The 72089-nt window shown below is 43.5% G+C and overlaps 1 protein-coding gene across 1 annotated transcript; it reads left to right on the top strand.

Annotated features, from left to right (window-relative positions):
* Window positions 1-21617: 21617 nt before the first annotated feature.
* OSTN (osteocrin) lies at window positions 21618-67093 on the top strand. The gene is made up of 4 exons (XM_040430009.1): window positions 21618-21668; window positions 30666-30752; window positions 42054-42268; window positions 66987-67093. The coding sequence occupies exons 1-4, from the start codon at window positions 21618-21620 to the stop codon at window positions 67069-67071; spliced, it is 438 nt and encodes a 145-aa protein (XP_040285943.1). The 3' UTR covers window positions 67072-67093.
* The last annotated feature ends 4996 nt before the right edge of the window (window positions 67094-72089 follow it).

Raw genomic sequence — 72089 nt, 5'->3', positions numbered from 1 at the left:
ATTGCAAGGTGGTCGTAACCATGGAAATGAACAGTGTATAATGTGATTGAAAAATAAATCAATCCAGCAAAGGAGGCAATATGGACAATCACAATACATTAGTAAGTGTCTTGTATTAACTTTATCTACATAATAACTGCTATTTGCCAAAGAGAGACAACCCCTTTAATGCTCTAGGTGTCTAGAATGCTCCGTTTTACTCTAGGTATAGGTTTGCACCTGTCTGGATGGTCATTCTTAACTAGCCTTAACCCCTTCAAGACCAGGCCTATTTTCATTTAAAAATTTTGGATTTTTCCTCCTCATGTTCCAAAAGCCATAGCTTTTTTATTTTTCCGTTCACATAGCAATATGAGGGCTTATTTTTTGCGGGGCAAGATGCATTTTTCAATGCCACCATTTAATTTACCATGTCTTGTATTAGAGAAAAGAAAAAAAATTATTTGTGTGGCAAAATTGAAATAAAAACAGAATTTCACCAAGGATTTTGGGGTTTTGACATCACAGCGTTCACTATGCACTAAAAATGACCTGACATTCTTATTCTGCGGCTCAATACGAATGCGGCGATACCAAACTTGAACATTTATTTTTTTTGTTTTACTACTTTAAAAAAAATTTAAACCTTCAGAAAAATCTAAATTGTCTTTGCATCGCTATATTCTGACAGCCATAACTTTTTTATATTGCGGTCTACAGAGCTTTATAAGGGCTTGTTTTTGTGTAACGAGTTGTAGTTTTCATTGATGCCTTTTTTGTAGTATATACAACGTTTTGATCACCGTTATTAAATTTTTGGGGGGGACAAAATGGCAAAAAAAATGGCAAATTGCGTGTTTTTCTTTTTTTTCTGTTCACCGCACAAGAATTTTTTAGAAATATTTTAATAGTTCAGATATTTTCGGACGCGGCGATACCCAATGTGGTTATTTTTTTATTGTTTATGTATTTTTATATGTAAAATTGGGAAAGGGGGGTGATTCAAACTTTTAATATATTGGTGTTTTTTTTACTTTTTTTTAAACTTTATTTAACTTTTTTACAGTAATTAGCCCCCATAGGGGCTTCGCACATAGGATCTTTTGATCCCCTCTCCTATTCACCATAATAGAGATCTATTATGGTGAATAGGATATTTACACACATTCTGCGCTATGCCTCGTGCATAGCTTATTATGGAGAAAGGCCTGGATCACTTCAGCAGTGTCCAGGCTGCCATGGCAACCGATTGGAGCCCCGCGATTTCACTGTGGGGTCTCCGATCGGAAGGAAGATGGAGGCGCATCACTTCACAGGTGCCGCGATCAGCCCTGTTAGTGCGGCTGGATGCTGGCTGTATCATACAGCCAGCAGATCGTGCGTATGGTGCATGGGCTCACTGCAGAGGCCCGCTCCATACATCCCCTGTCACGCAATGACGTACAGTACAGACCAAACGTTTGGACACACCTTCTCATTCAAAGAGTTTTCTTTATTTTCATGACTATGAAAATTGTAGATTCACACTGAAGGTATCAAAACTATGAATTAACACATGTGGAATTATATACATAACAAACAAGTGTGAAACAACTGAAAATATGTCACATTCTAGGTTCTTCAAAGTAGCCACCTTTTGCTTTGATTACTGCTTTGCACACTCTTGGCATTCTCTTGATGAGCTTCAAGAGGTAGTCCCCTGAAATGGTTTTCACTTCACAGGTGTGCCCTATCAGGTTTAATAAGTGGGATTTCTTGCCTTATAAATGGGGTTGGGACCATCAGTTGCGTTGAGGAGAAGTCAGGTGGATACACAGCTGATAGTCCTACTGAATAGACTGTTAGAATTTGTTTTATGGCAAGAAAAAAGCAGCTAAGTAAAGAAAAACGAGTGGCCATCATTACTTTAAGAAATGAAGGTCAGTCAGTCAGCCGAAAAATTGGGAAAACTTTGAAAGTAAGGGCTATTTGACCATGAAGGAGAGTGATAGGGTGCTGCGCCAGATGACCTGGCCTCCACAGTCACCGGACCTGAACCCAATCGAGATGGTTTGGGGTGAGCTGGACCGCAGAGTGAAGGCAAAAGGGCCAACAAGTGCTAAGCATCTCTGGGAACTCCTTCAAGACTGTTGGAAGACCATTTCAGGTGACTACCTCTTGAAGCTCATCAAGAGAATGCCAAGAGTGTGCAAAGCAGTAATCAAAGCAAAAGGTGGCTACTTTGAAGAACCTAGAATATGACATATTTTCAGTTGTTTCACACTTGTTTGTTATGTATATAATTCCACATGTGTTAATTCATAGTTTTGATGCCTTCATAGTCATGAAAATAAAGAAAACTCTTTGAATGAGAAGGTGTGTCCAAACTTTTGGTCTGTACTGTACCTGTACGTCATAATGCGTGAAACATCCATTGGGCTGTGTGTTTAACACAATTGAGAGAGTAGGAATGTATAAAGAAATTTTTGGGGAGCTCACTGAAGCTTTAAAGATTTTCTTCTTTATTGGCGTAGGTCTCAAAAGAGATAAATACACATAGTTGTACCGTATCTCTGGAAGGTCTCAAAAAGCGACGCTTAGATAAAACTTAGGCATTTGATACAGTAGTTTTATGACTCTACCACTTAATCATCATGAATAAAAGGGGGCTCTGTGTCCTGGATGAAAAGTGCTGAATAAAAGTGAACACCAACACACTGAACAGTGCCAAGTAATGGGATTATCCTAATAGTGGGGTTAGTGAAGTACAAAGCTGCAACAGTCACAAAGTACTGAACTGATGTACATAATCTTGTATGTCTGTAATTAGCTGCATGTTTCAGTTTCTATTTCAAGAAAGTGTTTGCACTGTTTTGAGGTTTGAGGTTTCCATTGTGGGTTTAGAACTTTGTAATAACCTTTTATATTACTTATTTGCTATTTTAGGCAGTATCTCTTTAAAGGAATATCAATAGGAGTCTTCCACTACACATATAGCCTCAGTTTCACAGTAGTGTCCAGCTTTAACCACCTCAGCCCCCAGTGCTTAAACACCCTGAAAGACCAGGCCACTTTTTACACTTCTGACCTACACTACTTTCACCGTTTATTGCTCGGTCATGCAACTTACCACCCAAATGAATTTTACCTCCTTTTCTTCTCACTAATAGAGCTTTCATTTGGTGGTATTTCATTGCTGCTGACATTTTTACTTTTTTTGTTATTAATCGAAATTTAACGATTTTTTTTGCAAAAAAATGACATTTTTCACTTTCAGTTGTAAAATTTTGCAAAAAAAAACGACATCCATATAGAAATTTTGCTCTAAATTTATAGTTCTACATGTCTTTGATAAAAAAAAAATGTTTGGGTAAAAAAAAAATGGTTTGGGTAAAAGTTATAGCGTTTACAAACTATGGTACAAAAATGTGAATTTCCGCTTTTTGAAGCAGCTCTGACTTTCTGAGCACCTGTCATGTTTCCTGAGGTTCTACAATGCCCAGACAGTACAAACACCCCACAAATGACCCAATTTCTGAAAGTACACACCCTAAGGTATTCGCTGATGGGCATAGTGAGTTCATAGAACTTTTTATTTTTTGTCACAAGTTAGCGGAAAATGATGATTTTTTTTTTTTTTTTTTTTTTTTCTTACAAAGTCTCATATTCCACTAACTTGTGACAAAAAATAAAAAGTTCTATGAACTCACTATGCCCATCAGCGAATACCTTGGGGTCTCTTCTTTCCAAAATGGGGTCACTTGTGGGGTAGTTATACTGCCCTGGCATTCTAGGGGCCCAAATGTGTGGTAAAGAGTTTGAAATCAAATTCAGTAAAAAATGACGAGTGAAATCCGAAAGGTGCTCTTTGGAATATGGGCCCCTTTGCCCACCTAGGCTGCAAAAAAGTGTCACACATCTGGTATCCCCGTACTCAGGAGAAGTTGAGGAATGTGTTTTGGGGTGTCTTTTTACATATACCCATGCTGGGTGAGATAAATATCTTGGTCAAATGACAACTTTGTATAAAAAAATGGGAAAAGTTGTCTTTTGCCAAGATATTTCTCTCACCCAGCATGGGTATATATAAAATGACACCCCAAAACACATTCCCCACCTTCTCCTGAGTACGGAGATACCAGATGTGTGACACTTTTTTGCAGCCTAGGTGGGCAAAGGGGCCCATATTCCAAAGAGCACCTTTCGGATTTCACTCATCATTTTTTACAGAATTTGATTTCTAACTCCTTACCACACATTTGGGCCCCTAGAATGCCAGGGCAGTATAACTACCCCACAAGTGACCCCATTTTGGAAAGAAGACACCCCAAGCTATTCCGTGAGGGGCATGGCGAGTTCCTAGAATTTTTTATTTTTTGTCACAAGTTAGTGGAAAATGATGATTTTTTTTTTTTTTTTTTTTTTTTATACAAAGTCTCATATTCCACTAACTTGTGACAAAAAATAAAAACTTCCATGAACTCACTATGCCCATCAGCGAATACCTTGGGGTCTCTTCTTTCCAAAATGGGGTCACTTGTGGGGTAGTTATACTGCCCTGGCATTCTAGGGGCCCAAATGTGTGGTAAAGAGTTTGAAATCAAATTCAGTAAAAAATGACGAGTGAAATCCAAAAGGTGCTCTTTGGAATATGGGCCCCTTTGCCCACCTAGGCTGCAAAAAAGTGTCACACATCTGGTATCCCCGTACTCAGGAGAAGTTGAGGAATGTGTTTTGGGGTGTCTTTTTACATATACCCATGCTGGGTGAGATAAATATCTTGGTCAAATGACAACTTTGTATAAAAAAATGGGAAAAGTTGTCTTTTGCCAAGATATTTCTCTCACCCAGCATGGGTATATGTAAAATGACACCCCAAAACACATTCCCCACCTTCTCCTGAGTACGGAGATACCAGATGTGTGACACTTTTTTGCAGCCTAGGTGGGCAAAGGGGCCCATATTCCAAAGAGCACCTTTTGGATTTCACTCATCATTTTTTACAGAATTTGATTTCTAACTCCTTACCACACATTTGGGCCCCTAGAATGCCAGGGCAGTATAACTACCCCACAAGTGACCCCATTTTGGAAAGAAGACACCCCAAGCTATTCCGTGAGGGGCATGGCGAGTTCCTAGAATTTTTTATTTTTTGTCACAAGTTAGTGGAAAATGATGATTTTTTTTTTTTTTTTTTTTTTCATACAAAGTCTCATATTCCACTAACTTGTGACAAAAAATAAAAACTTCCATGAACTCACTATGCCCATCAGCGAATACCTTGGGGTCTCTTCTTTCCAAAATGGGGTCACTTGTGGGGTAGTTATACTGCCCTGGCATTCTAGGGGCCCAAATGTGTGGTAAGGAGTTTGAAATCAAATTCTGTAAAAAATGACGAGTGAAATCCGAAAGGTGCTCTTTGGAATATGGGCCCCTTTGCCCACCTAGGCTGCAAAAAAGTGTCACACATGTGGTATTGCCGTACTCAGGAGAAGTTGAGGAATGTGTTTTGGGGTGTCTTTTTACATATACCCATGCTGGGTGAGATAAATATCTTGGTCAAATGACAACTTTGTATAAAAAAATGGGAAAAGTTGTCTTTTGCCAAGATATTTCTCTCACCCAGCATGGGTATATATAAAATGACACCCCAAAACACATTCCCCACCTTCTCCTGAGTACGGAGATACCAGATGTGTGACACTTTTTTGCAGCCTAGGTGGGCAAAGGGGCCCATATTCCAAAGAGCACCTTTTGGATTTCACAGGTCATTTTTTACTGAATTTGATTTCAAACTCCTTACCACACATTTGGGCCCCTAGAATGCCAGGGCAGTATAACTACCCCACAAGTGACCCCATTTTGGAAAGAAGAGACCCCAAGGTATTCGCTGATGGGCATAGTGAGTTCATGGAAATTTTTTTTTTTTGTCACAAGTTAGTGGAATAGGAGACTTTGTATGAAAAAAAAAAATAAAAAAAAAAATCATCATTTTCCACTAACTTGTGACAAAAAATAAAAAATTCTAGGAACTTGCCATGCCCCTCACGGAATACCTTGGGGTGTCTTCTTTCCAAAATGGGGTCACTTGTGGGGCAGTTATACTGCCCTGGCATTTTCCAGGGGCCCTAATGTCTGGTAAGTAGGTAAATGACCTGTGAAATCTGAAAGGTGCTCTTTGGAATGTGGGCCCCTTTGCCCAGCTAGGCTGCAAAAAAGTGTCACACATCTGGTATCTCCGTACTCAGAAGAAGGTAAGGAATGTGTTTTGGGGTGTCATTTTACATATACCCATGCTGGGTGAGAGAAATATCTTGGCAAAAGACAACTTTTCCCATTTTTTTTATACAAAGTTGGCATTTGACCAAGATATTTATCTCACCCAGCATGGGTATATGTAAAATGACACCCCAAAACATATTCCCCAACTTCTGCTGAATACAGAGATACCACATGTGTGACACTTTTTTGCAGCCTAGGTGGGCAAAGGGGCCCAAATTCCTTTTAGGAGGGCATTTTTAGATATTTGGATACCAGACTTCTTCTCACGCTTTGGGGCCCCTAAAATGCCAGGGCAGTATAAATACCCCACATGTGACCCCATTTTGGAAAGAAGACACCCCAAGGTATTCAATGAGGGGCATGGCGAGTTCATTGAAAAAAAAAAATTTTGGCACAAGTTAGCGGAAATTGATTTTTTGGATTTTGTTCTCACAAAGTCTCCCTTTCCGCTAACTTGGGACAAAAATTTCAATCTTTCATGGACTCAATATGCCCCTCAGCAAATACCTTGGGGTGTCTTCTTTCCAAAATGGTGTTATTTGTGGGGTGTTTGTACTGCCCTGGCATTTGAGGGTCTCCGCAATCATTACATGTATGCCCAGCATTAGGAGTTTCTGCTATTCTCCTTATATTGAGCATACGGGTAATGAGATTTTTTTTTTCCGTTCAGCCTCTGGGCTGAAAGAAAAAAATGAACGGCACAGATTTCTTCATTCGCATCGATCAATGTGGATGAAAAAATCTCTGCCAAAAAAAGAAAAAGGAGGGGAAAGGCGTCTGCCAGGACATAGGAGCTCCGCCCAACATCCATACCCACTTCAGCTCGTATGCCCTGGCAAACCAGATTTCTCCATTCACATCAATCGATGTGGATGAATAAATCATTGCCGGGATTTTTTTTTTTATATATATACAAAGTGTTTGCCAAAGTATATGAACACCGCCACCTCCTCAGCTCATATGCCTCGGCAAACATATCTTTTACTGCAGAGGAGAAATCTCGTCTTGCAGCGCCGCATACACCGACTTGCGTGTAATCTGACAGCAGCACAATGCTTCTGTCCGAATGCACATCAGTGCTGCAGCTGGTCGATCGGTTGGTCCACCTGGAAGGTAAAAAAAACAAAACAAAAAAGAAAAAACCAGGCCGCAAAGCAATAACTTTATTAACTTTAGAACAGAACATATTAACTTTTTTAAACTTTTTTAACTTTTTTACTTACCGGTAATTTTTTTTTTGTTTAGTTTTTTTTACCTTTATAGAACAAACCTCTCCTTCCCCATGGGACAATGTGCAAAGCGCAAATCGCCCAAAGATGTGGCGAAGTACGTTATGCACTTTATCCCAGGTGAAAGGAGAGGTTTGCAGCAGCTGAGAGTAAAAGGGCCCTAATAGCCCTGTGTGCCTGTCCTGTGAGATGCAATCCCTATGCTAGGTGTACCTGTGTGTGGTACTTCCGGAAACACTCTCCATAGCATAGGGCAGGGTGGTCAGCACAGTCAGGACAGAAATAGCGGGTGTCACGCCTTATTCCACTCCTGCTACAGACACGACATCTTTTTCGGGGTGACGGTTGGGTTGAGGTACCAGGAACGACACTGGGGAAATGTCGCTCGTGTAGACGGCTAACTACACTGGGGGATGGGGCCACGGAACCTCCTGGGTAAAGGAGGTTCTCGATGATCTCTTCCTGGAATTTGAGGAAAGATCGTGTTCTCCCAGCCTTACTGTAGAGAACAAAACTATTGTACAGCGCCAATTGAATTAAATATACAGACACCTTCTTATACCAGCGTCTGGTTCTGCGGGAAACTAAATACGGAGACAACATCTGGTCATTGAAGTCCACCCCTCCCATGAGCGCATTATAGTCGTGGACACAGAGGGGCTTTTCAATGACACGGGTTGCTCGCTCAATTTGGATTGTCGTGTCTGCGTGAATGGAGGAGAGCATGTAAACGTCACGCTTGTCTCTCCATTTCACCGCGAGCAGTTCTTCGTTACACAAGGCAGCCCTCTGCCCCCTTGCAAGACGGGTGGTTACAAGCCGTTGGGGGAAGCCCACGCGACTAGTTCGCGCGGTGCCACAGGCGCAAATCCGTTCTAGAAACAAATGCCTAAAGAGGGCCACACTTGTGTAAAAATTGTCCACATAAAGATGGTACCCCTTGCCGAATAAGGGTGACACCAAGTCCCAGACTGTCTTCCCACTGCTCCCCAGGTAGTCAGGGCAACCGACCGGCTCCAGGGTCTGATCTTTTCCCTCATAGACACGAAATTTGTGGGTATAGCCTGTGGCCCTTTCACAGAGCTTATACAATTTGACCCCATACCGGGCACGCTTGCTTGGGATGTACTGTTTGAAGCCAAGGCGCCCGGTAAAATGTATTAGGGACTCGTCTACGCAGATGTTTTGCTCGGGGGTATACAAATCTGCAAATTTCTGGTTGAAATGGTCTATGAGGGGCCGAATTTTGTGGAGCCGGTCAAAAGCTGGGTGGCCTCTGGGACGGGAGGTGGTGTTGTCGCTAAAATGCAGGAAACGGAGGATGGCCTCAAATCGTGCCCTGGACATAGCAGCAGAGAACATGGGCATGTGATGAATCGGGTGCGTTGACCAATATGACCGCAATTCATGCTTTTTTGTCAGGCCCATGTTGAGGAGAAGGCCCAAAAAAATTTTAATTTCGGAAACTTGGACTGGTTTCCACCGGAAAGGCTGGGCATAAAAGCTTCCCGGGTTGGCGGATATAAATTGTGTGGCATACTGGTTGGTCTCTGCCACGACTAAGTCCAAGAGCTCCGCAGTCAAGAACAGCTCAAAAAATCCCAGGGCCGAACCGATTTGAGCCGTCTCAACCCGAACTCCAGACTGGGCGGTGAAAGGGGGAACTACAGGTGCGGCTGAAGTTGGTGACTGCCAATCAGGGTTTGCCAGCACCTCAGGGATTCTAGGGGCTCTACGGGCCTGTCTTTGCGGTGGCTGCGACGGGGTAACTAGTGCACGTGCCACCGTACCAGCTTCAACTGCCCTTCTGGTGCTCGCCACGTCACCATGTTGTACGGCAGTGCTGGTACTAGGTCCAGGGAGGGCTGCGCTGCTGGTGTATGCCTCACCACGTGATCCGGCAGCGACAGCCCCACTCTGCTGCTCTTGAAGCGGATCCTGCATAACCTGTGGTCTAGCGACATGGGGCCGGGTACGCCTGGTGCTGCCAGGGACCTCCACCTCCTCGTCCGAACTTTGGGTCAGAGAGCCACTGCTTTCCACAGGTTCATATTCTGACCCGCTAGATTCATCAGATGAGGGTTCCCACTCCTCATCCGACTGGGTCAGAATCCTGTAGGCCTCTTCAGAAGAATACCCCCTGTTTGACATTTTGGACTACTAAATTTAGGGGTATTCCCTGAGACTACCCAAGAAAAAAAGCAAACCTGTCTTACAAAGGGGAGGCTAGCGAAGTACCGGAGGCCGCTGCGGTTGATAAAAAATATCAAAACTGATTTTTTTATCGCCGCAGTGCGTGTAAAATGAATGTGCAGTGATCAAAAAATATATATTTTTTGTCACTGCGGTGGGGCGGGCGTGGGTGAACGCACGTGTGGGCGACCGATCAGGCCTGATCGGGCAAACACTGCGTTTTGGGTGGAGGGCGAACTAAAGTGACACTAATACTATTATAGATCTGACCGTGATCAGTTTTGATCACTTACAGATACTATAAAAGTACAAATGCTGATTAGCGATACGCTATTCAGCGAATAAAAGTGACTGCGGTGCGGTGGGGTGGGCGCTAACTGACGCTAACTACCTAACCAAGGGGCCTAAACTATCCCTAAAACCTAACAGCCAATACTAGTGAAAAAAAAAAAGTGACAGTTTACACTGATCACTTTTTTTCCTTTCACTGGTGATTGACAGGGGCGATCAAAGGGGTGATCAAAGGGTTAATTGGGGTGCAGGGGGGTGATCTGGGGCTAAGGTGTAGTGTTGGTGCTACTCACTGTGAAGTCTGCTCCTGTGCTGGATCCAACCGACGAAAAGGACCAGCACAGGAGCAGACAAGCCATATAACAGATCATATTTACTAATATGATCTGTTATATGGCTTGTGATTGGATTTTTTAAAAATCGCCAGCCTGCCAGCCAATGATCGTTGCTGGCAGGCTGGTGACTAACTTGTTCTTTAACTTTTGCCGGCCCGCGATGCGCATGCGCGGGCCGGCTAGGAGCGAAATCTCGCGTCTCGCGAGATGACGCGTATATGCGTGACTGTGCGCAGCGCTGCCACCTCCGGAACGCGAATCTGCGTTAGGCGGTCCGGAGGTGGTTAAAATCCATCACTTAGAATGCAAGCTATGCCATTGTAGAAAAGATCTTTAGTGGCACATACAAGGCACTCATGTGTTGGGTTTTCCTCTCCTATGAAGTGGAAGGCGGTGTGAAAAGTAAACGAGAATCGAAGACAAAAAACTAGTGATAAGTGATCATTTCCCTGAATCAATATGGAAAAGCTTTACCAAACGAAACCAGCATGTTTGAAAACGATAGTAAGTTGATCATTTATTTTTTACTGGTTATGAAGATACATAATGATTTTTATCAAGTGAAAATAACATTTCACATTGCTACATAAAATGTAAATTTCAGCCTGCAGGAGCTCAGCATCTGACTACAAAACGCAACTTTAGTAACATACAATGTAGTTCTGTCGATTTCTAAAATGAAACCTTAAAGGGATTGTGTCTTTAGTAAACTCATATTGCATCACCATATTATGAAAGCCGGAGTCAATAGAGAGATGGGTTACCTATTCATTTCGGTAGGAACTGTGCAATGCTTCATTTCCCTCGCATTCCCTGCATTCGCCTATAGATTGCAAGGATCACTGGGGAAGACGGTCCATTGCAGAACACGGCATATATGGTAAAGGGTGTTCTGCAATGGACCGTGGGAGCTCTGTGTTTTTGAGAGCTGAGGAGATCCGCCATACTGCAAGGCTGAGAGCCGCATGAGAGCAGCCTGCTGAGAGTCAGGCACCCTAAAGCCTGCTGTGGTCTGCCAGGTGATTTATGTTATTTTGGGAACTCTTGCTGTGTGAACTAACACCAGGACCCTGTAAAGCATTGTTTTTCTTTTCTGCCTTCTCTGTGTGAATAAACACTGGACTTTTGTTTTTTCAACCGTAGTCTTGCCTCTGTATTGCGTCCGCTTACCCTGCCTACCAGAGCAAATCCCTACAGCGGGTATTGTTTTAATCAGCATCAGCATCCCTATCTGTTCACTCTGCATGTGCAGCGGACTTCATGGCCGGCAGGTCTCTGCTGTTTCATACAGCAGAGACCTGCGGCTAATTACCATGATGGCAATAATGCAGATCGCGGTAATTAAAGGCTTTAGATGCCGTGATCAAGCAAGATCACGGCATCTAAATTCACAAAAACCGAAGCTCACGCTTCCGGGCTTACTACTGATGCCCCATGCGGCCAATTGGGGCATCAGTAGTTGCACTAAATACTTTCAGCCTCACTGACGAGGCTGATAGTATTCATGCTGCAATTATTATTTTGGCCACCAGATGGCAGAAAAGAAAAACAATGCTTTACAGGGTCCTGGTGTTAGTTCACACAGCAAGAGTTCCCAAAATAACATAAATCACCTGGCAGACCACAGCAGGCTTTAGGGTGCCTGACTCTCATCAGGCTGCTCTCATGCGGCTCTCAGCCTTGCAGTATGGCGGATCTCCTCAGCTCTCAAAAACACAGAGCTCCCACGGTCCATTGCAGAACACCCTTTACCAGATATTACAAAGCTGGTAATACACTAGCAGAAAATGAAAAAAAGATCACCAGGAAATTTGAATGTAATTGAGCTGACATTGACAAACTATAAACTGCTAGTGGTGCTTGGTCAATGTTCACACAACCATGTTGGTGCATCCTTTATGTTGGGTTCTGCAGCAAGCAAGGTTGAGCCAGGGTCACATTAACCACTTTGCTACTAGCGCCGTACATGTACGGTGCTGGAGCGATGTGTAAACATGGCGCCCGCTCGCATGTGCAGCGGACTTCATGGCCGGCAGGTCTCTGCTGTTTCATACAGCAGAGACCTGCGGCTAATTACCATGACCGGCAATAATGCAGATCGCGGTAATTAAAGGCTTTAGATGCCGTGATCAAGCAAGATCACGGCATCTAAATTCACAAAAACCGAAGCTCACGCTTCCGGGCTTACTACTGATGCCCCATGCGGCCCATTGGGGCATCAGTAGTTGCACTAAATACTTTCAGCCTCACTGACGAGGCTGATAGTATTCATGCTGCAATTATTATTTTGGCCACCAGATGGCAGGCCATGATAAGAATGAGCAAATTCTGGTTAAAATGTCAATTTTAAAATCCCTGATAGAACAAAATCAAAAATTTTAAAAACAATATTTATAGGCTCATATATGAGCTTCAAAATTATAAAAAAAAAAAAAAAATTAAAAATATATATATATAAAAATAAAAGTTTAAATCACCCCCCTTTCCGTATAATAAAAAAAAAACTAAATAACAATAAATATAAACATCATTGGTATCATCGCGACCGAAAACACCCATACTATTAAAATATAAAAAAATTCCAATACAGCGAGTGGCATAACGGAAAAAAGGGTCAAAATGAACAATTTGCCATTTTTTCATTGCTTCTCTTACCCCCAAAAAATTTAATAAAATGTGATTAAAAAGTCACGCACACTCCAAAATGGTATCAATAAAAACTACAGATTGTCCTGCAAAAAATGAGCCCCTAAACAGCTCAGTAGACAATTTTTTTTTATCAAAGTTTACATTTATTTTTACACTATTTAGACATAAAAAACCTACACATATGGGGTATCGTTGCAATCGTACTGACCAAGAGAATAAAACCTGTAAAACGGTGGAGGAATTGCATTTTTTTTCCCAATTATACCCCATTTGGAATTTTTTTTACTGCTTCCCACTACACTTTATGCCATAATTAATGGTGGCATTAGGATGTACAACCTGTCCCGCAAAAAATAAGCCCTCATACAGCTATGTGATCGGAAATATAAAAAAGTTATGGCTCAAGGAAAATAGGGAAGAAAAATGAAAACGTAAAAATGAAAAAAACCTCCGGTATCCTAAGGGTTAAGCTCCCATTTCTTCTTGTTTTATATATTTTTTCAAATGTACCTCATTTGCAGTTTTCTCTTATCCCCCATGCTTGAATCCTACTTCCTGCATTGTCATTTGTCTGCTTTTCCATCATGCCTTAAAGCAGTGAGCTGTGTCTTGCTATCAGGAGAACGTGTGACACTAACCATACCCCTTTTCTTACCGATGACGCTTGTGCATCCTACATTACAAGGCTCCAATGCAGGACGTAACTTACAGCAACTGATTATCAAAACTGATTTGCCACAGAGTGCAATCGTAGACTAATATCTTTAGAATAAGGCAGTTTTGATAAATGGTATTTGGATAAAGGGATATAACAGTGATATCTGTTGGGTGGGATTTATATTACTGGCATAATCCCTTTAATACTGGTTGGCATCTCCCCTTGTAATAATACAGACTACCACTCTGGCATGATAATGATCATACAGATTCTGGATATCCTCCCGTGGTATGTCATTCCAATCTCTTTCAACTTGGACCCATAGTTCAGCCAAGGTGGTTGTTGGCTGATGTGCATGGGAGATCTGTCAACCTATCCAATCCCAGACATTCTTGATGGTGGAAAGATCTGACAGCCACGCGTTCTCCACTCTCCTGCAAACTCTAATGCAGAGTGAACAGATAGGGATGCTGATGCTGATTAAAACAATACCCGCTGTAGGGATTTGCTCTGGTAGGCAGGGTAAGCGGACGCAATACAGAGGCAAAACCACGGTTGAAAAAACAAAAGTCCAGTGTTTATTCACACAGAGAAGGCAGAAAAGAAAAACAATGCTTTACAGGGTCCTGGTGTTAGTTCACACAGCAAGAGTTCCCAAAATAACATAAATCACCTGGCAGACCACAGCAGGCTTTAGGGTGCCTGACTCTCAGCAGGCTGCTCTCATGCGGCTCTCAGCCTTGCAGTATGGCGGATCTCCTCAGCCCCAAAAACACAGAGCTCCCATAGCTCCATTATCACTTGGAGGATCATTCCACACCCAGCTGTGACTGCTGGCTGGGTTTTTAAAACCAGCCCAAAACCTGGCCTGGACGTGGGGAACAACAACCCACCCTGCTCTTTGACTGCTTCCAATAAGAACCGGCCTGGAACAGTTTTTCAGCCACACTAAGTAAAACAGTGTCAGCAAGCACTAGCTGCCGCTGACACACAAAATTACCAGTTCTTATCTCACCGAGGCCAGGAACCTCGGTGACACGTGCCTTCCATCAATGACGGACCCTTGCACCTTCCTACACTATCTTTTATCTGTAGGTAGTGGCGTTGTGGAGAAATTTGAACTGTTACAAATATGGAGCACTAGGAGGCGGACTTATGCTGTTCGAGCACCGCTCCAGTGATGCCCCTGGTGCTCCATACTGAGGCCCTTTGTTTTCAAATCACCCCCCCCCCCCCTTTAGATTGACAGCACTAGACCAGAGGTCTTGATTCTGTGCACCTGCTGTCTAAACTACGGTGCAGACATCTTCAGCTTCATGCCGATGAGCAAAGATGCATACTATGGTCGGCTTCAAGCCAACCCTAATGCCACTTCTGGGTTCAGTGACATGAACAATGCATGTGCAGTATGCATCTTCACTCATGGAGATGAATATAAAGATGTGAACATGTGCCTCTCTAGACAGCGGTTATGCAGACGCCAGATCTAAAGGGAGAGGGCGTTGTGTTTGAAGGAGAAAGGCGTCAGTCTGGAGCACCAGGGGCGTCTCTGGAGCAGTGCTCGAACAGCATAAGCTCACCTCTTGGTTCTTTAATAGCTCATTAGCATATTCATAACAGTTCAAATTTCTCCACAATGCTACTACCTACAGATAAAAGATAGGTATTGTTTTAATTAGCATCAGCAACCCTACCAGGCTATATGCCTGGTTGTATAGGGTTGATCCAGGTGGCAGAGCCAATTAAAAACGTTCTAGATTTTTTTAAAATATATATTTTTTTTTTATTTTATTTTTTTAATTTTCTGGTAGTGAAATATTTAAACATTCAGGGGAACATTTATTAAGACCAGTGTTTTGTGCGGAAGTCTTATTCTCTGCCCAACTGGTGTCAGATATGCCACATTTATTGAGAGGGACGCATCTTTGAAGCATAGCTTGACAGGTCCAGGAGCCAGAACTAAAATCTATACCAGCTAGGAGCTATCTTAGATTTTGATTATAATTTATGCCAGTGTTCAGATATAAACTATAATACATTTGTTGGGCAGGTTACACAAGGCCTTGCAATGCCATTGCCTATCCTGCTAAGTTTTTTGAAAAGTAGTGACCCGAGAGCAAACCCCACAAAAAAAATGATGGTTGCACAAAAATTTGCAACTTTTGACGCCACAAGATTGGTGTAGTGGTGTGATAAATGTGCCCTTGTATAAAGTAAATTATGCAATTAGGCTTTAAAGGGGTTGTCTCACTTCAGCAAATGGCATTTATCATGTAGACAAATAATACAAGGCACTTACTAATGTATTGTGATTGTCCATGTTGCTTCCTTTGCTGGTTTGATTCATTTTTCCATCACATTATTCACTGATCACATCCGGGGTAACGGCCACAGCTGCAGAACAAATAGGAGCTGCTGCACATCTGGCCTACGCACTCTCCCACGATCCTGGCCACCAGAGAGACTGACAAATAGTGCAAGCACGACCACCACTGCCGGATTGCAGGGTGGTCATAACCCCTGGATACGAGCAGTGTATAATGTGATGGAAAAATGAATCAAAACAGCAAAGAAGGTAATATGGATAATCCCAGTACACTAGTAAGTGCCTTGTATTAACTTTCTCTACATAATAAATGCTATTTGCTGAAGTGAGACAATGTCACAGCCAGACAGCTGTCTATCTCAGCTGTCATGCAGTTGGACTGATTGCTACCCTTTAAGTTCCTCCCCATAATGCAGTAGTGTGCGGCTGATACAACTTCCTGGAGTGTGCGTGCATGCTGTTCCCAGTTCCCAGTTCCCAGTTCCCAGTCGTCAGCAAGATAAGTGCTGTTTATGTATTTATGATTTTGTCTTTTCTGGATCCAGGTGACCCTGACTCCCTCCGTGTCAGTGTAGGGAGCCGGTGGTCGTCTCCCTTCACTATTGTAGGGTCTTGAGGTAATAGATAGCCGAGGAACGTGGATATGCGGCCATCCACCTTTGGGGTGTTCGCATAGGCTGAGCAGTGAGGGAGAGCAGCAGGTCTATTGCAGGGGTCTCCCTTTGTTCCTTAGTTGTGGATCCAGAGAGACATTGTTTATATGGTATTGTCTTGTTTCCTGTACACCATCCGTGACATTATCAGCCGTCAAAACCGTCTCAAGCATGGATCCGGTTTCACTTTTGGCTGAACGCTTTCAGGGTCTTTCTTTGGAGGTAGCTGATCTCCGTGAGACTTTTTCTCAGTTTCAAGTGACCGGTTCAGCTTGCGTTCATGGAGTTTGTGCTGAGCCTAAGATCTCGCTCCCGGATACGTTCTCTGGGGGTAGTGAGAATTTTGTGCGTTTTAGAGAGGCTTGCAAACTCCATTTTCGCCTTCTTCCCCATTCTTCTGGTGATGAAGAACGGAGGGTGGGGATCATTATATCGCTGCTCAGGGGTAACGCTCAGTCCTGGGCCTTTTTGCTGCCGGAGGGGGCACGGCCCCTTCGTTCAGTGGATGAATTCTTCTAGCCCTGGGTCAGATATATGATGATCCGGATCGTATTGCTCTGTCTAGACTACGTCTGTTATGCCAGGGTAAACAATCCGCAGAGATATACTGTTCAGAATTTCGGAGCTGGGCAGCAGATACGGGTTGGAATGATGCTGCACTCCGAAGTCAATTTTGCTATGGTCTTTCAGAGGGATTGAAAGATGCATTTGCCTTTCATGAAAGACCTACCTCCTTGGATTCTGCTATGTCTCAGGCTGTTCGTATTGACAGGCGTCTTAGAGAGAGAGGAGAGATCTCTCCTTCCTGTCATACTCAGTCCCGGGACAGTGCAGCGGTCTCATTCTGTGCGCAGGGGTCTCAGTCGCTGTCAGCCCCTTCTGAGCAGGAGTCCATGCAGCTGGGGTTGATTGCCTCTGACAATAGAAGATTCAGCCAGCAGGGGAGGGTTTGTTTTTGTTGTGGAGGTATAAATCATCTGGCAAATGTTTGTCCCTCTAGGAGATTTAGGCAGTTTTCTGGGAGTAATAAAGAGACAAAAAGGAAAAAATCTTTTAAAAATGTTCCGTCTGTTACTATTGGCAGGGTTGAGGCGGAAATTGAAGGTTTTCCGTTTGCTTGTAGTTCCCGTTTTGTCCTGCCTGCTAGGGTGGCGCTAGAGAGCAAGAGCATTTTTTGTGAGATTTTTGTGGATAGTGGAGCAGCTGTCAACCTCATTGATAATCAATTTGCAATAACTCATGGTTTCCAGGTATGCACTTTGGGAAAGGATATTCCTGTTTTTGCTATTGATTCAGCTCCACTTTCTCAGAAATCATTAAAGGGCATAGTTCACAATATCCGTTTAATTGTGTGGATGCTCATGTTGAGGATGTGTCATGTTTCGTCCTTAGCAGTTTGCCTACTCCTCTAGTGTTGGGGCTACCCTGGCTCACTAAACATAACCCCACCATTGATTGGCAAGCGAGGCAAATAAATGGTTGGAGTAACTTTTGCAGAGAGAATTGCCTCATAACATCTGTTTCTGAGGTTTCTACTAAGACTGTACCACCTTTCCTCTCTGAATTTTTGGATGTCTTCTCTGAGAGTGGAGTTCAGGGTTTGCCTCCGCACAAGGAGTATGATTGCCCTATTAATCTCATCCCAGGCGCCAAGCTGCCTAAATCTCGTTTATACAATCTCTCCCAACCTGAGAGGGTCGCTATGCGGGCTTATATCTCTGAAAGTCTGAGAAAAGGACACATCCGACCCTCGAAGTCACCTGTTGCCGCTGGTTTTTTCTTTGTTAAGAAAAAAGATGGTTCTTTAAGACCTTGTCTGGATTTCAGGGAGCTGAACAGTATCACTATTCGTGACCCTTATCCGCTTCCTCTGATCCCGGACCTGTTTAACCAGGTTGTTGGGGCTAAAGTCTTTTCCAAATTAGACCTAAGAGGGGCATACAACCTGGTTAGGGTCAGAGAAGGAGACGAATGGAAGACGGCTTTCAATACCCCTGAGGGATATTTTGAGAATTTGGTTATGCCTTTTGGTTTGATGAATGCCCCAGCCGTTTTTCAGCATTTCGTCAACAGCATTTTTTATCATTTAATGGGAAAATTTGTATTAGTGTATTTGGATGACATTTTGATTTTTTCTCCTGATTTCAAGACTCATAAGGAACACTTACGTCAGGTCTTGCTCATCCTGCGGGAGAATAAATTATACGCGAAACTGGAAAAATGTGTGTTTGCGGTTCCAGAAATCCAATTTCTGGGGTTTCTTGTCTCCGCTTCTGGTTTTCGCATGGACCCCGAGAAGGTCCGCGCTGTGCTTGAGTGGGAGCTTCCTGAGAATCAGAAGGCGCTGATGCGTTTTTTGGGCTTTGCCAATTATTACAGGAAATTTATTTTGAATTATTCCTCTGTTGTTAAACCACTCACTGATATGACCAGAAAGGGGGTAGATTTTTCTTCCTGGTCGGTAGAGGCGCGTAAGGCCTTTTCTAATATCAAGGAGAGTTTTGCTTCCGCTCCCATCCTAGTACAACCTGATATTTCGTTACCCTTCATAGTTGAGGTTGATGCTTCTGAGGTAGGGGTGGGTGCGGTCTTGTCTCAGGGTTCCTCTCCTGCCAAATGGCAACCGTGTGCCTTTTTCTCAAAGAAACTCTCCTCCGCAGAGAGAAATTATGATGTGGGAGATAGGGAATTGTTGGCTATCAAGTTGGCTTTTGAGGAATGGCGCCATTGGCTAGAGGGAGCCAGACACCCTATTACCGTGTTTACTGACCATAAAAATCTGGCCTACTTGGAGTCAGCCAAGCGTCTGAACCCGAGACAGGCCAGATGGTCTTTGTTCTTTTCAAGGTTTAATTTTGTTGTTACGTTCCGCCCTGGGGTTAAGAATGTGAAGGCAGATGCCCTGTCACGTTGTTTTCCGGGAGGTGGGAATTTTGAAGACCCGGGTCCCATTTTGGCTGAAGGTGTGGTGGTCTCTGCTCTTTTTCCTGAATTGGAGGCAGAGGTGCAGGCAGCCCAGTCAGAAGCTCCTGATCTTTGTCCTCCTGGGAGGTTGTTTGTGCCTCTCGCTTTGAGACACAAGATTTTTAAAGAACACCACGACACGGTCCTTGCTGGGCACCCGGGGGCAAGAGCCACACTGGATCTCATCACTCGGAGATTCTGGTGGCCTGCGCTTCGTAAGTCGGTTGAGAGTTTTGTGGCAGCTTGCGAGACTTGCGCTCGTGCCAAGGTCCCTCATTCACGGCCATCAGGTCCTCTCCTTCCTTTGCCCATTCCTTCCCGTCCTTGGACACATCTGTCCATGGACTTCATAACGGACTTGCCTCGTTCCTCGGGGAAGTCTGTGATTCTGGTGGTGGTGGACCGTTTTAGCAAAATGGTGCATTTTATCCCTTTTCCTGGTTTGCCCAATGCTAAGACGCTGGCGCAGGCATTTATTGACCACATTGTCAAATTGCATAGGATTCCTTCAGACATAGTCTCTGATAGGGGCACGCAGTTTGTTTCCAGATTCTGGAAGGCTTTCTGTTCTCGCTTGGGGGTTCGGTTGTCATTCTCTTCTGCTTTCCATCCGCAGTCGAATGGCCAGACAGAGCGCGTCAATCAGAATCTGGAGACATATCTGCGCTGTTTTGTGGCGGAGAATCAGGAGGATTGGTGTTCTTTTTTGTCCCTTGCTGAGTTTGCTTTAAATAACCGTCGTCAGGAGTCCTCTGATAAGTCACCATTTTTTGGTGCATATGGGTTCCATCCGCAGTTTGGGACTTTCTCGGGAGAGGGCTCTTCTGGTTTGCCTGATGAGGACAGATTCTCCTCGTCTTTGTCATCTATTTGGCAAAAGATTCAGGATAATCTAAAGAGCATGAGTGAGAGATATAAGCGTGTGGCGGATAAGAGACGTGCGCCTGGTCCGGACCTGAATGTTGGTGATCTGGTGTGGTTGTCTACCAAGAATATCAAATTGAAGGTTCCCTCCTGGAAGTTGGGTCCTAGGTTTATTGGGCCTTACAAGATCCTGTCTGTCATCAATCCTGTTGCCTACCGTCTTGATCTTCCTCAGACTTGGAAGATCCATAATGTTTTTCATAAGTCCTTATTGAAACCTTATGTTCAACCTATTGTACCCTCGCCTTTGCCTCCTCCTCCGATTATGGTTGATGGGAATCTTGAATTTCAGGTCTCTAGGATTGTGGATTCTCGTCTTGTCCGCGGTTCCCTCCAGTACCTCGTTCATTGGGAGGGTTATGGTCCCGAAGAGAGGATGTGGGTCCCAGTGACGGACATTAAGGCCTCTCGTCTCATCAGGGCTTTCCATAGGTCCCATCCTGAGAAGGTGGGCTCTGAGTGTCCGGAGTCCACTCCTAGAGGGAGGGGTACTGTCACAGCCAGACAGCTGAGAAGCGCTCACAGGAGCTTCTCAGATCCTCCTCCTTGAATTTCTTTGTTTTGGTTTAGTTTCTCATCTCGTTAGTCTATCTCAGCTGTCATGCAGTTGGACTGATTGCTACCCTTTAAGTTCCTCCCCATAATGCAGTAGTGTGCGGCTGATACAACTTCCTGGAGTGTGCGTGCATGCTGTTCCCAGTTCCCAGTCCTCAGTCGTCAGTCGTCTGCAAGATAAGTGCTGTTTATGTATTTATGATTTTGTCTTTTCTGGATCCAGGTGACCCTGACTCCCTCCGTGTCAGTGTAGGGAGCCGGTGGTCGTCTCCCTTCACTATTGTAGGGTCTTGAGGTAATAGATAGCCGAGGAACGTGGATATGCGGCCATCCACCTTTGGGGTGTTCGCATAGGCTGAGCAGTGAGGGAGAGCGGCAGGTCTATTGCAGGGGTCTCCCTTTGTTCCTTAGTTGTGGATCCAGAGAGACATTGTTTATATGGTATTGTCTTGTTTCCTGTACACCAACCGTGACAGACAACCCCTTTAATATTTCCACAGTCTAAGGTTTGATTACAACAAACTAATTAGATTATCCATTTTCTATGATATCATATTGCTATTTATATCATTAGTAAAAATTAAAAAAAAACATGTAACTATGAGTCCACTTATTCAACGCTCTTATTCCAGACCTACAGTAACTGCCAGGGTAACTGTACATTATGAAAGTTTGAAGATGTGTTAATATACTTGTAAAATTTATTACAGCAAATGTTTTCCTCACATGTGTGACTTTGATGTAAGTTTTCACTCTGCAGAGATCTGGAGGCAGTGACTATAAAATGTTTCCAGAATATAGTTTTCCAAGATTAATAACATTTTGGAAAAAACATTGTTACTTTGGGTGTGAAGTAGGAAGAATATTTTGTGTAATATGTGCCTATCTATATATGCCTAATCCTCAGTATGTTTAGATTTCCTATTCTTACCTTTTTGCATAATTTACGGATCCTTAATCTCAATTTCCATTATTGAATTGTCTTACATACAAAATGGTTATGGAGCTACAGAAATATTCACACTTCATAATATATATGTGGAAATAGTATGTATACATTATAGAGGCAAAGTGGAGGCTCAGGGTAAGAAGATGACTAGCTCTCTTTAATCCATTCTTCTTCCATTTCTTCACATCAGTGATAACATTAGAGATTAGAGAATAAAGAAGCAGACCAGGTCCCTTCTCTCTTCCAGGCGGTGAGTTCAGGCAGTTATATTTGCTGATATACAGGGCAATGACTGTTTATCCCTGATCATTTCCAGCTTGTTAAGCAGTAGATATGAGTGAAGTTTTGAAAAATGTGATTCGGCAGCTTCACCGAAGTTCTCCAAGAAATTTAATTTGTTCCAATAAATTTTTTTACGAATCGCTATAAATCATGTATACACAGGCCACTCTGCCTTAGATTAGAGCCACACAGTGCGGCCATGCTGAGTTGAAGAACCATCAAACCAATTAGCCCGTAGCTGCGTTTCATTTAATAATGAAGACCACACTGTATACTCGGTCTTCATTGTTCATGGCCGTGCGGCACTTTTAATGCACCTTTAAACAGGGGCTATTGCTGGTATGGGGTATGGCTGGGTAGGTGGGGGGCACAATATGCATATTATTGCTGTTCTCCTGCAATCTCCTGCAGATTATTTGACAGTAAACACAGAATATTAATCATCTCTGGCATACCCACTTCAAAATCCCCAGCACTCTCATGCCCTACAGGTGGGAGCCCTTTTTCTGCCATCTTCTTTTCCTCCTTTTCCACATCATCTAATATTAATGAGAATATGTCATCAGGAACATCCAGCTCCTCCTCTTTCTGGATCTTGCTGGCTTTTCTAGAACATAGAGACCAAGAAGGATGATTTGGAAGAAGTAACGATAGCAAAAGATGAGGATGGTCTTCATTAAGACCTGCCCCCTAAGGGGTACAGACTGGATGGTACTGGTTGGCACACTGACAGTGGAATAATAAAGGCTTCCATCTTATTGGTAATGAATTACATTTAGGGCTGATGTCGGAATAAGTAACTGTTGGAATAATTTAATAAAATTGATGTAGAAAAAGTCTCTCTGCACGCTCCCTCTCCACGATTCTTCTATCGTTTTCACCAATACTGTCCCTAGCGCACAGCGTTTTCCTAAACTTCAGACCAAATTCCGCTTTGAATGCCTCTCTTCGCTCAACGCTATTCAGCAGCATTTACATGTAGCAATCATCTCCTATATATGTCGATGAATAGTGTTGATCGAGCACCAAAGTGCTCGGGTGTTCGGGTGCTCGGGTCAAACACCTCGGAATGCTCGGGTGCTCTACTGAGCACCCGAGCACAATGGAAGTCAATGGGAGAACCCAAGCATTAAACCAGGCACTCCCTGCTCTAAAGAGGGGAGGGTGTCTGGTTCTGGTTCATAAGAAAAGGTCAGAAATTGATGGAAACACCACCGAAATGGTTCGGGAACAGCATGGGGAGGATGTCTGGATGCATCTTGGACTCCCAGGTCGCTACTGGGAACAATGTTGTCCGAGTAGTACACCACTTTTACGCAATAATATGCACCAAACCGAAGATAACATCGATTTTAGAGGAAAAATTGTTAGGAAACATTCTTTCCTGTATATTTACTTGTATATAAAGTGTAAGTGCTGCCAAAAATTACAAGGAAGAGGCACTCCGATACAACCTGTATATCACATAAGGGAGGGCCTCATTCACCTTGTGGTACAGTTGTTCAGGTAGTGGAACTCCAACACTCATAAAGCCTATGCACTAAGTGAAAGGGCTTCCAAAAATTACAAGGAACCGAAACTCCAATACACCTTTTATTACACATAAAGTAGGGCATCATACACCCTTGAAAAATTATGATTGATGGCCTGCTGGTGACCCTCAAAAACATGAGGAGCAAGGGCCTGTTGGTGACCCTCTAAAACATTACGAGCGAGGGCCTGCTGCTGATATGACCATCTAAAAGATTAGGGGTGAGGGTCTGCTGCAGAGCTGACTCTCTAAAACATTAGGGGCGAGTGCCTGCTGCTGATCTGAGCATCAAAAAATTTATGGGCGAGTGCCTGCTGCTTAGCTAACCATTGAAAAGATTGTGGGCGAGGTCCTGCTGGTGAGCTGGTCCTGTAAAACATTATATGCGAGGGCCTGCTGGTGAACTGACCCTGTAAAATATTATGGTTGAGTGCCTGCTGGTGAGCTGACCCTCAAAAACATTATATGCGAGGGCCTGCTGGTGAGCTGACCCTCTAAAAGATTGTAGGTGAGGGCCTGCTGGTGAGCTGACCCTGTAAAACATTATAATTTAGGGCCTGCTGGTGAGCTGACCATCTAAAGGATTGTAGGTGAGGGCCTGCTGGTGAACTGACCCTGTAAAACATTATGGTTGAGGGCCTGCTGGTGAGCTGACACTCAAAAACATTATATGCAAGGGCCTGCAGGTGAGCTGACCCTCTAAAAGATTTTAGGTGAGGGCCTGCTGGTGAGCTGACCCTCTAAAACATTATATGCGAGGGCCTGCAGGTGAGTTGACCCTCTACAACATTAGAAGCAAGGGCAGACTAATAAGCATGTTGATATGATGGAAGAGGAGGAGGACGAGAAAAGAAGGATTGAACCATATACCCTTTTTTGTGGTAGAAGGGGTGCATGGGAATACAGTGTATTCAGTACATTATAAAAAACACATTTAAAGTGCCTTTATGATCAGCCGCTTTCCTCTGGTGGAGAAGATAAGTCAGGGGCAATCCAGGCCTTGTTCATTTTTATAAGAGTCAGCCTGTCAGCATTTTCAGTTGACAGGCGGATGTGCTTATCAGTTATTATGCCCTAAGCAGCACTAAATACCCGTTCTGACAAAATGCTGGCGGCAGGGCAGGCCAGCACCTCCAAGGCATAGAGCGCCAATTCGTGCCACGTGTCTAGCTTGGACACCCAGTAGTTGTAAGGCACAGAGGGATCATTGAGGACGCTGACACAGTCTGCTACGTACTCCTTTACCATCTTAAAAAAAAAAATCCCTACTTGTGACACTAGGCCCATCATCAGGGTGAGGGTGCTGGTGGAGTGTCATGAAACTGTCCCAGGCTTTGGAGAGTGTTGCCCTGCCTCTGTTGGAACTGCTGTGTGTTACCCTCGTCTCCCCTCCTCGGTTGCCGAAGGAGCTGCGTACTCTGCCGCCAGCGTTGTCAGCTGGAAATTTTTGGAGCAATTTTTCCACAAGGACCTTCTGGTATTGCACCATTATGCTCGTCCTCTCCACCATAGGAATGATAGATGAGAAGTTCTCTTTGTAGCAGGGGTCGAGAAGGGTGAATAACCAGTAATCAGTGTTGTCCAAAATGCGTAAAACGAACATCAGCCGGGACTGTTCGCGAACCACAAGTTTGCGGCGTGCCCCATTCACTTTAATGGCAGGCGAACCTGAAAAACCTTCAGCTCATATTTGCAGCCACCAAATACTTAATAGAAGTGTACAAATAGTCCCACAACATGGACAGGGACTAGAGGGGGATCAATGACAAAAATTTCAACAACAAATATGTATCTTAATCAGGGGACATTTTTATGCGTCTTAAAGGGAAATTCTCTGAAATGTGCCCTGTTGGAGCCTAGAAATTTTTTATTTTAGGCCACAGGAGTACAGGCCTTTAAAATTAGGCATTCACCTGACATAAAAGAAATTGTGATTATGTGGCTCGAGGTACATTATGCGGTCACTGAATAACAATTTTATTGTAGCCCACTTTTTTTTGGATGGCAACTGGTATATCATGACAGTAGAAATTATCTGTTCCAATGTCGTTTGTCACTATCTGTAGCTGAGGTAACGTAGCAAAACCGCAAACAAATGCTGCACTTCCCAAATGCACTATATAGAAAGTATATAATTGGTATATAACACCCCTGCTTCAATCAATTTTTTTGCACAGCAACTGGTATATCACACCAGTAGAAATTATTTGTTTCAATGGTGTTTGTCACCATCTGTAGCTGAGGAAACGCAGCTAAACCGCAAACAAATTCTGCACTACCCAACTGCACTATATAGAAAGTAAATAATTGGTATATAACACCCCTGCTTCAATCAGATTTTTTGGGGGGCAACTGGTATATCACACCAGTAGAAATTATTTGTTCCAATAGCGTTTAGCACTCTGTGTAGCTGCAATATCGCAGCAGAACCGCACACAACTGCTGCACAATACAAATGCACTACAATATGCTTTCTATGTTAGAAAGTATATTAGAAGTAAATTAAACCCCTCAGTAAGTCACACCTATCGATAGCACACCTATACCACTCCTTAAAAAGACTTTTGTGACCCTATTAGCTAGCGTTTGGTGTCCCTAACAGTCTGTCCCTGCTCCACACAGCAACCTCTCCCTATACTGGCAAAAGACTGAATGTAAAATGGCAGCCAAATCAGGTTTATTTATAAGATATGGGGTATGTCCATGTGCTGAAACGTCTCAATTGACTGTCCTGTACCACCTGATGGATGTGTCATGGGTCAAAGTTCTTCACAATGTAAAAGAATATGGCGCTGGCAGACATCGCCATATGTTCGCCCATTCGGTGAACTGTGAACGAGCAAAGTTCTCAGCGAAACGACTGCTGGGAGAACCGCAAGGCCATCTCTAGTGCCAGAGTCCCAACAGGCAAGAGTTCGCTGTTGTCATCAGGAGGATGACTCTCAATCTCCTCATCCTCTTCCTCCTCCTCTGCCAATCCACGCTGAACAGATGGAATTAAACTTCCATGGGTACTAGCCTCTGTAGCGGTGGCAACCGTCTCCTGCTCCTCCTCCTCATCATCCAATTTGTGCTGAGAAGACAAACTGAGGGTGGTCTGGCTATCACCCTGTGTAATGTCTTCCCCCATTTCCACCTCTTCCACAAAGCGTCCGCCTTAATTGTGAGCAGCGAGCATTTGAGCAGACACAGAGCGTTATCACCGCTCACTATCTGTGTTGATTCCTCAAAGTTTCTTAAAACCTCACAGAGGTCAGACATCCATGCCCACTCCTTGCTTGTGAAGAGCGGAAGCTGACTGGAAAGGCGACGACCATGCTGCAGCTGGTATTCCACTACTGTCCTCTGCTACTCAGAAAGCCTGGCCAACATCTCAATTGTAAGCGCTGCTGCAGCATTGACAGACCGGCGGCAGCTGTCGATGACTTGTGGAAATGGGCACACACGCGGCGCACCTTCACCAGTAGCTCAGGCAAATTGGGGTAGGTTTTGAGAAACCGCTGAACCACTAAGTTGCACACGTGGGCTAGGCATGGTATATGTGTGAGCTTGCTCAGCTCCGAAGCTGCCACCAATTTACGGTCATTATCAGACACAACCATGCCTGGTTCTAGGTTGAGTGGCGAGAGCCACAGCTCAGTCTGGTCTCTTATCCCATGCCACAGCTCTGTGGCGGTGTGCTGTTTGTCACCTAAGCAGATCAGCTTAAGCACGACCTGTTGACGCTTCCCCACTGCAGTGCTACACTGCTTCCAGCTACCGACTGATGGCTAACTGGTGCTGCAAGAGGATAATTCTGAGGTGGAAGTGGAGGAGAAGGCGGAGGAGGATAAGTGGGGGTTGGAGCCTCTATCGTAGGTGGTGGCGGAAACCCTGATGGAATTAGGGCCTGCAATCCTTGGCGTCGGTAGCACTTGTGCCATCCCAGGGTACGAGTCACTCCCGGCCTCCAGAACGTTCAGCCAGTGTGCCGTCAGGGAAATGTAGCGTCTCTGGCCGAAAGCACTTGTCCATGTGTCAGTGGTTAAGTGGACCTTCCCAGTAACTGCGTTGGTCAGGGCACGGGTGATGTTACAGGACACAGTGTAAGGCGGGCATGGCACACTGTGAAAAATAGTGGTGGCTGGGGACTGTGTAACGAGGGACGGCCGCCGACATCAGGCTGCGGAAGACCTCAGTGTCCACAAGCCTAAATGGCAACATTTCCAGGGCCAGTAATCTGAAAAGTTGTGCATTTAGTGCTATGGCCTGTGGGTGGGTGGCTGGGTATTTGCGATTGCGTTCAAATGCCTGGGGTAAGGACATTTGTATGCTGCGCTGGGACACGGAAGTGGAAGTGCAAAGGTTCAGGTGCACGGCGGGAGGCATCTGGGCCTGCGCCTTGGACAAGGGATTGGCAAGCACATATCACAGGGGAAGAGGAGGCAGTGGTGTGACCCACAGACATAGATTGTGGAGCCAGGCATTCGGCCCACCTATTACGGTGCTTTGATGCCATGTGGCGGATCATGCTGGTGGTGGTGATGTTGCTAGTGTTCACGCCCCTGCTCATTTTTGTATGGCATAGGTTGCAAATTACAATTCTTTTGTCGTCCACACTTTCCTCAAAAAAGGGCCAGACTGCGAAAAACCTACTCCTTGGCAAGGGAGATTTCCGCAAGGGTGTGCTCTGGGAAACAGTTGCGGGCCTGTTTGGTGTGGCACGCCTTTTGCCACCCCACTGCCTCTTCCAGCCTGTTGCGGTGCTGCAGATCCCTCCCACTCTGCTGTCCTCCCTCGGCTTGCCACCTTCCCAGGTTGGGTCAGTGACTTCATCGTCCACCACCTACTCTTCCACTTCCTCACTCTGCTCATCCTCCTGACTTTTTGACCTAACAACCTCAGTTATTGACAACTGTGTCTCATCCTCATCATCAACCTCTTCAGACACTAATTGCCGTTGACTTATTGGCAACTGTGTATCATCATCATCATTCACCTCGTGAAACACTAATTGCCGTTCCCCACCGTCATCTTCTTGTGACTGTGGATGCTCAAGAGTTTGGGAATCAGGGCAAAAGACCTCATGTCCCTCTTCAACCGGGCTTGTCGCGAGACCCAAATGAAGAAATGGTGCTGAAAAGAGCTCCTCGGAATATTTGAGTGTGGGATCACTTGTTTGGCAAGACTCTCCATGGTGGGAGGAAAGAGGATCAGGGCGAGGATTGTGTTGACCTGACTCTTGGCTACTGAGACTGGACTTGGTGGAAGACAGGGTGGTGCTTAATTGACTGGAAGCATTATCTGCTGCAAGCCAACCGACCACCTGGTCGCACTGATCTGACTTCGAGAGCGTTGTCCTGCGCTGCCCTGCAAACTTGGACATAAAGCTAGGTATCATGGATTATTGTTTTTCTTGTGCTCTGGCAGCAGGCACAGGTTCAACGTGCCCAGGGCCACGGCCTCTGCGTGCATCATCAGCATCATGCCACTTCCCTGTCCCTTACTGCTCGCCTTCTTCATATTAAATGTTATATATGCCTGAAAGTATGTCACACGTACAGTAGCGTAGGATTTGTAAGTGTATGCGCAAAAAAATAAAAAAAGGTATTTGGGATGTGGAAACGTCAAACAGGAGATATACCGCAGATAATGTCGCTGATGTCAGCAGCGGCTAATAAAAAATTAACGGGGAATGTCACAGGTATTTGGGATGTGGAAATGTTACACAGGAGAAATACCGCAGATAATGTCACTGATGTCAGCAGCGGCTAATATAAAATTACATGGAATGTCACAGGTATTTGGGATGTGGAAACGTTACACAGGAGATATACCCCAGGTAATGTCACTGTCCGCAGCGGACACCATCTATGGAAAAAGTACACTGGATTTCACAGATATTTTTAGGATGCGGAACACGCAATATTTCTGCTGCCACACACAATAGTCCTTAAAAGGACTTTTGGGTCTCTGACAATTTTTTTAACTTACAAAAAAAAAAATCCACTCCCTACACTATCTTTACCTTCTTCAGCACAGCTCTCCCCAACTAACACTGAGCCGAAAATGTTTTATCGGATGCTATATAGCACCCGATGACGCGTTACGGCAAGCCAATCACTGTAATCCCAGTAACCAACATGGCTACGGCATTACAGTGAAGGGCAGTACTTACCTACACGTTTAGCAGCCAACAAACCTGCGGGGAAGAGACTCGAGCATTGCGCTCGAGCACATGCGGTATTCGGCCAAATGCCGCCATTTGCCGAGCATCGAAATGCTCGAGCCGAACTGGTGTTCGGCCTAGCATACTCGATCAACACTATCGATGAACAATTGTATCTATGTTCATTCATTCTCATACAGGTTCATTGTTTGTCGGCAGCACATGCCTGTTTACACATGAATTTATGTGCTGCATAAATAACCGGATCACTCGACAATTACTTTGCTTGTTTGTTGTGTGATCGGTGGCACATTTACAGGGGGCAATTATTGGGAACGAGTGTTTGTACAAACGTTCACTCCCAATGACTGGCCCAATTATATATTTAAGTAGACCTTAAGGGTATGGCCACATGGTCAGGTTTCTGGAGGAAGTCTTGGAAGCCAAAACCAGGAGTGAATTCAAAAATAAGGAGAAGTCGCATGTGTCCTGTATACTTTATTTCCTTTTTATGATCCATTCCTGATTTTGGGTTCCAAAAGTGAATGCAGAAACCTAACCATGTCACTGTACCCTAAGATGGTGAACAATACTGTAACCACGATGACATGGTAATATTTTGCTCCAGCTGTGAGATCAACTTCTATCTACCTCTCTGATGATACATACAGTATGTATTCCCTGACCTTAAAAATTATATGAAATTTTTATTACTGATATTGTCCATTCTCCTAATAGATGCTGGACTGGACCAATGTGAGTGTCTACCTTTTCCTAGCTGTTACTATTCTGAAGTGGACTGGTCTTGCAGAGGCATCTTCAGAGGTAGGGGAGTAAGTACTGTGGAATTATTTAACTTATTTTGCAATATGGATTCTACTCTACAGGGAGTGCAGAATTATTAGGCAAGTTGTATTTTTGAGGATTAATTTTATTATTGAACAACAACCATGTTCTCAATGAACCCAAAAAACTCATTAATATCAAAGCTGAATATTTTTGGAAGTAGTTTTTAGTTTGTTTTTAGTTTTAGCTATTTTAGGGGGATATCTGTGTGTGCAGGTGACTATTACTGTGCATAATTATTAGGCAACTTAACAAAAAACAAATATATACCCATTTCAATTATTTATTTTTACCAGTGAAACCAATATAACATCTCAACATTCACAAATATACATTTCTGACATTCAAAAACAAAACAAAAACAAATCAGTGACCAATATAGCCACCTTTCTTTGCAAGGACACTCAAAAGCCTGCCATCCATGGATTCTGTCAGTGTTTTGATCTGTTCACCATCAACATTGCGTGCAGCAGCAACCACAGCCTCCCAGACACTGTTCAGAGAAGTGTACTGTTTTCCCTCCTTGTAAATCTCACATTTGATGATGGACCACAGGTTCTCAATGGGGTTCAGATCAGGTGAACAAGGAGGCCATGTCATTAGATTTTCTTCTTTTATACCCTTTCTTGCCAGCCACGCTGTGGAGTACTTGGATGCGTGTGATGGAGCATTGTCCTGCATGAAAATCATGTTTTTCCTGAAGGATGCAGACTTCTTCCTGTACCACTGCTTGAAGAAGGTGTCTTCCAGAAACTGGCAGTAGGACTGGGAGTTGAGCTTGACTCCATCCTCAACCCGAAAAAGCCCCACAAGCTCATCTTTGATGATACCAGCCCAAACCAGTACTCCACCTCCACCTTGCTGGCGTCTGAGTCGGACTGGAGCTCTCTGCCCTTTACCAATCCAGCCATGGGCCCATCCATCTGGCCCATCAAGACTCACTCTCATTTCATCAGTCCATAAAACCTTAGAAAAATTAGTCTTGAGATATTTCTTGGCCCAGTCTTGACGTTTCAGCTTGTGTGTCTTGTTCAGTGGTGGTCGTCTTTCAGCCTTTCTTACCTTGGCCATGTCTCTGAGTATTGCACACCTTGTGCTTTTGGGCACTCCAGTGATGTTGCAGCTCTGAAATATGGCCAAACTGGTGGCAAGTGGCATCTTGGCAGCTGCACGCTTGACTTTTCTCAGTTCATGGGCAGTTATTTTGCGCCTTGGTTTTTCCACACGCTTCTTGCGACCCTGTTGACTATTTTGAATGAAACGCTTAATTGTTCGATGATCACGCTTCAGAAGCTTTGCAATTTTAAGAGTGCTGCATCCCTCTGCAAGATATCTCACTATTTTTGACTTTTCTGAGCCTGTCAAGTCCTTCTTTTGACCCATTTTGCCAAAGGAAAGGAAGTTGCCTAATAATTATGCACACCTAATATAGGGTGTTGATGTCATTAGACCACACCCCTTCTCATTACAGAGATGCACATCACCTAATATGCTTAATTGGTAGTAGGCTTTCGAGCCTATACAGCTTGGAGTAAGACAACATGCATAAAGAGGATGATGTGGTCAAAATACTCATTTGCCTAATAATTCTGCACGCAGTGTATCTTTAACCCATTCCCGACATTCCTCAGCGTACATGCTGAGCTAAGTGGGCCCAATAGCGGGTGGGTGCCTACCGTTTTGCACAGCAGACATCCACAGACAATGTTTGTAATTGGAGACTACGTTGATCCCAGACATTTAACCCCTCAGATTCTGTGGGCAATTGCAGACAAATAATCTGAGAGTAATTCATCAGGACCGGACTACTTGTGATGCCCAAACAGTTCCACCTGCAATTAGATCACTGGAGCTGTTCATTTGCTATAGCAGCCTGTTGCCTTCCGAAAGCCATAGTACACAATTTGAGGGGGTGTGTACTGTGTCAGTACACAAAAGTGATACCTTCTGGTGCAAAGACACGACCTCAGTAGATATGTATAGGATCTTTAATTGGTAAATGACAACGCGTTTCAGAGTCAATATACTCCTTTCTCAAGTCTGTGGGGTCAGTGCTGGAGCTTGTAGCAGATGTATTTCTCACTTTCCATTCTGTAGAAAGTCCATTATTTGTAGACATAATAGATATTTCTGCTAATAACGTTAGTGCAGCGATCTACAGTCAGAACCATGGCGTTATAAGCAGGATATAGATCTAATTACTGACAGCTCTCACATGGTCACAACTCTCTTCTGAACACAGTATTGTTTGCAGTACGCACAGTGAGCGGTCACTTTTCCCACACAGATTAATACAGCGTGACGACACACAATGCTATGTACACATAGAAGTACACAGTGGGGGAGATTTATCAAAACTGGTGCAAAGGAAAACTGGATTAGTCACCCATAGCAACCAATCAGATTACTCCTTTCATTTTCCAATGGAGCTGTGAAAAATGAAAAGTGAAATATGATTGGTTGCTATGGGCAACTAAGCCAGATCTACTCTATACCAGTTTGATAAATGACATATATATATATATATATATATATATATATATACATAAAGAAAAATGACAGTACTCTCAAACACTTTATTCACCCCTGTGGTCGCAATGTTTTCAGCTCATTCACAGAGTCTTTTTTCAACCTATGAGCTACAACGTTGCGAGTAGTGTTGAGTGAACTTGTGTTTCAAGTTTGGCATACAAGGCTCAGGTTATCTAATTCCGTTATGGATTCCGCTACCACGGACCATAAGGGTCCATTCACACGTCCGGTCTGTTTTGCGGTCTGCTAATTGCGGATCCGCCAAACATGGACACCGGCCATGTGCGTTCCCCATTTTGTGGAACGCACATTGCCGGCACTAAGATAGAAATGCCTATTCTTGTCCGTGGCTGCAGACAAGATTAGGACATGCTAAAAAAAAATTGCGGGGCCACGGAATGGAAGTGCGGATGCGGACAGCACATGGTGTGTTGTCCACATCTTTTGCAGCCCCATTGAAAATGCGGAACGGATGCAGACCCATTATGCAGACCTGTGAATAGACCCTTAGTTATGGTCCGCGGTAGCAGAATCAATAACGGAATTTTTACATAACCCGAACCTGAACCTTGTACGCCAAACTTGAAACACAAGTTCGCTCATCCCTAGTTGCAACCACAAGGGTGAATAAAGTGTTTTTATTTTCACTAATTTTTTGTGAGACCGCTGCCATTTTTTTAAATTCTTATATTGTCCTGGATTTGTTGCTGGATCCATTGGCCTGCACCTCCATATTTATATTTGTCCTGATGTGCTGCTATTGTGTGTATATATATATACACTCACCTAAAGAATTATTAGGAACACCATACTAATACGGTGTTGGACCCCCTTTTGCCTTCAGAACTGCCTTAATTCTACGTGGCATTGATTCAACAAGGTGCTGATAGCATTCTTTAGAAATGTTGGCCCATATTGATAGGATAGCATCTTGCAGTTGATGGAGATTTGAGGGATGCACATCCAGGGCACGAAGCTCCCGTTCCACCACATCCCCAAGATGCTCTTTTGGGTTGAGATCTGGTGACTGTGGGGGCCATTTTAGTGCAGTGAACTCATTGTCATGTTCAAGAAACCAATGTGAAATGATTTGAGCTTTGTGACATGGTGCATTATCCTGCTGGAAGTAGCCATCAGAGGATGGGTACATGGTGGTCATGAAGGGATGGACATGGTCAGAAACAATGCTCAGGTAGCCTGTGGCATTTAAACGATGCCCAATTGGCACTAAGGGGCCTAAAGTGTGCCCAGAAAACATCCCCCACACCATTACACCACCACCACCAGCCTGCACAGTGGTAACAAGGCAAGATGGATACATGTTCTCATTCTGTTTACGCCAAATTCGGACTCTACTATTTGAATGTCTTAACAGAAATCGAGACTCATCAGACCAGACAACATTTTTCCAGTCTTCAACAGTCCAATTTTGGTTAGCTTGTGCAAATTGTAGCCTCTTTTTCCTATTTGTAGTGGAGATGAGTGGTACCCAGTGGGGTCTTCTGCTGTTGTAGCCCATCCGCCTCAAGGTTGTGCGTGTTGTGGCTTCACAAATGCTTTGCTGCATACCTCGGTTGTAAAGAGTGGTTATTTCAGTCAACGTTGCTCTTCTATCAGCTTGAATCAGTCGGCCCATTCTCCTCTGACCTCTAGCATTCACAAGGCATTTTCGCCCACAGGACGGCCGCATACTGGATGTTTTTCCCTTTTCACACCATTCTTTGTAAACCCTAGAAATGGTTGTGCGTGAAAATCCCAGTAACTGAGCAGATTGTGAAATACTCAGACCGGCCCGTCTGGCACCAACAACCATGCCACGCTCAAAATTGCTTAAATCACCTTTCTTTCCCATTCTGACATTCAGTTTGGAGTTCAGGAGATTGTCTTGACCAGGACCACCCCCCTAAATGCATTGAAGCAACTGCCATGTGATTGGTTGACTAGATAATTGCATTAATGAGAAATAGAACAGGTGTTCCTAATAATTCTTTAGGTGAGTGTATATATATATATATATATATATATATACACTCACCTAAAGAATTATTAGGAACACCTGTTCTATTTCTCATTAATGCAATTATCTAGTCAACCAATCACATGGCAGTTGCTTCAATGCATTTAGGGGTGTGGTCCTGGTCAAGACAATCTCCTGAACTCCAAACTGAAAGTCAGAATGGGAAAGAAAGGTGATTTAAGCAATTTTGAGTGTGGCATGGTTGTTGGTGCCAGACGGGCCGGTCTGAGTATTTCACAATCTGCTCAGTTACTGGGATTTTCACGCACAAACATTTCTAGGGTTTACAACGAATGGTGTGAAAAGGGAAAAACATCCAGTATGCGGCAGTCCTGTGGGCAAAAATGCCTTGTGGATGCTAGAGGTCAGAGGAGAATGGGCCGACTGATTCAAGCTGATAAAAGAGCAACGTTGACTGAAATAACCACTCGTTACAACCGAGGTATGCAGCAAAGCATTTGTGAAGCCACAACATGCACAACCTTGAGGCGGATGGGCTACAACAGCAGAAAACCCCACTGGGTACCACTCATCTCCACTACAAATAGGAAGAAGAGGCTACAATTTGCACGAGCTCACCAAAATTGGACTGTTGAAGACTGGAAAAATGTTGCCTGGTCTGATGAGTCTCGATTTCTGTTGAGACATTCAAATGGTAGAGTCCGAATTTGGCGTAAACAGAATGAGAACATGTATCCATCCTCTGATGGCTACTTCCAGCAGGATAATGCACCATGTCACAAAGCTCGAATCATTTCAAATTGGTTTCTTGAACATGACAATGAGTTCACTGTACTAAAATGGCCCCCACAGTCACCAGATCTCAACCCAATAGAGCATCTTTGGGATGTGGTGGAACGGGAGCTTCGTGCCCTGGATGTGCATCCCTCAAATCTCCATCAACTGCAAGATGCTATCCTATCAATATGGGCCAACATTTCTAAAGAATGCTATCAGCACCTTGTTGAATCAATGCCACGTAGAATTAAGGCAGTTCTGAAGGCAAAAGGGGGTCCAACACCGTATTAGTATGGTGTTCCTAATAATTCTTTAGGTGAGTGTATATACAGTCCTGATCAAAAGTTTAAGACCACTTGAAAAATGGCAAAAAATCATATTTTACATTGTTGGATCTTAACAAGGTTCCAAGTAGAGCTTCAACATGCAACAAGAAGAAATGAGAGTGAGACAAAAAAAAATGAATTAATTGAAAATAACGCTTAAACTGAAAAAGGCTGTTTTTCAGCTGATCAAAATTTTAGGACCACATGCCTTTAAAAGGCCAAATCTGTGCAAAGATGTGGATTCATTGTCATTTTCTGTCAGGTAGTCACACGTTGTGATGGCAAAGGCAAAAAAACTCTCCCTTTTTGAACGTGGTCGGGTTGTTGAACTGCATAAGCAGGGTCTCTCACAGTGCGCCATCGCTGCTGAGGTGGGACGCAGTAAGACAGTCATTTGGAATTTCTTAAATGATCCTGAGGGTTATGGAACAAAAAAGTCAAGTGGAAGACCGAAAAAAATTTCATCAGCACTGAGCCGGAGGATCCAATTGGCTGTCCGTCAAGACACTGGACGATCCTCGACCCAAATTAAGGCCCTTACTGGTGCTGACTGCAGCCCCATAACCATCAGACGGCATCTGAGACTGAAGGGCTTCAAAAACAAAAAAAGTCTTCAAAGACCTCGTCTCCTTGAACGCCACAGAACTACTAGTTTGGACTTTGCAAGAGAGCACCAAACATGGGACATTCAAAGGTGGAAGAAAGTTTTATTCTCTGATGAGAAAAAATGTAACCTTGATGGTCCTGATGGTTTCCAACGTTACTGGCATGACAATCAGATCCCACCTGAGATGTTTTCTACGCGCCACAGTGGAGGGGGCGCCATAATGGTCTGGGGTGCTTTTTCCTTTAGTGGAACAATGAAGCTTCAGGAAGTGCAGGGGCGTCAAAAGGCCGCTGGCTATGTCCAGATGTTGCAGAGAGCATTCCTCATGACTGAGGGCCCTCGTCTGTGTGGTAACGACTGCGTTTTTCAACAGGACAACGCTACAGTACACAATGCCTGCAGGACAAGGGACTTCTTCCAGGAGAATAAGATCACTCTTTTGGCCCATCCTGCGTGTTCCCCTGATCTAAATCCAATTGAGAACCTTTGGGGATGGATGGCAAGGGAAGTTTACAAAAATGGACAACAGTTCCAGACAGTAGATGGCCTTCGTGCGGCCGTCTTCACCACTTGGCGAAATGTTCCCACTCACCTCATGGAAACGCTTGCATCAAGCATGCCGAAACTAATTTTGGAAGTGATAAACAATAATGACGGAGCTACTCATTACTGAGTTCATGTTTGGAAGTTGGATTTCTGTTTTGGGGGGTTTAGTTTTTTTTGGAGGTGTGGTCCTAAACTTTTGATCAGCTGAAAAACAGCCTGTTTTGTTTTTTCCGTTGTTTTCATTAAATTGAATGCTCAAAAAATGTTTTGTCTCACTCCCATTTCTTCTTGTTGCATGTTGAATCTCTACTTGGAACCTTGTTAAGATTCAGCCCTGCTAAATATGATTTTTTGCCATTTTTAAAGTGGTCTTAAACTTTTGATCAGGACTGTATATATATAAATATATCTATATATTAGGGTTATTCCTGCAGTATATAAATCTTTTGCTAGAAGTAGTTGTGCATTGTGTGTGTATATATATATTTTTTGGGGGCGATTGTCTTAGGCAGAGTCTCATTTTTTGCGGGATGAGATGATGGTTTGATTGGTACCATTTTGGGGCACATATGAATTTTTGATCGCTTGGTATTACACTTTTCTGATGTAAGGTGATAAAAAAATGTTTTTTTTGGCACATTTTTTATTTTATTTTTTTAGACGGGTTGGATCACAAGCTATTTTTATAGAGCAGGTTGTTATGGAAACCGCAATGCCTAATATGTGCATTTTTATTTTTATTTTTTTACACAATAAAAGCATTTTTGAAAAAAAAAATCATGTTTTTGTGTTTTCATTTTCTGAAAGCCATATTTTTTTTATTCTTTGGGCAATTTTCTTAGTTAGGGTCTCGTTTTTTGCGGGATGAGATGATGGTTTGATTGGTACCATTTTGGGCCACATATACATTTTTGATCACTTGGTATTACACTTTTTGTGATGTAAGGTGATAAAAAATGGATTGATTTTTTGGCACATTTTTTTATTTTTATGGTATTCACACCAGATGGGTTGGATCACATGCTATTTTTGTAGATCAGGTCCTTACGGACATGACGATACCTTAGATATACCACAGCAAGCCAGTTGCCATGGTAACCATCGGGACGCTGCTACAGTGCAGCAGCCCGATGGGGGAGGTAGAGATCTCCCTTAGTTTACCCTTCAAGCATCGAGCCACTGCCACAGCAGAGCAGCGGCCTGATGGTTAGCCCCTCCATACAGCGGTCCATAAGAACCGATGTCGACCGTTTCAAGCAGAGTGTCAGCTGTACATTACTCTGCCGTGCTCTGCATCTTGAAAGGGGGGCGGGGATGCTGCGCACTCTGCATCTTGAAAGGGGGGGTGTTGTGTGCGCTCTGCTATCCTGGGGGGGCATCGCCACTGCTCGCCCATCTATAAAGGAGGGGGGGGGATTTACCCTTCAAGCTTTGGGTCGCTGCCAGGGCAGAGCAGCGGCCCGATGGTTAGCCCCTTCCAGACAGTGGTCCTAGCAACGTAGCATGAAAGGGGCTAAACAGTTATTTCAAGCAGAGTGTCAGCTGTATCTTACAGCTAACACTCTGCCCCGCTGCCGCTCTGCCATCCTGCAGGAGGGAGAGGAAGGAGAGGGAGACAGTGAGCGCTCCCGTGCGCACAAGAGGAGTTACAGGAGAGCAGCCTGATGTGCATAGGAAGCACAATAGGCTGTAGAACAAAAAATATATAAAAAAATAAACACAACCATATCCTTTAAGGCTAATTTCACATGAGTGAGTTTTCCATCCGGAAGCAATGCGTGCAGTGAACACAAAGCATTCTAAATAAATCCTGACCCATTAAATTAATTGGATATGTGTACACAAGCATAGTTTTTCATGCATCATCTTTGCGTTCAGGAAAAATTACAGCATGTTCTATATTGTGTGTTTTTCACGCAGCCCTGGACCCATAGAAATGAATGGTGCTTGTGTGAGAAACGGAAGGCATCCAGATGGTTGCTTGGGGATGTTGAGTGTCAGAGTATGGCCACACTGCGTGGTCTTGATGTGGTCATGATGCAGTTAGGAACCACAGCATCTCATTTTCCAATAGAAGTCAATGGAAAATAGGTTTCTGAGATAGCCCTGGCACTTTCAAAGTTGTAACGATACCTGATACACAGATACACAGTTGAGTAGCCGCTTGGAGATAAGTTTTTCCACAGGTGTTAATATTTGAAGATAATCAGAAAGCCAAAGAACCAAGAAAATTCACATTTCAAACAACCGTGGCAAACAAAAAATGCATTCTAAACACATGATGCGTGTAGTAACCGATCACATGTGTTTCCTAACCGCATCATGACCTCATCACACCCACACCATGTGGCTGTACCCTTATTCTTCCGTTTTTCTTCATGTGCGCAAAAAACACATTCAATCCGGATGCAAATCTGTAACACTAAATGTAATTGTAGAAAGACACTGATTGAACTTGCATGTAGAACCATCAGTTTTTCTCTGGACAGATCCGACACCAGGCTCGGACTGGCCCACAGGGTAACAGGTGAAGCAGCTGATCAAAGTGGGCCCTTAGTCCTCCACCCACTACACAAGTGGTGCTTGGCACAGTAGACCAACTGCAATACAAACAGATACCAGCCTATGCTTATATAAAAACTGGGTATATTATTTAACAAATCACCCAGTGTATCATTATACGGGGGCTTACACAAAAGGCATTGCCTAGGCTAGCATTCCTTATTACCAAACAGGCTCAGACTGGCTCACAGGGGAACAGGTGAATCCCCCGGTGGGCCCCTAATCAAGGTGGGCCCTTAGTCCTCTACCCCCTACCTGCACAAGTGGCGCATTGCACAGTAGACCAACTGCAATACAACCAGATACCAGCCTATGCTATAAAACTAGGCATATTATTTAACAAATCACCCAGTTTATCATTATACGGGGGGTGGAGAAGACTTCTAGGTGCAGAGGCAGGCCAGCCAGTATCCTCTTTCCCCAGGGACCTGACCTCTCAACTGCACTACAGGGACCACCATAATCCATCATCTTGTAGTGTCTTGCTACAGCTGCCACTGTGTGAGCAGGTAATATTTGCATGTAGGTTAACAGTGGGTCCCCAAAATCAATTTTACTGGTGGTCCATAGGCACCTCAGTCCGACACTGCCTGACACAATCCGTACGCTTGTGTGAAGCTGAATTATTTTCAGCTTTCTTATACATCATATGGAATATTAGGCTAGGGTGACATGGAGACATGTGTTGTGTGACATTTTTCTTCTGTCACTAAAAAATCGTGCAACATTTTTTGTAATCATAGTCAATGGTGTGACATGCCACATGATGCAATTGCGAAAAGACATTTGCTAAAATATTTTCTGTCACCACGTAGCCCTAGTACCTTTATAAAGTACAACTTTTCATACAAAAAAAGCCCCCATACGGCTATGTGAATATCTATATATATACAGTACAGACCAAAAGTTTGGACACACCTTCTCATTCAAAGAGTTTTCTTTATTTTCATGACTATGAAAATTGTAGATTCACACTGAAGGCATCAAAACTATGAATTAACACATGTGGAATTATATACATAACAAACAAGTGTGAAACAACTGCAAATATGTCATATTCTAGGTTCTTCAAAGTAGCCACCTTTTGCTTTGATTACTGCTTTGCACACTCTTGGCATTCTCTTGATGAGCTTTAAGAGGTAGTCCCCTGAAATGGTCTTCCAACAGTCTTGAAGGAGTTCCCAGAGATGCTTAGCACTTGTTGGCTCTTTTACCTTCACTCTGCAGTCCAGTTCACCCGAAACCATCTCGATTGGGTTCAGGTCCGGTGACTGTGGAGGCCAGGTCATCTGGCGCAGCACCCCATCACTCTCCTTCATGGTCAAATAGCCCTAACTTTCAAAGTTTTCCCAATTTTTGGGCTGACTGACCTACCTTCATTTCTTAAAGTAATGATGGCCACTTGTTTTTCTTTACTTAGCTGCTTTTTTCTTGCCATAATACAAATTCTAACAGTCTATTCAGTAGGACTATCAGCTGTGTATCCACCTGACTTCTCCTCAACACAACTGATGGTCCCAACCCCATTTATAAGGCAAGAAATCCCACTTATTAAACCTGACAGGGCACACCTGTGAAGTGAAAACCATTTCAGGGGACTACCTCTTGAAGCTCATCAAGAGAATGCCAAAAGTGTGCAAAGCAGTAATCAAAGCAAAAGGTGGCTACTTTGAAGAACCTAGAATATGACATATTTTCAGTTGTTTCACACTTGTTTGTTATGTATATAATTCCAAATGTGTTAATTCATAGTTTTGATGCCTTCAGTGTGAATCTACAATTTTCATAGTCATGAAAATAAAGAAAACTCTTTGAATGAGAAGGTGTGTCCAAACTTTTGGTCTGTACTGTATACATATATACATTCTATACATACTCTGTCTATATGCATTATTTGTCTTTTTGGGATTTTCTTTGTCATTCACATTGAACTTTTGAACTTTATTGATCAGAGGTTTGACTCTCCGATTGTTTTGGATGTTGGTCAACGATCAATTTCAAATGAAGAGAAGTCAGCTGATCTGGCAGCAAAACTCCTGCTTCTGGATGAACTAGTCTCTCTGGAAAATGATGTGATTGAGACCAAAAAGAAAAGAAGTTTTCCTGGTTTTGGATCTCCACTAGACAGAATTTCAGCAAGCGCCACTGAAATAAAGGGAAAGCAAAGGTCAGTAAATATATATGTATAACACAAAATAACAGAGATTGTGAATTCCTAAGTTAGTATTATTATACACTGTATATACAACTATATAAAACTCCATAATTTGTTTACTCCACCTCCTAAGAGAACACTATAAAAAGTGATCAAAAAATCATATGTACTACAAAATGGAAATGGATATATTCCATTAATTGAAATGTGGATGGAGAAGTAAAAATGTTATGGGCCTCTGAATTCAGAGACACACAAATAACAAAAACTATATTAATGTGGTATCTTCTAAATCGTACCTACTTGCAGAACAAATTAGAAATTGAACGATTTATGGCCCTTGAAATGCAGAGATTAGAAGCCGAAAAGAAAAAAAATAATTACATCCTGAAGTCGAAAATAGGTAAAAAATTTAAAAAGAGGTTGTCCGTTCTTTTTATATTGATGAAGAAGTGGAACGGAGCAATAGTCTGGCATTCACGCAGCCACTCCATTCAAACTCAATAGGACTAAAGATGGTTGTCAAACACAGTGCTATCTCTGTCTGTCTCATACAGTTTGAATAGAGCGTCAGGATGCATGCTTGACAGCTGCGCCATTCAACTGGGGAACACAACCACCATTCACACAATTGGGGGCTGTCCCTGCAGTAGGGCCCCAGCCATTAGACCCTGTGAATATGTATTAATTATTGTTCCTGGGAAAAACTCCTTTAAATCCCAACACAGTGTGATCCTAGCCTTGGATACTTATCCATATGCTGTCATATATTTGTTATGTGATAATTCCACATGATATAAACTTTAGCTAATGAGTGACAAAATTGATCATGACATCCATTTTTCGCTCTTGTGTGTTTTTGTGGAACTTCAACTTTTTAAAACAGAATGAAAGAACAAGTCAAGTTGAACAAGTGTTTCACTTTGTTTAGATCATATACTCTGCAGCTCAGAAATAACACAACACGCACATAAATCAGTTTTATCACTTCATGTACCATAATCCAAGTTTAAAGGTGTTCTTTCAATATTCTACCAGAAGAGGGAGCCAGAAAACTGGTAATGAAAAAATTGGATTTTTTTAAAATAAAATTGTTTACAAATAAACTTGGTAAAAAAAATATACATTACCAAGAAAAGAAAATTCTAAACTTAGCATATAAAATACTGTGCGTGTGCAAGATCGATAGAATTGCGTAATACAATGTTAGCCAGCAAAAAACGATTGTATTTATTAACACAAAAGTATTCAACATAACAACACGGATGGATGGATAGATAGATTTTTAAATCAAATTTGTACAAATAAACTTGCAGACTAATACACATTTTGAGAAGAAAAATAGGCAGAGATAGATAGATAGATATGAGATAGATAGATAGATAGATAGATAGATAGATAGATAGATAGATAGATAGATAGATAGATAGATAGATAGATATGAGATAGATAGATAGATAGATAGATAGATAGATAGATAGATAGATAGAATACGCCCTGTCGCCTCATTCATTCTGTATGGGACTTCTGTAATTAGCTGGACACTATACTCAGTTATCTCTGGTGGTCTCATAGAAAATTAATGGAGTGGCAGGGCACATGCAAGACCAGCCACTCTTTCATATCGGGAAAACTCGACGTCTGTTCTCAGGATGGGTGGGCCTTCACCACTTAGTTAGTTATCCCTTTATCCTGTAGATAGGGGATAACTTCAAGAACTAGCACAACCCCTTTAACAGCTTATTCCATAAGATAAACAGCCCAATGTCCATTGGATCACCAATAAATGAGTACTTTGCATAATTTGGTATACAAGGACATTTTATAAACTGGCAAATCTTATTTTCTGTAGGTAATTTAACTGTAGAAACTATGATATGATATAGACTAACATATAGAACTACATGATATGGACTGAACAGTGTACTCTAGATTTTGGCTTTTTTGCTGTATATTTTTGGTAAATGATGGGTAATATTATATGCCAACATACATCATTTCAGCCCAGTTGCAGGGCAAATCAAATGTTTCCATGTTCAGGTTTTTCATGCAGATTTTGAAGCCAGAGTGGATCACAAATGGAGAACATTTATAAAAGAAAGAATTAAGGGAAATTTATTATGCCCTGCAGTCCAGAGTTCTGGCTTTAAAAAATCCAAAATTAGGGCTTTGTATCTTTCTTAGGCTTATTAGTGAAACAATTTTTGACATTTAGTATTTTACACCCCTCATTCCTGCTTTGAAAAGTGGGTACAGTTAAACTGACAAGCTTATTTCAGCCACATTTATCAACTGCAGTTTTTAAAAAAGCCGCATAAAAGTGTATCAATCTTACTCCATTAAAGAGGTGGTGTAGAAAGTGGAGAAACATCTTATGGCAGAAAATCAGCTCGTCGGACTTTCCCACCCACTTTTTTAATTTATCAAATACCCAGTGGCAGCAAGATGAATTACAGCGATGCAGACTCCTGCAAAACTGACCCATCATTATAAATCCCCCTCCTTAGTGTCCTCTTTTTGAAACCACTCCTGGCTTTTTCCTTGAAAAATGCCTGAATGTGCAAAACCAACCAAATTGGTGGTAATAATGATTTCTCACTAGGGAGACAGTAGGGCTACATTTTGCCATCTTGGCCTTGGGTACCAGGAGAACTTGTCTTTCTACTGACATGATGATTAATATTTTAGTTAAAAGTAAAGGTGGAGTGCTAAATTTTCTCTTATGTTCTCCACAAGATATCACAGAACTATCACAGAAATAACACTTCTTACAAGCAGAGGAATTTTAACTGCACATACTCCAGAATCACTTCTTTATTAGCGCACAAAAATAAACAGCGTGCGGACGCCTGTGTTTAGGTTAACTATAATTACTTACATGCTGTTTGGTTTTACACACAGCTAGTATTCTGCAATTCACACCTAAGTGAGTCAAAAATCATCAAACAAGAGGAAGCAGCTGGATAAAGTGAAATAGCTACCTAAATAGAATGCTTCATAGTCCAGTCATCTTATGAACTCTAAGAATATATTTCCTGTAAACCAAGACCCTAAAATGACCGTTTGGAAATAAGGAAAGTTACACCTAAAGTAAAATAAAATTACCATTAGGCATAAATCCTTGAGTTGTCCTCTTCATGCTGTTATTTAAGCATTCCATAGTTTATTTTTTTATTTGGAATTGACAGGACCAGCTTCCTGTTTAGTCATCTAACCTGACCCTATCGATCAAGGGCAGGGAAGGACTGGCAGAGGAAGCAGGAGGAGCAAGGGTGGACAGAATGGCCTGCTTCTGTCCACTGCACTTAACTGCTCATTTGCATATGGAATGAAATAACTTTTTCTCCAGAATGAAGCAACAGATCACTAAGTGAAAGGTATCATTCTATTCCGTTCATCTAGCTCTACAAGGCATTAACCTCTTAACCACCTCAGCCCTCCTAGCTTAAACACCCTTAATGACCAGGCCACTTCTGACCTACACTATTTTAACCGTTTATTGCTCGGTCATGCAACTTACCACCCAAATGAATTTTACCTCCTTTTCTTCTCACTAATAGAGCTTTCATTTGGTGGTATTTCATTGCTGCTGACATTTTTACTTTTCTTGTTATTAATCGAAATTTAACAATTTTTTGGCAAAAAAATGACATTTTTCACTTTCAGTTGTAAAATTTTGCAAAAAAAACGACATCCATATATAAATTTTTCTCAAAATTTATTGTTCTACATGTCTTTGATAAAAAAAAATGTTTGGGTAAAAAAAAAATGATTTGGGTAAAAGTTATAGCGTTTACAAACTATGGTCCAAAAATGTGAATTTCCGCTTTTTGAAGCAGCTCTGACTTTCTGAGCACCTGTCATGTTTCCTGAGGTTCTACAATGGCGAGACAGTACAAACACCCCACAAATGAACCCATTTCGGAAAGTAGACACCCTAAGGTATTTGCTGATGGGCATAGTGAGTTCATAGAACTTTTTATTTTTTGTCACAAGTTAGTTGAAAATGATGATTTTTTTTTTTTTTTAGATAAATATCTTGGTCAAATGGAAAAAGTTGTCTTTTGCCAAGATATTTCTCTCACCCAGCATGGGTATTTGTAAAATGACACCCCAAAACACATTGCCCAACTTCTCCTGAGTACGGAGATACCACATGTGTGACACTTTTTTGCAGCCTAGGTGGGCAAAGGGGCCCACATTCCAAAGAGCACCTTTCGGATTTCACTGGCCATTTTTTGCACATTTTGATTTCAAACTACTTACCACACATTTGGGCCCCTAGAATGCCGGGGCAGTATAACTACCCCACAAGTGACCCCATTTTGGAAAGAAGACACCCCCAGGTATTCGCTGATGGGCATAGTGAGTTCATGGAAGTTTTTATTTTTTGTCACAAGTTAGTGGAATATGAGACTTTGTAAGAAAAAAAAAATCATCATTTTCCGCTAACTTGTGACAAAAAATAAAAAATTCTAGGAACTCTCCATGCCCCTCACGGAATACCTTGGGGTGTCTTATTTCCAAAATGGGGTCACTTGTGGGGTAGTTATACTGCCCTGGCATTTTCCAGGGGCCCTAATGTGTGGTAGGTAGGTAAATGACCTGAGAAATCCTAAAGGTGCTCTTTGGAATGTGGGCCCCTTTGCCCACCTAGGCTGCAAAAAAGTGTCACACATGTGGTATTGCCGTATTCAGGAGAAGTTGGGCAATGTGTTTTGGGGTGTCTTTTTACATATATCTATGCTGGGTGAGAGAAATATCTCGGCAAAAGACAACTTTTCCCATTTTTTATACAAAGTTGGCATTTGACCAAGATATTTATCTCACCCAGCATGGGTATATGTAAAATGACACCCCAAAACACATTGCCCAACTTCTCCTGAGTACGGCGATACCAGATGTGTGACACTTTTTTGCAGCCTAGATGCGCAAAGGGGCCCACATTCCTTTTATGAGGGCATTTTTAGACATTTGGATCCCAGACTTCTTCTCACGCTTTAGGGCCCCTAGAATGCCAGGGCAGTATAAATACCCCACATGTGACCCCATTTTGGAAAGAAGACACCCCAAGGTATTCAATGAGGGGCATGGCGAGTTCATAGAAATATATTTTTTTTGGCACAAGTTAGCGGAAATTGATATTTATTTTTATTTTTTTCTCACAAAGTCTCCCTTTCCGCTAACTTGGGACAAAAATTTCAATCTTTCATGGACTCAATATGCCCCTCACGGAATACCTTGGGGTGTCTTCTTTCCGAAATGGGGTCACATGTGGGGTATTTATACTGCCCTGGCATTCTAGGGGCCCTAAAGCGTGAGAAGAAGTCTGGAATATAAATGTCTAAAAAATTTTATGCATTTGGATTCCGTGAGGGGTATGGTGAGTTCATGTGAGATTTTATTTTTTGACACAAGTTAATGGAATATGAGACTTTGTAAGAAATAAAATAATAATTTCCGCTAACTTGGGCCAAAAAAATGTCTGAATGGAGCCTTACAGGGGGGTGATCAATGACAGGGGGGTGATCAATGACAGGGGGGTGATCAGGGAGTCTATATGGGGTGATCACCCCCCTGTCATTGATCACCCCCCTGTAAGGCTCCATTCAGACGTCCGTATGTGTTTTGCGGATCCGATCCATGTATCAGTGGATCCGTAAAAATCATACGGACATCTGAATGCAGCCTTACAGGGGGGTGATCAATGACAGGGGGGTGATCAGGGAGTCTATATGGGGTGATCACCCCCCTGTCATTGATCACCCCCCTATAAGGCTCCATTCAGATGTCCGTATGTGTTTTGCGGATCCGATCCATGTATCAGTGGATCCGTAAAAATCATACAGACATCTGAATGCAGCCTTACAGGGGGGTGATCAATGACAGGGGGGTGATCAATGACAGGGAGGTGATCAGGGAGTCTATATGGGGTGATCACCCCCCTGTCATTGATCACCCCCCTATAAGGCTCCATTCAGATGTCCGTATGTGTTTTGCGGATCCGATCCATGTATCAGTGGATCCGTAAAAATCATACGGACATCTGAATGGAGCCTTACAGAGGGGTGATCAATGACAGGGGGGTGATCAATGACAGGGGGGTGATCAGGGAGTCTATATGGGGTGATCAGGGGTTCATAAGGGGTTAATAAGTGACAGGGGGGGTGTAGTGTAGTGTAGTGGTGTTTGGTGCTACTTTACTGAGCTACCTGTGTCCTCTGGTGGTCGATCCAAACAAAAGGGACCACCAGAGGACCGGGTAGCAGGTATATTAGACGCTGTTATCAAAACAGCGTCTAATATACCTGTTAGGGGTTAAAAAAAATCGCATCTCCAGCCTGCCAGCGAACAATTATTGCAATTATTAAAATTTAAAAATGTATGATTTTAAGACAGATAGTCATACCACACAAAAATAGTAAATTTTAATTTTTTTTTATGTGTCTAGTCTACCTTATGTTGAAAAGTAGCGGGCATTAGAGGGCTTATAAGTAGGGATGAGCGAACCCAAATTTTACAGGTTAGACGTTCGGGCAGTGAAGGAATCCCGTTATGGATTCCATTATAATGGAATATAATGGAATTCTATGACAGAATGGAAAATGGAAGCCTTTAACCTTCCTAGCGGTATTCCGGAGCGTGACTCGGGGTTAATTTTCGCTGCCAGGAGCGGTAATCCTGAGTCACGCTCGGGGTAACATTGAAAAGTTGTCAGCGGAGTCCCCTTACCTTCTCCGTTGTGATTGCAGGCGAGAGCGCCGGCATCTGACTTCCTGCGGCGCATGGGAGCGGAACTGGGTGGGAAATTTAAAATTAGAAAGTGACACACACACATAAAAGAGGTAATACATTGTAATCTGAGAGGATTGCACTGTATCACATCAGATCTGACAGTTGATCACTGTAAAGTACCCCTTGCCTGCCATGTTACTGCCATTTGTGCTTATTTATAACATGGCTTCAAAAAAGCGCCACTGTTCTACAAAAGTGTGTTTGGACCAGTTGAGTGACAGCGTCAGTGACACGGAGGTGCTTGCAGAACTGAGCGATAGTGAGTCGTGGGGAGATTTTTCGTCTGACACTGACACTGATCTGGAAAGTGACAACGGCGATGATCCTGCACCTGACCTCAGCCATGTGCGCACTTGGTGCCCTATTGACTGCGATACGGACCAGGTAGCGCCCCCAAGATTCCTGTTCACTGGATCACCTGGGATGAAGGCAGATGTTGAGCGTGACAACCCTCTGGCATACCTGCAATTATTCCTCACTGAGGAGGTAATTGAAAAAATTGTCACGGAGACAAATCGCTACCAACAGCAGCAATCCGCTACGCAGCATGCCACGTTTTCCAGAAGCAGAAAGTGGGAACCGGTGACTAAAGAGGACATGTGGCAGTTTCTGGGACTCATCATTCTTCAGGGGGTGATTGGGAAACCTCTCCAGAAATGGTACTGGACCACCAATAAGTTACTGGCCACTCTTCAAAGTAGCCACCTTTTGCTTTGATTACTGCTTTGCACACTCTTGGCTTTCTCTTGATGAGCTTCAAGAGGTAGTCCCCTGAAATGGTCTTCCAACAGTCTTGAAGGAGTTCCCAGAGATGCTTAGCACTTGTTGGCCCTTTTGCCTTTACTCTGCGGTCCAGCTCACCCCAAACCATCTCGATTGGGTTCAGGTCCGGTGACTGTGGAGGCCAGGTATTCTGGCGCAGCACCCCATCACTCTCCTTCATGGTCAAATAGCCCTTACTTTCAAAGTTTTCCCAATTTTTCTGCTGACTGACTGACCTTCATTTCTTAAAGTAATGATGTCCACTCATTTTTCTTTATTTAGGTGCTTTTTTCTTGCCATAATACCAATTTTAACAGTCTATTCAGTAGGACTATCAGCTGTGTATCCACCTGACTTCTCCTCAACGCAACTGATGGTCCCAACCCCATTTATAAGGCAAGAAATCCCACTTATTAAACCTGACAGGGCACACCTGTGAAGTGAAAACCATTTCAGGGGACTACCTCTTGAAGCTCATCAAGAGAATGCCAAGAGTGTGCAAAGCAGTAATCAAAGCAAAAGGTGGCTACTTTGAAGAACCTAGAATTTGACATATTTTCAGTTGTTTCACACTGTCACGGAACCATGAACCAGACGTACAACAAGAGATAAGTGAAAATAAGAAGGCTTTATTGAAAATAAAGCTGTAAAGCAAAAGTCCAAACGGATGGTGAAACCGAGCAGAGTCTTTGTGAAGCCAGAGGTCAGGAACCAGAAGGGTAGTCTGACGAAGCCAGGATCAGGAACCAGCAGGGTAGTCAGACGAAGCCAGGATCAGGAACCAGCAGGGTAGTCAGACGAAGCCAGGATCAGGAACCAGAAGGGTAGTCAGACGAAGCCAGGATCAGGAACCAGCAGGGTAGTCAGACGAAGCCAGGATCAGGAACCAGAAGCAGCAGCAGTCTTAGACGCATGTGAACACAAGAGAACCAAGCAAGGAACTGAAGCCACAGACCTCCTATATATATGAGCTAGGCATCCAGCTCCTTCCAGGGGAAGGAGGAGCCGCAGGGTGGAAGGCTACAAGAAACCCAGAAACCAAGATGGCCGCCAGCACATGTCAAACGAAGGAGAGCAGCAAGCAGGTAAGACCATGACAGTACCTCCCCCTCAAGGGCCCCTCCTCCGCGGAGCACAAAACGGTTTCTGAGGGAAGCGTGCGTGGAAGGCTCGGAGCAAGGCAGGAGCATGGACATCTGCGGAGGGAACCCAGGAACGCTCCTCTGGACCATAACCACGCCAATGGACCAAAAACTGCAACCGACCGCGGACCAGGCGTGAGTCCAGGATATTGCTCACCTCATATTCCTCACGATTGCCCACTTGGACCGGACGAGGCCGAGGAACCGAGGAAGTGAAACGATTACACACCAGTGGCTTCAACAGGGAGACATGAAACACGTTGGAGATCCGCATGCCAGGAGGAAGCGCAAGGGCATAGGCTACCGGGTTTACCCTGCGAAGCACTCGGAAGGGACCAACAAAGCGAGGCGCCAGCTTGGGAGTGGGCACTCGAAGGTTGAGGTTGCGGGTGGACAACCATACACGGTCTCCGACCTGGTAGGAAGGAGCAGGCGCTCGTCTGCGATCAGCCTGGAGTCTCTGGCGCTGCGCAGAGACCTCAAGGGACTTCTGGATCTGTACCCAAGAAGCACGTAGGACGGAAAGGTGATCCTCCACAGCCGGAATATCCTGGGGAGAGAATACCTCCGGTAACACGGCAGGTTGGAACCCATAATTGGCCATGAAGGGAGACGTCCCAGAGGAAGAGTTCACCGCCGTGTTCCTGGCAAACTCAGCCCAAGGCAGGAGGTCAACCCAATTGTCTTGGTGATCGGAGACATAGCAACGAAGGAATTGCTCCAAGGCCTGATTGGATCGTTCTGTGGCCCCATTGGACTGAGGGTGGTAGGCCGAGGAGAAGGAGAGATGAATCCCCAACTGGGAGCAAAAGGCGCGCCAGAACCTGGACACAAACTGACTCCCCCGATCCGACACAATCTCCTTAGGCAAACCGTGCAACCGGAAGACCTCCCTGGCAAAAATCGTGGCCAACTCTTGTGCAGAGGGTAACTTCTTGAGAGGAACACAGTGGCACATTTTGGAAAACCGATCCACAATCATGAGAATGACCGTATGGCCTCGGGATGCAGGGAGGTCCACAATGAAATCCATCCCCAGGTGTGACCATGGGCGCTCCCCGGTGGCTATGGGTTGCAGAAGGCCCAACGGAAGGTGCCGAGGGGACTTACTCTGGGCACAAACGGAGCATGCCGCTACATATGCGGCGATGTCGGAACGTAGGGAAGGCCACCAGAACAGACGTGAAACAGCCCAGGACAGCTGATTCTTTCCAGGATGCCCCGCGGTCTTGGAGTTATGGTAGGTTCGCAACAACCGAGTGCGCAACTCCTCAGGCACAAAACATCTGCCGTTGGGTCTCCCAGAGGGAGCACCAGATTGAGCCGCCAAAATCTGCTCACCCAGGGGAGAGGTCAGGCTGGTGCGAATGGCGGCCAGGATCTGATTCGGAGGTATGACCGAAGTCGGAATCGACTCCTCCCTGGACAGCTCGGAGTACTGCCGTGATAAGGCATCCGCCCTGATGTTCTTGGAACCGGGTAGGTAGGAGACCACGTAATTAAAACGTGACAAGAACAGAGCCCATCTGGCCTGACGTGGTGTCAATCTCTTGGCCTCAGAAAGGTAGGTCAGAATCTTGTGGTCCGTCAGGATGAGAACCGGAACCACCGAACCCTCGAGCAAGTGCCTCCATTCTTTAAGGGCCTGCACGATGGCCAATAACTCCCTGTCACCAATCTGATAGTTGCACTCCGCGGAAGACAGTTTCCGGGAGTAAAACCCACAAGGAAGCAGAGGACCCTCTGGTGTTCTACGCTGAGACAGAAGGGCGCCTACTCCCGTCTCAGACGCGTCCACCTCGAGGACAAAGGGCAACCCAGGGTTGGGATGCGACAGAATCGGAGCTGACACAAAGGCGGACTTTAGGGCCTCAAAAGCTCGGATGGCCTCGAGCGGCCAGACCTGGGAATTACTGCCCTTCCTGGTCAGATCCGTGAGAGGCTTGGCCAGCATGGAAAAGTCCCTGATGAACTTCCGATAATAATTGGCGAAGCCCAAAAAGCGCTGCAGGGAACGAAGACCACTGGGCTGGGGCCACTGTAAGACAGCCGAAACCTTCTCAGGATCCATGGAGAACCCCTCAGCGGAAATGATGTAACCTAAGAAGGTTACCTGGGATCGGTGAAATTCGCATTTCTCAAGCTTACCGAACAGCTTGTTCTCTCGTAACCGTTGCAACACTCGTCTGACATCCAGAATGTGGGCCTCCATGGATTCAGAATATACCAAGATGTCATCCAAATAGACTACCACACACTGCTGCAACAGGTCACGGAAAACATCGTTGATGAATTCCTGAAAGACTGCGGGCGCATTGCACAACCCAAAGGGCATAACCAAGGATTCGTAATGACCGACCGGTCCTGGTGTTAAACGCGGTCTTCCACTCATCGCCCGGCTTGATCCTTACCAGGTTATATGCCGCCCTCAGGTCGAGTTTGGTAAAGACCGTGGCCCCTTTAAGGCGATCGAACAGCTCGGAAATCAAGGGTATCGGGTAAGCGTTCTTGATCGTGATGCGATTGAGACCCCTGTAATCGATGCAAGGCCTCAACTCACCGCCCTTCTTTTTCACAAAGAAAAATCCAGCCCCTGCCAGGGACGAAGATTTGCGAATGTGTCCGCGTGAAAGCGCCTCCCTCACATACTCCTCCATGGCCTCATTCTCCGCTACCGACAGTGGATAGACTTTGCCACGAGGAGGAACGGCACCAGATTGTAACTCTATGGCACAATCGTATGGGCGGTGCGGAGGTAGGGCAACCGCGCGCACCTTATCGAATACATCCCGGTACTCCTCGTATTCAGGAGGCAACAGAGAGTCCGAGGAAGTACACAGCAACTTGACAGACCCATGGATGCAACTAGCCCCACACTGCGGTGACCACGAGAGGATCTCGACCGATCTCCAATCGAAAGTCGGATTATGCTTCTGGAGCCAGGGGTACCCCAAGACCACCGAGTAGTGTGGAGACGAAATAACCTGGAGGCAGACCGACTCTCTGTGAACGGCACCAATGGCTATCCCCACTGGAAGGGTCTCATGAGTCACGTGTGGCGGCAGAAGGGGTCTGCCGTCTATCGCCTCAAGAGCCAGTGGGGAACCTCGAGCCTGCAGAGGAATGGAATTGGCGGCAGCGAACACACTATCAATGAACAAACCACCAGCACCAGAGTCCACCAACGCCTGGGTCGTCACCGAGCCCCCGACCCAGGAGAGGACAACAGTGATCAGTGGTTTGTCAACACGGGAAACCGGGGACGAGGAGACTCCACCCAAGATCTGCCCCCGACAGGATCTCAGGGTACGAGCGTTTCCCGGACGGTTCGGACATGCCAACCGAAAATGCCCACCGAGACCACAGTACATGCATCGGCCCTCGCGTCTCCGGAGTGCCCTCTCCCCCTCGGACAGGCGAGCAAACCCCAGCTGCATGGGTTCACCCCCAGACAAGTCATCCCCAGGAGGCGTGGGAGGAGAGGGAGGCACGGGTGGGACAGCAAACGTAGGCACCAATCTGTTAGAAGACCTCCGCAGGTTCTCCTTAAAGGAAGGTCTCTCCCTGAGTCTGGTGTCAATCAAAATCAGGAAAGAAATAAGAGACTCGAGCTCAACTGGTAGGTCCTTAGCTGCAACCTCATCCTTCAAGGCATCCGAGAGACCATGAGAGAAAGCAGCGACCAGAGCCTCATTATTCCAGCCCACCTCTGCTGCCAGGGTACGAAACTCAATGGCGTATTCAGCTACGGATCGTGAACCCTGTTGTCACGGCTGAGGATGGGGGAAATCCTCAGCCGTGTGGAGCCCGGTGATGTTACGGCTGCTTGGCCATGAAGACAGGATTAGGGAGCAGGTCACCTCCTAAGGCATCCCTAACCTGACCCTAGCTCCTAGCTGCATGGGCCAACCTTGATGGTAGGAGGGCCCATGCTCCGGAACCTAAAAGTCCCTGCAAGCCCTCAAGATGACCCTCACCTAGGAGCTGAGTAAGACAAGCCCACTCCTCCTAGACACGGAGGAGCAGGAGTCTCAACGGCCAAGCTGCAGGAAAAGGGGAGACATAAACAGCTCTATGGATATGGCAGGTGAACAAGGAGTTCCACCTACCTGCCACAGCCTTGCTGACTGGATCCCTGTGTTAGCAGGGTGCAGATCACAAGCGCATCCCTACACAGGGACCCAGATCCATAGCTGCACAAAATCACATATAAAACATCACACGGACATCACACATAACTGGAAATAACTAAAGCACAATATGGTTATGACATTAAGGTTTATGACATAAAGGTTTATGACCACAGGGGTGGCTCTTACTGGCAGGTAATAAATACATGAGGCTGCTCTCAGCTAAGCATGGCTGAAGCAACCTGAAGGCCTGCAAAAGCAGTGAGGCTTTATAGGCCAAGAAGCCACACCCCACAGTCGGACACACCCAGTGATCACACACACTAGGAAGGGGATTAACCCTTCCAACACCAGGGAAGGGAAAACACCACTTAAAGGGAACGTGCACACAATAACATAAAACACAGTGCACACATCCACACATCACACACAAAACCGCATGCGCAGCGTAGCGAGCTGCATGGCACAGCTCAGCCTGCTACGCTGCCACATACATACTGTTGCCAGCGGCAACCACAGGTGAGGCCAATACCACAGCCCTCACCTGTGATTGAACACCAATGAAAACCGCTGACAACCGCATGCGGTTCAGGAGTCACGGTCATAGCCATGGCCGTGACACTCCCACCCCTCAAAGCCCCCCCACCAAAAAAAGACACGTGAGGGACTCAGACAAGGGGATAGGAGAAGGGGACGTCCACTCTCAGTGCCGGTTCTAAAAAGGGGTCGCTGTCAGCTGCATCCTCTCCCGGCTCACACTAGCCAGTCCGACGAGGACTGCAGCCCGCACCAGCAACAAAGAGAAAAGAACCACTGAGAGATGGACGAGGGGACTCTCCACTCACGTCCCCACTCCAGTCGCTGCCAGCAGACACTCCTAACCAGCACGCAGCCGGACCACTTACGGAGTGCTGCCAGCAGACGACCAGAGATGGGAACATGGAGAGGGACGAGGGATCCCCAACACGGACACGGAAGGTAAGGTGGCGGGGAATAAGCCACCAACCGTGCCGTTAACGGAGAACCCCCAGGAACGCTCTCCCTCCGGAGAACGCGCATGCAGGCCACAAGGATATGGCACTGCATGCTGCACCCTCTTTCGAAGGTATGCATACCGCATACCAGACACACACCACGTGTAGTAAAATCAGGGGGACGCCACACGAGGCAACGGTGAAGGGATGGCGGGGAAACGCCACTCACCGCGCCATCAGAGGCGAAACCCCCAGAACGCTCTCCCTCCGAAGAGCGCGCATGTACCCCTTCACAGACGGCGGTACATGCTACACCCTCTTTCGAGGGAATGCATACTCCCACCCCTCAAAGCCCCTCCCAACAACAAAAGGGGAAAGTTGGTGAGGCATAAAAAACAGTGGGAGGGGGGGAGGGGAAAGACAAACAAAAGGGGACACCAACACGGACAACGGTGAGCGAAGAATGGCGGGGAATGCCACTCACCGCGCCGTAGATGGTGAGCCCCATAACGCTCTCCCTCCGGAGAACGCGCATGCACCCCATCCGCAGATAGCGGTGCATGCTTTACCCTCTTTCGAGGGAACGCCACGTAAGAGCGACTGTGGTCATACTGTCACGGCTGAGGATGGGGGAAATCCTCAGCCGTGTGGAGCCCGGTGATGTTACGGCTGCTTGGCCATGAAGACAGGATTAGGGAGCAGGTCACCTCCTAAGGCATCCCTAACCTGACCCTAGCTCCTAGCTGCATGGGCCAACCTTGATGGTAGGAGGGCCCATGCTCCGGAACCTAAAAGTCCCTGCTAGCCCTCAAGATGACCCTCACCTAGGAGCTGAGTAAGACAAGCCCACTCCTCCTAGACACGGAGGAGCAGGAGTCTCAACGGCCAAGCTGCAGGAAAAGGGGAGACATAAACAGCTCTATGGATATGGCAGGTGAACAAGGAGTTCCACCTACCTGCCACAGCCTTGCTGACTGGATCCCTGTGTTAGCAGGGTGCAGATCACAAGCGCATCCCTACACAGGGACCCAGATCCATAGCTGCACAAAATCACATATAAAACATCACACGGACATCACACATAACTGGAAATAACTAAAGCACAATATGGTTATGACATTAAGGTTTATGACATAAAGGTTTATGACCACAGGGGTGGCTCTTACTGGCAGGTAATAAATACATGAGGCTGCTCTCAGCTAAGCATGGCTGAAGCAACCTGAAGGCCTGCAAAAGCAGTGAGGCTTTATAGGCCAAGAAGCCACACCCCACAGTCGGACACACCCAGTGATCACACACACTAGGAAGGGGATTAACCCTTCCAACACCAGGGAAGGGAAAACACCACTTAAAGGGAACGTGCACACAATAACATAAAACACAGTGCACACATCCACACATCACACACAAAACCGCATGCGCAGCGTAGCGAGCTGCATGGCACAGCTCAGCCTGCTACGCTGCCACATACATACTGTTGCCAGCGGCAACCACAGGTGAGGCCAATACCACAGCCCTCACCTGTGATTGAACACCAATGAAAACCGCTGACAACCGCATGCGGTTCAGGAGTCACGGTCATAGCCATGGCCGTGACACCTGTCTGATGGACATAAGGAGCTTCGCAGCAGAGGCAGCACGAGCCGGCACATCGAATGCCTTCCGAAGAGAAGCAACAAAACCGGAAAACTCGGCAACCACCGGATTGTTGTTCTCCCATAAAGGGCTGGCCCAGGCCAAGGCCTTGTCCGAGAGCAGCGAGATCAAGAAGCCCACCTTTGATCTCTCAGTAGGAAAGGCATGTGGCAGCAACTCGAAATAAATGCCCACCTGGTTAAGGAAACCTCGGCACTGAGTTGGCTCTCCCCCAAAGCGCTGTGGAAGAGGGGCAGAACCGGTCATACCCCGAAACACCGCAGGCGCAACAACAGGTGTCGGGGTAGACTCTGGCGCAACAACCGGAGCGGCAGTAGGAGCGAGCCCAGGAGCGACAACCGACCCATCGGCAACGGGAGCGAAATGAGCCGTGCGTTCAAGCAGGGTTTGCAACGCCACAGCGAACCGACCCAACAGGTGATCCTGCTGATCAAGTCTGGCAACCAGCGTGGGTAGCGAGGATGGCCCTGTACCGTCAGAATTCATGGCTTGGTCCTAATGTCACGGAACCATGAACCAGACGTACAACAAGAGATAAGTGAAAATAAGAAGGCTTTATTGAAAATAAAGCTGTAAAGCAAAAGTCCAAACGGATGGTGAAACCGAGCAGAGTCTTTGTGAAGCCAGAGGTCAGGAACCAGAAGGGTAGTCAGACGAAGCCAGGATCAGGAACCAGCAGGGTAGTCAGACGAAGCCAGGATCAGGAACCAGCAGGGTAGTCAGACGAAGCCAGGATCAGGAACCAGAAGGGTAGTCAGACGAAGCCAGGATCAGGAACCAGCAGGGTAGTCAGACGAAGCCAGGATCAGGAACCAGAAGCAGCAGCAGTCTTAGAAGCATGTGAACACAAGAGGACCAAGCAAGGAACTGAAGCCACAGACCTCCTATATATATGAGCTAGGCATCCAGCTCCTCCCAGGGGAAGGAGGAGCCGCAGGGTGGAAGGCTACAAGAAACCCAGAAACCAAGATGGCCGCCAGCACATGTCAAACGAAGGAGAGCAGCAAGCAGGTAAGACCATGACACACACTTGTTTGTTATGTATTTAATTCCACATGTGTTAATTCATAGTTTCGATGCCTTCAGTGTGAATCTACAATTTTCATAGTCATGAAAATAAAGAAAACTCTTTGAATGAGAAGGTGTGTCCAAACTTTTGGTCTGTACTGTATATTGGGTCAGTGGCTACACTTGCTTGAAGGCTATGGATTGGTGCTCACCCCGCGACTCACCCCTATGCAAAGAGAAAATGTCTAAAGTAGTTTTGGATGTGGGGGGCACTCCAATATCTAGAGTTGTGTATGACGATGAAGGGATATCTTGGTACAATGTACTGTATATTTATTTATTAAGAAACTAAATGAAACTAAATAAAAAGTACCGTGTGCATATTACCAAAGAATACAATTGTAATTGTTATAAAGAATAAAACCTATTTATTTGGATGGTTAGCTGAGGATAGAAAAAACAAAAACAAATATAAGGACAAGAATAAAAATTTTAAAAATGTAAAAGAGTAAAAAAGTATGTAATTAATTTGTGGAGTATGTAAGTAATTTCGTGAAGTGTCTACTTCATAGGAATGTTCATCCACTGATGTCTGTGGGGTCATAGTCTTTTGACTTATATTCAGTAGATGGCGCTATTACTCTCAAATTAGAGAGTATAAAGTGATCGGAGTGAAATGACATCCAATCAAAGTATTAGTTCATATTCATCATTGGTTGTATGGTATTAGTTCATATTAATCAATGGTTGTTTGGTATTATATAATACAGTCCTCCTATATCAGCAAAATTTGTTGATTGTCTCGTCAGCCGATCGCCGCCTAAACAGCAGGGAGGCACTGTATTAAGGTCAGATATATAGAAAATATGTTAGTAGGTATGTCCAATATTCCTATGTCTGCCGTTAAATGTGTTGCTGCCAATAAATGCACTTGTATCCAAAAGGAAGATAATAGATACTTTATATATGGGCTTGTATATGGGTTTGTTTCCTTGGTGTGTAGGGTTGCCGGATTTGATGTTGAATCCTGTAGAATTGTCAGAGTTGCTTAAATATATAAAACATGTATATTGCTGCAGGGAATTTCAAACGCGTTTCGAAGCGCAATGCTTCTTCCTCAGAGGCCACTTTATATATTTAAGTAACTCTGACAATTCTACAGGATTCAACATCCGATCCGGCAACTGTTTTGTTTTTTCTATCCTAAGCTAACCATCCAAATAAATATGTTTTATTCTTCATAGATTGTAAGCTCTTGCGAGCAGGGCCCTGACTCCTAGTGTTTCAGTTGCATATTAGCCAGTTAGTTTTGTTTCGTACATGAACCCTATGAATTTGTAAAGCGCTGCGGAATATGGTGGCGCTATACAAATAAATTTTATTATTATTATTTATAACAATTACAATTGTATTCTTTGATAATATGCATTCACAAAAACCCTATTGTTGAGGAGCAGCGTTTGAATTTACAATTGTAACATGAGCTGTATTACAACAGCTAAATTTAAACAAACTAAATTTTTTTCTCCCTCCACACTAAATTATTAAAACTTCACCTTTATTTATTCACCATTAATACCTAAATCTAACAATTTGTGAGAAACCTAAATGCTAAAACTTTCAGGGTGAGCTTGTGATTCAGCACTTAATGTGCTTATTATTCTCTGACAGATTCCATATAACTTAGATGGCGTCTGTGGCTGTGCGCTGCCGCAGGCGCTTGTCACAGACTGCCCAGCCCCTGAAGATGCCGGTTACTCGGTGAAACATGACGGGGGCAGCTTCTGAGTTATGTTTTAGCCCAGGTAGTGAGCATTATAGTGAGAGTACAGATAGTAGAGCCAACAAGAATACAAGCGCCTGCGGCAGCGCACAGCCACAGACGCCATGTAAGTTATATGGAATCTCTGTCAGAGAATAATAAGCACATTAAGTGCTGAATCACAAGCTCACCCTGAAAGTTTTAGCATTTAGGTTTCTCACTAACTGTTAGATTTAGGTATTAATGGTGAATAAATAAAGGTGAAGTTTTAATAATTTAGTGTGGAGGGAGAAAAAAAGCGTAATTTAGCTGTTGTAATACAGCTCATGTTACAACTTTGATAATATGCACACTGTACATTTTATTTAGTTTCATTTCGTTTCTTAATAAATAAATATATATTGTACCAAGATACCCCTTTATCGTCATACACAACTCTAGATATTGGAGTGCCCCCCACATCCAAAACTACTATATATATATTTATGTGTTGGTGTGATACTTTCTGAACTTTTTCCACCTTTAGGGCTCATGCACACAGCTGTAAATGTTTTGCGGTCCACAAATTGCAGATCCACAAAACACGGATCCCGGCCAAGTGCAAGCCACCCTTTTTTTTTTACTTGTGTCGGGTCGCGGAACATACATGCGAATGTGGGCAGCATAAGGGTAAGATGAATGGGTATGCATGAGCCCTTAATGTCAACTATAATTTATACAATTCAATTGAAAAACAAACTGAGATCTTTTAGGGTGGAAAAATAAAAATAAAGAACTTAAATAATGCAGTTGCACAAATATGCACACCTTTATTTTGATCAAGTGCCCTTAGACTTGGAAATCTTTGCCCACTCTTTCTAGCAAAAGCAATCAAAATATCTCAGATTGTGAAGGCATATACTGTGTACAGCCCTCTTCAGGTCAACACACAGATTATCAATTGAACTCAGGTCGGGTCGCTGGCTGGACCATTCCAAAATTTTGATCTTCTTCTGGCTGAGCCATTCTTTTGTTGATGTAGAGGTATGCTTTAGGCCTCATTCACACGGCCGCTGCTTGGTCGTGCCCATATAACAGCTGGTCTGCAATATACAGGCCTCGGCCGTTTGTGCATCGCATCAAGGATGCGGTCCCATTTACTTGACATATTCTATTTTTTTGTGGTGCGGACAGATCATGGACCTTTTCAAGTTGAATGTGTCTGGATCCGTCTTCGGCAGCTTCACGGATGGTGCCTGTGCATTGGGGACCGCAAATTGCAGCCCCCACTGCATGGAACAGCCAGACAACGGCCGTGTATGAGGCCTTAGGTTGTTGTCCTGCTGAAAGATGAGCTTTTTAGCAAAGGCCTGAAGATTTTGTCCCACAATTAACAGATATTTGGAATCCTTGACTAAAGCCCCCGTTTTGGATGTAGAAAAACAGCCCCAAAACATTATGCTGCCTCCACCATGCTTCACTGTGGGCATGGTGTTCTTTTGGTGATGGTCAGTGTTGGCTTTGCGTCAAACATACCTTTTGGAATTATGACCAAAAAGTTTAACCTTGGCCTCATCAGACTATAACAAGTTTTACCACATGCTTTTGGCAGGCGATGTAGGTTTTGGTAAAACATAGTCGAGCTTGGATGTTTTTCTTTGCAAGAAAAGGCTTCTGTCTTGCTGTCCTACCCCACAGTGCAGAAAAAAAGAAGAATAAGGGAGATTGTTGTCACATGCAATACAGAACCAGTACTTGCCAGAAATTCCTGCAGCTCCTTCAATGTTGCTGTAGGCCTCTTGGCATCCTCCTGGACCAATTTTCTTCTTGTCTTCCCATCAATTTTTGAGGGACGTCCACTTCTTGGTATTGTTACTGTTGTGCCAAAATCTTATCCACTTCTTGATAACCGTCTACACTGTTTTTCATGGTATATCTAATGACTCTTATGACTTTTAATAATGAGATCCCTTCGATGTGTTATAAGTTGTTTATGGACCATGGCTTTTGCTGTAAAATGCAGCTAAGGGTCCATTCACACATCCGTGTGTGTTTTGCGGATCCACGGACAGCGGCAATGTGCGTTCCGCATTTTGCGGACCGCACATTGCCGGCACTAAGAGAATATGCCTATTTTTCAATTTTTTCAGGATCGGAATTGCGGACCCGAAAGTGCGGGTCCACAATTCCGGATCGGGGCCGCAAAATGCGGAATGGAATTGCGGATGTGTAAATGGAGCCTAAGAAATGTAAGAAAAATTCTACTAGAATTTCTGAACATTATATGGAGTTAATCAGAATCACTTTAAAGGGAATCTGTTATCAATTTTATGCTAAACTTTGAACTGATTTCAGCGGTGTGTCACTCCAACCTTGTCACCTTACATCACAAAAAGTGTAATAGCAAGCGATCAAAAAGTCATATGCACCCCAAAATAGTGACAATCAAACCGTCATCTCATCCCGCAAAAATTTTGACCCTACCTAAGATAATCGCCCAAAAACTGAAAAAACTATGGCTCTCAGAATATGGAGACACTTAAAACATGATTTTTTTTTGTTTCAAAAATGATATTACTGTGTAAAACTTACATAAATAAAAAAAAGTATACATATTAGGAATCTCCGCGACTGTATCAACCGGCTCTATAAAAATATCACATGACCTAATCCCTGAGATGAACACCGTAAAAAATGCAAAACAAAAACTGTGCTAAATGAACAATTTTTTGTCACCTTACATCACAAAAAGTGAAATAGCAAGCGATCAAAAAGTCACACGCACCCTAAAATAGTGACAATAAAACCTTTATCTCATCCTGCAAAAATCATACCCTACCCAAGGTAATCGCCTAAAAACGGAAAAAAATATGGCTCTAAGACTATGGAAACACTAAAACATGATTTTTTTTTGCTTCAAAAAAGAAATCATTGTGTAAAACTTACATAAATAAAAAAAAAGCATACATATTAGGTATCGCCGCATCTGTGACAACCTGCTCTATAAAAATACCACATGATCTAACCTGTCAGATGAATTTCGTAAATAACAAAAAATAAAAACGGTGCCAAAACAGCTATTTCTTGCCTCACAAAAAGTGTAATATAGAGCAACCAAAAATCATATGTACCCTAAACTAGTACCAACAATACTGCCACCCTATCCCGTAGTTTCTAAAATGGGGCCACTTTTTTGGAGTTTCTACTCTAGGGGTGCATCAGGGGGGCTTCAAATGGGACATGGTGTCAAAAAAAACAGTCCAGCAAAATCTGCCTTCCAAAAACCGTATGGCATTCCTTTCCTTCTGTGCCCTGCCGTGTGCCCGTACAGCTGTTTACGACCACATATGGGGTGTTTTTGTAAACTACAGAATCAGGGCCATAAATATTGTGTTTTGTTTGGCTGTTAACCCTTGCTTTGTTACTGGGAAAAATTGATTAAAATGGAAAATGTGCCAAAAAATTTAAATTCTTAAATTTCATCTCCATTTGCCAATAACTCTTGTGGAACACCTAAAGGGTTAACAACGTTTTTAAAATCTGTTTTGAATGCCTTGAGGGGTGTAGTTTCTTAGATGGGGTCACTTTTATGGAGTTTCTACTCTAGGGTTGCATCAGGGGGGCTTCAAATGGGACATGGTGTAAAAAAAAAACAGTCCAGCAAAATCTGCCTTCCAAAAACCATATGGCATTCCTTTCCTTCTGCGCCCTGCCGTGTGCCCGTACAGTAGTTTACAACCACATATGGGGTGTTTCTGTAAACTACAGAATCGGGGCCATAAATATTGAGTTTTGTTTGGCTGTTAACCCTTGCTTTGTAAAAGTAAAAAAAAATATTAAAATGGAAAATCTGCCAAAAAAGTGAAATTTTGAAATTGTATCTCTATTTTCCATTAATTCTTGTGGAACACCTAAAGGGTTAACGACGTTTGTAAAATCAGTTTTGAATACCTTGAGGGGTGTAGTTTCTTAGATGGGGTCACTTTTATGGAGTTTCGACTCTAGGGGTGCATCAGGGGGGCTTCAAATGGGACATGGTGTCAAAAAAAAACAGTCCAGCAAAATCTGCCTTCCAAAAACCGTATGGCATTCCTTTCCTTCTGTGCCCTGCCGTGTGCCCGTACAGTAGTTTATGACCACATATGGGGTGTTTTTGTAAACTACAGAATCAGGGCCATAAATATTGAGTTTGGTTTGGCTGTTAACCCTTGCTTTGTAACTGGAAAAAAATTATTAAAATGGAAAATCTGCCAAAAAAGTGAAATTTTGAAATTGTATCTCTATTTTCCATTAATTCTTGTGGAACACCTAAAGGGTTAACGACATTTGTAAAATCAGTTTTGAATACCTTGACGGGTGTAGTTTCTTAGATGGGGTCACTTTTATGGAGTTTCTACTCTAGGGGTGCATCAGGGGGGCTTCAAATGGGAAATGGTTTTAAAAAAAACAGTCCAGCAAAATCTGCCTTCCAAAAACCGTATGGCATTGCTTTCCTTCTGCGCCCTGCCGTGTGCCCATACAGTAGTTTACGACCACATATGGGATGTTTCTGTAAACTACAGAATCAGGGCCATAAATATTGAGTTTGGTTTGGCTGTTAACCCTTGCTTTGTAACAAAAAAAAAAATTATTAAAATGGAAAATCTGCCAAAAAAGTGAAATTTTGAAATTGTATCTCTATTTTCCATTAATTCTCGTGGAACACCTAAAGGGTTAACAAAGTTAGTAAAATCAGTTTTGAATAACTTGAGGGGTGTAGTTTATAGAATGGGGTCATTTTTGGGTGGTTTCTATTATGTAAGCCTCGCAAAGTGACTTAAGTCCTGAACTGGTCCCTAAAAATTGGGTTTTTGAAAATTTCTGAAAAATTTCAAGATTTGCTTCTAAACTTCTAAGCCTTGTAAACATCCCCAATAAATAAAATATCATTCCCAAAATGATCCAAACATGAAGTAGACATATGGGGAATGTAAAGTAATAACTATTTTTGGAGGTATTACTATGTATTAGAGAAATTAAAACTTTGAAATTTGCAATTTCTTACAAATTTTTGGTAAATTTGGTATTTTTTTATAAATAAAAATGATTTTTTTTTACTCCATTTTACCAGTGTCATGAAGTACAATATGTGATGAAAAAAACAGTCTCAGAATGGCCTGGATAAGTCAAAGCGTTTTAAAGTTATCAGCACTTAAAGTGACACTGGTCAGATTTGCAAAAAATGGCCAAGTCCTTAAGGTGAAATAGGGCCGAGTCCTTAAGGGGTTAAATTGATGACAAGTTCCCTTTAAATGATGGCAGCTGTGTACTGACTACTATTTAACATGAGTTTAAATGTGACTATCTTATTCTGAACACAAGCATATCCCTAATTATGTTCACACCTATGCAACTACATTATTTTAGCTTTGTTATTTTTATATTCCCCCTTTAAATTAAGTTTATATTTCAATTGAATTGTACAGATTATGGGTCATATTGAAGGTGGAAATAAATCTGAAATAATTTGTTTTGATCTAATTTGTTATATGACAAAAAAACAAGGATTTAACAGGGGTGTGTATACTTTTTATATCCAATACATATGTAAATGATTAAAATGTTAGATCTAAAAGATACAGTTATTGGATAAAACTATACAAGGAGGCCCTAGTACCCTGTTGGGTCACCTCTAGCCTGAATACAAGATGAAATATGGTTGGGTAAGGAAGCAAACATAAATGTTTAGCTGAGATAAATCTGGTGACTGGGCAGGCCCAGGAAGTATTGTAATCTGATGGAGACATTCCTGGGGAACACTTGTATGTGGGCAAGCATTATAATGCTGAAAAAGCCAGTTGGAAGCAATGCCATGAGAGGCAACACATGTGGCCGCAGGATGTCCTGCACATATTGCTGAGATGTGAGTGTCCCTCAGATCTCTAGTAGGGAGACTGACTGTCGCATTCGAAGGTGCTGAAGATCATCACACCAGCAGTTGGGACAGTGTTTCGCTCTATAGCAAAAGTAGGATTCAGGTGATCACCGCCAGGCCTCCATACTTAAACCTGAATATTGTTGGATCCCAAAAAGAACCTCAAAGACTGTCAACTGGGCAAAATGTATTCAAGTGCATTGTAGAGGCATGTCTAGCAATCAGTGATCTCTTACATAGAGGTACACTATCCAAAAGTAGCCTATGAGAGCCTTTTGTATATGGCAGAAGGGAAGCACTTTATGCCCTTTTGTGGTAAGACCCATAGTGTAAAATAGTAAATTATAATGAAAACAAAACCTTATGCAGCAAATATTTATGTCGCCCAAAGGAACCAGATTTTCATCAGTTTATGGGTAGCATCATAGTTTCCTGTGAATTTTTTCAAATTTTACAAAAAAGTACAGAATAATAATAACAACATATTCACAATATAGGTTTTTGTATAATATCTAGTTTCATATGAGGTAATAGAGACAGTGGACCAAATACTGACTTTTAAAAATGGACTCATCCTAAAACTGATACATTTGATTTTGTCTTTGCAGGAAAGTAGTTGATCTTACAAAAAGGAGATTTAGGATTCCACTTGACAGGATTGGCATGAATCGACTTGCGAATACTAGAGGTTAAAGCACATCTAGTGAGTAATTTATTATCTACAAAATCCTATAATGGCATCGTAGTGCCTTATGACATCTCCACCAGATAGATACATCATTAAAGTTGCAACTAAGAGTCCTCTAGCAAGATAAAAAAATATATATAAGGAAGAGAATGGGTTTGAAAAAAATTAAGCATGTCACTTCAACGATTCCCCACCACTGTCATTCTTATGTTTCCTGGTCCACTTGCTCAACATGCCAGGAGATGCCTGCTCAGCCAATTGCTGGCTGAGGAGGGTCACCAGTGATTGGCTAAAAAGGCATCTCCTACCGTTTGATGGATTGGTGACTAACCATCATTTTGTTTAAATCAATCTGTACCTTATATAAAAAAAAAAAAGGTATTCTGCATTCTAAAAAAAATATCATCCCGCTGGACAACTACTTTAGCGCAAAATGTTCAAAGAAGAGTTCATGCTGTGGCAGCAAAAGAGGAGCATATTCTAGATAAGTAATAATCATGGTTTTGAAAGAAACTGTTGCGCAAGAACCTGCAATTCACATGCTTTTGTCCAAGCAGGATATACAAAGAGGTACAGTATCTCACAAGAAAGAGAACCATCTCGCCAGTGACACCTATTGCAAGTGGCTCTCTATGAGTCAAGATTCAACTTTCTAACCAGTTTTGGGATTTGACAAGGGAATATAGCAAAGTCAGATATCCATCCGTAGACAGCTGTTTTGGAGAGCAGTACAGAGTAGGATTCTAGTTGGCTAATTGCCACGCCTTGTAAGCAGCTTAGGCAGAGTGCTGAATCTCCATAAAGGGACCAGCCCTATATGGAGACTTATTTTAAGTACTCCATGGTATGGAGACTTATTGGCAATGATCCACTGAAAATGAATATGCAAAGAGGTATCTCCCAAGAAAGACAAACATCTAGGTATCACACTGAGCCAGCCAGAATCCTACTAAGGAAGCAAGTACTTTGAAACAGCTGTCTACGGATGGATATCTGGCTATATTGTCTTACTACATTTCAAGGTTTGTTGTAAAGTCAGATCTTGACTTATAGGAAGCCACTTCCAAAAGGTGGCACTGGTGAAAGGTTTCTCTTTCTTGGGAGATACCTCTTTGCAAATTCGTTTCATATGGAGCGTTGCCAATAAGTCTCAATACCATGGAGCACTTCCAATAAGTTTCCATACAGGACTGGTCTCTTTAAAGAGATTCAGCACCCTGCCTAAGCTGCTTTCAAGCAGGATACATACAGTTGAAACCAGAAGTTTACATACACTATATAAAAAGACACATATGCATGTTTTTCTCAATATCTGACATGAAATCAGAATAAACCTTTCCTGTTTTTGGTTAATTACGATTACCATAATTATTAATATTTGCCAAATGCCAGAATAATGAGAAAGAGAATGTTTTAAGGCATTTTTATTACTTTATGCAAAGTCAAAAGTTTACATACATTTCATTAATATTTGGTACCATTGCCCTTAAACTGTATGACTTGGGTCAAACGTTTTGGATATCCTTCCACAAGCTTCTCACAATAGTTAGTTGGAATTTGGGCACATTCCTTCTGACAAAACTGAGCCATGTTTGTTGGTCGCCTTGCTCGCACCTGCCTTTTCATCTTTGCCTATACATTTTCAATAGAATTGAGATCAGGGCTTTGTGATGGCCACTTAAAAACATTGACCTTGTTATCCTTAAGCCACTTTGTAACCAGTTTGGCAGCATGCTTCGGGTCATTGTCCATTTGGAAGACCCATTTCTGCCCAAGCTTTAACTTCCTGGCTGATGTCTTGAGATGTTGCTTCAGTATTTCCACATAATCTTCTTTCCTCATGATGCCATCTATTTTGTGAAGTGCACCAGTCCCTCCTGCAGCAAAACAACCCCACAACATGATGCTGCCACCCCGTGTTTCACAGTTGGGATGGTGTTCTTAGGCTTCCAAGCTTCTCCCTTTTTCCTCCATAACATAACGATGGTCATTATGGCCAAAAAGTTCAATTTTAGTTTCGTCAGACCACAGGACATGTCTCCAAAAATGTAGGTCCTTTGTTCCTGTGTGCATTTGCAAACATTAATCTGGCTTTTTGTTATGTTTCTTTTGGAGTAATGGCCTCTTCCTAGTAGAGTGGCCTTTCAGCCCATGTTGATACAGTACTCGTTTCACTGTGGATATTGACACAATCTTACCAGCTTCCGCTATATTCTTCACAAGGTCTTTTGCTTTTCTTATGTGTTGATATGCACACTTCAGACCAAAGCACGTTAATCTATGCGACACAGAACCCGTCTCCTTCCTGAGCCGTATGATGGCTGGACATTCCCATCTTGTTTGTACTTGCATATAATTGTTTGTACAGATGAACGAGGCACCTTCAGGTAACTTGAAATTGCACCCAAGGTTGAGCCAGACTTGTGCAAGTCCACAATTCTCTTCCTAATATCTTGGCTGATTTCTTTAGACTTTCCCATGATGCTACACAAAGAAGCAGTGTGTTTCAGGTGTGCATTTAAATACATCCACAGGTGTGTCTCTAACTAACTCAGATGTTGCCAACAAACCAAACAGAAGCTTCCAAAGACATGACATCATCATATGGGACGTCTAGAATTGTTTATAGGCATAGTAATCTTAGTGTATGTAAACTTTTGACATTGCAGAAAGTAATAAAAATGCCTTAAAACATTCTCTCTCTCTCTCATTATTCTGGCATTTGGCAAATAATAATAATTATGGTAATCCTAACTGACCAAAAACAGGAAAGGTTCATTCTGATTTCATGTCAGATATTGAGAAAAACATGCATATGTGACTTTTTATATAGTGTATGTAAACTTCTGGTTTCAACTGTATATTCCTTTTTAGGCACATTGACCATTAATAGAATATTCAATAAGTTATAAAGCTGTGAAAGTATTGTAGATGGTCAGCATTTTAGCATCATTAGATTTGGCTAAGTCATTTTGTAGAATAGAAGATGCCTTGGATTACAGAACATTCTGTTTCTATCTTTGCAGGTATTTACACCCTGGATGATATATAATACATCTCAGAAGTCACCAAAACACTCTTATACCTTACACAGCTCAAGATCCTGATTTATGTTACGTTGATTAATGAATTGACCATCTATAAATCTATTTCATGTCCACTGTCAAAACAATAATAGATTCAATCCATCAGATGAGGACTTCCATAGCCAGGGTGTGTCTGCTCAGGTTGCAGGGTGTATGTTTAATCCAACACTGGCTTGTGATCCTAGGTTTGTGTTTTATCATGAAATAGCATTTTGTACTGAAGAAATGTATCTTACATATACATTTACTGCACTTTTAGCAGCCTGAAATTTACCAAGCTAATGCATTTCCTGACCCTTTTATAAAAAGCACCACTCATGCTCATTTTGTACCGTATTACACTCTAATTATTCTAGGTAAATGTTCATGTAGCCATTCAAGACAAAAAGTATTCACTGTACATTTATATACATCTTATGCATGTTATGGGGGAGTGGTACATGACGCAAAGAGAACACCAGAGCACACCAAAGAGAGCTCATGCACCACCCCGAACCTGGCGTGTTCCTTTAAGGGTGTACAGAATATTCACATGCTGCAGATTTCTTGCATGGTGGGGCTGTTTCAGTGGCAAGCACACGAGCTTCTTCAATAGGACAGAGCCAGAAATTTCTGTAACAAACCTATAGCATGTGAACATACAGATGGAGCAGAATTAACACACTTCATGAGTTATCACATGTAGTTAACGTGTTACCACTGCTGTATCTGTGTCCTAACTCAGCATCCAGATGTTACATTGTTGCAAATAAGATTTTTTTTTAACATTTTAACTACACAGTAAGGTTCCAAAAAAACAGCATTGCTGGTTTGTAAGATAAATCAAAAGAACTGCATTCTATATATAAAATATCTAACTATAGACCACAACCAATATTTTGCAGTTGCTGCATCACTCCTACCCTATATAAAAACTGCTAATAACGCTGCCAGACATTGCTAAAACATTAATCCTTATGGTCACAAGTTGATTTTAGATTTCCAAAGAGTTGTAAAATAAAACTTTGTTAACAAATTAAGGCAGTGATTAAAGAGTGCCAGCCACAGACCCCATAGATTATTGTGGTCGTATATTGCTCTAGCACATCATGTAGCATTGTATAAATGTAATTCTCACCCTATATACATAAAAGTTATTAATTTAAAGGGAATTTGTCATCAGCTTTATGCTGACCTCACTAAGGGCAGCATAAAATAGTGACAGAAATGCTGATTTCTGCTGTGTGTCACTGATGAGCTAAAAGTAAGTGGTTGCTGAGAACCAGCATCATTATCATTTCAGCCCAGGCCTTGAAAAGAGTCCAATCTACCTGAGAAGAGTCCTGGTTATTCATAATCTCCTGCTCTCACCCATCTGCTGATGATTGGCAGTTCTCTCCTAGAGAGAAAGAGAGAAAACTAGGTAGAAGACTGTCAGTCATCAGCAGGTGGGCAGGAGAGCAGGAATCCATGAATAACCAGGACTCTTCTCAGGTGGCCGGGACTCTTTTCCAGGCCCGATCTGCAATGATTGTGATGTTGGTTCTCGGCAACCACTTACTTTTAACTTATAAATGACAGACCGCTGAAATCAACTCACCTGTCTCTACTTTATGCTGCCGTTTGCATGGGCAGCACAAAGTTGATGACCGGTTCCCTTTAAGGTCAATGTTATAGTAATATGTGTGTTTAAATGTGTTTAATGTCTAACCATGAAGACTATGCATTTGCCTGGATGATCAGTTTATTTAACAACACAGGAAGATTACTGTAACACATATAAGAAAAAATATATCACAGGAGCTCCTGCTACTGTACCTTTGCAAAAAAAAAATTATCATATTGGATTTTTGTGACAGTGTAGTCAAAATGTTTTTTTTTCCCCTTAAAACATGATGTGTCTGCAGGATTTGGATAACTCACATAATTCATTCATTGTGCAACAGAAAATGTTACCA

Source organism: Bufo bufo, chromosome 4 (genome assembly GCF_905171765.1).
Source record: "Bufo bufo chromosome 4, aBufBuf1.1, whole genome shotgun sequence".
Taxonomy (NCBI): domain Eukaryota; kingdom Metazoa; phylum Chordata; class Amphibia; order Anura; family Bufonidae; genus Bufo; species Bufo bufo.
This window is presented reverse-complemented; position numbering and strand designations above follow the sequence as displayed.

What these genes read in the sequence shown, in the direction of transcription:
- OSTN (XM_040430009.1), top strand. Translation starts at nt 21,618, where the DNA reads ATGAGTCCACTTATTCAACGCTCTTATTCCAGACCTACAGTAACTGCC. An exon ending in GACCTACAGTAACTGCCAGG is followed by an intron (nt 21,669 to 30,665) that starts GTAACTGTACAT and finishes TTCTCCTAATAG; the next exon opens with ATGCTGGACTGGACCAATGT. An exon ending in TTGCAGAGGCATCTTCAGAG is followed by an intron (nt 30,753 to 42,053) that starts GTAGGGGAGTAA and finishes TTTATTGATCAG; the next exon opens with AGGTTTGACTCTCCGATTGT.